The 72,089-nt window shown below is 41.0% G+C and overlaps 1 protein-coding gene and 1 long non-coding RNA gene across 4 annotated transcripts; both read left to right on the top strand.

The window, feature by feature from the left end:
• The first annotated feature begins 29,079 nt into the window (after positions 1-29,079).
• ZFP36L1 (ZFP36 ring finger protein like 1) lies at positions 29,080-34,117 on the top strand. 2 transcript variants are annotated; one of them, XM_058161904.1, is made up of 2 exons: positions 29,080-29,426; positions 31,518-34,117. In XM_058161904.1, the coding sequence occupies exons 1-2, from the start codon at positions 29,370-29,372 to the stop codon at positions 32,472-32,474; spliced, it is 1,014 nt and encodes a 337-aa protein (XP_058017887.1). In that variant the 5' UTR covers positions 29,080-29,369; the 3' UTR covers positions 32,475-34,117. The 2 variants fall into 2 exon arrangements, with proteins under 2 accessions (XP_058017887.1, XP_058017888.1); XM_058161905.1 differs by lacking the exon at positions 29,080-29,426 and adding an exon at positions 30,563-30,709.
• A 12,070-nt stretch (positions 34,118-46,187) lies between these two features.
• On the top strand, positions 46,188-71,699 carry LOC131187520 (uncharacterized). 2 transcript variants are annotated; one of them, XR_009152569.1, is made up of 4 exons: positions 46,188-46,654; positions 55,468-55,574; positions 63,981-64,193; positions 67,732-71,699. It is a non-coding gene; the product is annotated as an uncharacterized LOC131187520 (long non-coding RNA). The 2 variants fall into 2 exon arrangements; XR_009152570.1 differs by lacking the exons at positions 46,188-46,654; positions 55,468-55,574 and adding an exon at positions 59,108-59,405 and having other exon boundaries at positions 67,732-68,430.
• The last annotated feature ends 390 nt before the right edge of the window (positions 71,700-72,089 follow it).

Here is a 72,089-nt window from a genome sequence, read left to right as displayed (position 1 = left end):
GAGTCAATAGGGAAATCAGATTAACTTAACAACCTACTAATAACTTCAGAGACCCACTTAACAATTGTAGCAAGGAAGCTTGTACGAGGAAGCTTGCAAAACTCACTTAACAAATGTTTTACTTAGCAACAGAAATTTTGGGCCAAATTGTGGTCGTAAGTTGAGGACTACCTGTAGTGTAAAAAAGAACAGCCTACTGCTATCCCAGCAAGGGATAAAGTGAACGTGTGCTGAGTTACTTTAAGAGTCCTATTGAGGAAAGCCTAGTGCCTTGAAATACTTTTGCAGGAATTTCCAGTTTTCCAAGACACCTATCTTTTAATGAATCTATCCAGTTCTTAAATTCAAATCTTGTGGGGTTTTTTGAAAGAGCATTTAAATATTTTCTTTAGTACATGTTTGGATTTTGTTTTAATACCATCATTTTATAGAATTGATTTCTTTATATATTTTTGAACTTTATTTTGTACTGCTTATAGATGTCATGGGGGGGGGGTGATGGCTCAGTGGTTAAAAGGCTGGGCTTGTTGGCTCAAAAGCCAGTAGCCCAAGTTCAAGACCCAAGCGCCATGCAACAGGGTGAGTTCCCATGCTCGTCCCAGCTCCTGCCAACCTAGCAGTTCAAAAGCATGCAAATCAGAGGTGGTATTCAGCAGGTTCTGACCAGTTCTGGAGAACTGGTAGTGGAAATTTTGAGTAGTTCAGAGAACCAGTAAATACCACCTCTGACCCCCATTTATTCTCTGCCTCCCAAGTCCCAGCTGATCGGGAGGAAATGGGGATTTTGCAGTAACCTTCCCCTGGAGTGGGGAAGGAATGGAGATTTTACAGTATCCTTCCTCTGGAGTGTGGAGGGAATGGAGATTTTACAGTATCCTTCCCCTGCCACGCCCACCAAGCCACGCCCACCAGTAGTAAAAAATTTGAATTCCACCACTGATGCAAATGTGAGTGAATAAATAGGTACCACCTCAGTGGGACGGTAACAGTGCTCCATGATGTCATGCTGGCCACACGACCACGGAAATGTCTTTGGACAGCATTGGCTCAATGGCTTAAAGCAGGGGTGTCCAAACTTGGTCCCTTTAAGACTTGTGGACTTCAACTCCCAGAGTTCCTCAGCCAGCTTTGCTGGCTGAGGGACTCTGGGAGTTGAAGTCCACAAGTCTTAAAGGGACCAAGTTTGGACACCCCTGGCTTAAAGAAACTGAGATGTGCACTGCCCCCTAAGATTGGCTAGAACTACTGGAATAAAACCTGCAGGACATATTTACCTTTACCTTTACTGCTTAGAAAAAAAAATTGGTCATCGTTTCAGTACTATTATTCTAGAAATTACAATTTGTACCTTAGTGGCAACCTCCATTGTTAAAGGTGCAATCATAGACTTTCCTGTCACCATGCAGCAACTCAAGCTGCAAAGTCGGATGTCAAAAGAAGACAGAGGTGATTTTATTTTAAAATAACAAACAGAAAGTAGTCATGAAATGACAGCAGATTGACTGAAGAAAAAAAAAGTGGAAGCGGGAATAAAGCCAACAAAGTGGACAATGTTATTTTGTTAAGGGCATGTAGAAATTATGATGGGGAAAAGAAAGCAGTGTGTAAGAGAAACATCAGTCTGGCCTATAGAGAGCAGTATAGGAAAAGGCAGCAGTCAAGAAAATGAAAAAGAAACAATAAAAACAAGATTTCTGATTAGAACTCAGAAATAGCTGTTATAATCTTAAAAGAGAATTATTGTATAAAGGCTCTGCCACCAGTGATCTAGTTGAATTTTACATACATGCCAAATAGGAAGTAGTACTGATGGAGATAATTACCGACATCTATTGAAAAATCAACTCAGCCAAGTATAGCCTTCCAGGAAATGCCTCAACTTTCTCCTTTAGAGAGTAAGAAAAACACGAGGATTATTTGTACTCACTTGGTATTAACTTAGCTGAGGAAGTGGAAGTAGCAAGAACATAGGAGAAAAATGTTCTTGATTTTAAGGGAAATCAAGTTCTTTTGATTTTAAAGGAAATTACAGATAAGCATAATGAAACATTTTGAATTCCAAAGAGTAATACACAATGGCAGAAGTAATGGGAAACAAAGCTTCAAATGAATGGAGTTCCTAGAAAAAAGAGGGAGAATAATAAAAAGCACAATTCCAAATGAATTGGAACTCAGTGAGAAAAAGAATGAAGGGCAATGGAGAATCCAGTACATAACATAGAAAAATCAATGAAGATTTTAAAAAAAAAGAGAGAGACAGGTAACTGATAACTTCTGGATCAGGAAACCTAAGCTCAAAATGAACTGAGGTTGGTAAAGGACTTTTAAGACCTTCCCCAAAATGTTTGTTCTGGTTATATTTTATGTAAAAGGAAATGAAAAAAAGCATATCAATGATACACCAAAATACAAAAAATATAAAAGCTTATTTGTCTTAATCTTCTCCAACAAAAGCAGGTATGTTCCACCAGATAACCATGAAGAGCAAAAAGAACAGCATTGAAATCTGAGTTCATTCTTCACTGCTGTTGAAGTATTATGATCCATTAATCTTTGATTTGACATAAAACTATATATACATTTGCTGTTCCCACTGCTGAACCACATCTTACCTCTATTGCTTGTTTCAGTTGTTCCCTCCTACCTGACTGCCAAGGTAATGGAGTTATGGTCAAATAGATGATAGATAGTACCAGAGAAAGAGAGGAAGTGCTATTTGAACTCCAGTAAAGCTGAGGATTGCTAAGTCTATCTCATTCATGGATGAGAAGGCAACATTATGAGGATGTTGCTATAGGAAGTTTGTTTCATAGTTGGGTGCAAGTAGAGAAAACCCTGAAAAATGGATAGAAAATTATCAGAGCTAGCCTTCCTACTTTGAATAATATTTAAATTTCTAAGCCAGGGTCCTCCAAACTTGGCAACTTAAGGCTTCTGGACTTCCAACTCCCAGAATTCCTCAGCTAGCCACGGGAGTTGAAATGCACAAGTTTTTTTGGAGACCTCTACTCTTAAGCCATATGAATTGCACTGTAGACTTCTGAAGAAACTATGAAATATTTATTTATTTTATTTTAGTCATTTTATTTGAGAAAACCCAAAAAACTAGTGAAATGCCAGATGACTGAAGAAGAGCAAATGTTGTCTCCATTTCAGAAAGGTATAATATATATAATATAACAAGAGTTGGAAGGGACCTTGGAGGCCTTCTAGTCCAACCCCCTGCCCAGGCAGGAAACCCTACACCATCTCAGTCAGATGGTTATCCAACATTTTCTTAAAAATTTCCAGTGTTGGAGCATTCACAACTTCTGCAGGCAAGCCGTTCCACTTATTAATTGTTCTAAGTGGAACGACTTGCCTGCAGAAGTTGTGAATCTAGAAGCCTTTTGATCTAGAGAGTATCTAGAAGCCTTTTGAAAAACACGTCAGCAAAGATTTCCTAAGAACTGCTTTTGCCAGATTAATATTATTTTTGATTAATAACTTCCATAGTAGACTGTGGGAATGTTATAGATGTATTCTATGCTACAGAACCTCCTCATATTATCAGCAAGCCAGTGATATGTGGGCTGTGTGACAATTAAATAACTATATAGCTGGCTCAAAAAGTAGTAAATAATGCTTTTTAATAATGCTTCATCAAACTGGATTGACATACTGATATCAAACTCCAGCCTGGGCCATTAGTTTTCAACATTATTAATGATGTGGACAGAATAACGTATTAAATAGAGTGGTCAGCTAATATCCTAGTATAGAATTGCAAAGAGTATATTCAGCCCATCAACAGCCTTTTTGTGGTACTAAAAACTCCCAGGAGGGGTCGTCATCAAATTTTTATCCTTCCCCTCCTTTTTGTTTTGCGTTTTTAAACATGGCGGAAAATCAAATCCCTTAAATCCCAGAAGACAGAAATTTAATTCAAAATGACCTTTATTAGAGAATGGGTCTAAAAATAAAATAACCAAATTAAGTCAAACAGAGATACCGTAGGAGAGGTAGGAGAGGCTGGCAGAGCCAGGGGGAGGAGTCAAGCAAGGCCTTGGTTAAAGAGGAAGAGAAACAAAGAGGAACATAAGAGGAACAAAGTCCAACACTCTTTGAATGCCCATTGGCCCTTATCTAGTTTTACCCAGGTGCAAATCATTAGTCTGAAAAGATTCCTGGGCACAATAAATTAGTAATTTTGAACTTTCAAGTGTGGACCTGGTTGTTTGTGCTGGACAAAACGTATGAAAACAATCTTGAAATGCTACTTGATAATATAATGAGTGTATTATAGGATGAATTAAAAGAATACAAAAGCAAATATACAGTTAGTCTTAAGAGAAGTATAATCTTTAAATCACACAGATCGCATCTTAAGTATTGTGACCAGTTTGGGGCACCATTCTTTTAAGAAGAATTAAGACAAACTGGAATTGGTTGAGAGAGGTCATATGAAATGATCAGAAACTTGGTCCTATTGTTGTATTCGCAAAACAACAGCAAGAAGTGAGGCAATGCAGGAGAACCATTAACAGTTCTTTTATTAACTACAAACAATTAACTGAGGTGAGCAAGCGAGCAAGCTCTAAACTGACAGCCCTTTTATATTGGAGCTGTAAACAGCTCAGCCAATAGCAGCTCCTTAATTCTCCCGCCGGCTATAGCATCGGCGGTTAACCAATCAACTGCTGGTTACTGGTCATGTGTTCTCCAGCCGAACACAACACCCCTCCCTTCCCGGATTGCACAAGCATAATCGGCCAAGTAGGCTGGACGTCTCCTGGCTCGCTCCGACCTGCGCAGTACAACCGTACCAGGTGCTGTTGATGGGACCCGCACAGGAACTTCACGAACTTCTGGGGCTTGTTCAGCCGCGCTGGATGGAAACTCGTTGGACTGGTCCTGATGTGGCCTTTGAGGTAAATCGACAGCTGGTGAAGTTGTGGGTGGACTATCAGGATTGGGCATGTTTTCTGGACGGGACTCTTTGCTTTGTACAGGTGGTGGCTGATTCGATGCGGCCAGATCTGTGTTGCTCGGTACATTGGATGGGGGCATGTGGCGGCGGCGCAGTTGATCCACATGGCGCCGCCACATGCGACCATCTTCCAACTGAACCCGGTATGAACGGGGGCCGGTCACTTCTTCTATTTGACCTGGTAGCCACCGCGGGTCCCCCCCAAAATGCTGGGCATACACCCAATCCCCCACTTGGAATGCGCAGGCTCCACTGGTAGAATCAGGGGGTTTCTCTGGCGAGTACTCAGGGTGCAAACGATCTAACACAGTCCTCAATCGTCGGCCCATCAACAGTTCTGCCGGGCAGCGGTTAGTCGTGGGGCATGGAGTGGTGTGTTGTGCCAATAGGTAGGTCGCTATTTTGTCTCGCCAATCTCCGGAAACTAATTTAGCTAGGACTTCTTTAGCTGAGCGGACTGTCCTTTCAGCCAGGCCATTCGAGGCAGGACGAAATGGAGCAATAGTGGCGTGGCGAATGCCCTGCTTTGCCAGGTATGCTTGGAAGGCCGCTGAGGTTAGCTGCGGCCCATTATCTGACACTAAAACATCAGGCAAACCATGAGTGGCAAAAACTCTCTTAAGTGCATGGATCAGTGCCTCTGATGTGGTAGAAGTCATTGAGACAACCTCGACCCACTTAGAGTAAGCGACAACGATAATCAACAACATGTGACCTTGGATGGGGCCGGCAAAATCTATGTGGATGCGGGCCCAGGGGCTTTTTGGCATCTCCCATTCAGTGGCCACTGCCGCTGGAGGAGCTGCTCTATGGATCTGGCACCTTGGGCACCCGGCCACCCACTCAGCGATTTCCCCATCTAGCCTTGGCCACCACAGGTAACTGCGGGCTAATGCCTTCATGCGGCGATGCCTGGGTGGCCTTCATGCAAGACATTGAGGATCCGCCACGGAGCTCATCTGGAATTATCACTGGAGCCCCAGAGTAGGCAGCCTCTGATGATAGAAATTTCATGCTGCCTGACCTTGTAAGGTTGAAACTGGAAGCCAACTGCCCAAGGGCCACCCTCCTCACCCAGTCGGCCACCTGGCGGAGGGTACGGTCCTTGGAAGAGAACTTCGCCACATCTGATGCTGACACTGGAATAGCCTGGTCGTCGATAAACAGGACTGATGAGGCAGGGGCAGGGTCCTCTGCAGGAATTGGAAGGGGGCAACGGCTCAATGCGTCCGCGTGCCCAATAGCCTTGCCTGGCCTGTAGACCAAGGTGTATTGGTATGCCGCTAAGAACCCAACCCATCGTGTCATCCTTGGTGACAGGATGAGGGGGGTTTGACGATCCCCAGCCAGGATGCCCAAGAGTGGCTTGTGGTCGGTGACAAGCGTGAATGCACGGCCGTACAAGTAATCATGAAAACGCTTGATCCCGGCCACGGCTGCCAAAGCCTCCTTATCTACCTGTCCATAGTTACGTTCTGCTGGAGACAAAGTCCTAGAAAATAAGCAACAGGAGCTTCTGATCCATTTGGTAGAACGTGGCTCAAGACAGCTCCTATCCCGTAGGGTGAAGCATCACATGCCAGGAGCAAAGGTAAGTCCGCATGGTATTGCATGAGGACACTGTCAGAGGTGAGCAGTGCCTTCACGGCCCGGAAAGCTGCGTCCTCTTTCCGTCCCCAATTCCAAGGTGTCTTGCTGTTGAGGAGGCGATGGAGAGGTTCTGCGACTGTAGCTTTATGTGGCAAGAATAAGTTATAAAAGTTAAGGAGGCCAAGGAAAGCCTGCAGTTCAGTCTTAGTCGTGGGTGTAGGAGCCTGTTGTACTGCACGCATTTTGCGGGGTAGGGTGCAGACCTCGCTTATCGACAAGAAAACCAAGAAATTCGACCTGGCGAACGCCCAGTATGCACTTTTCACGCTTTAGTTTAAGGCCAGCCTTCCGGAAACGGATCAAAACGGCACGGAGGCGGTGTAGCAACTCAGCCTCATCGGTGGCTGACACAAAGATGTCGTCGAAATAGGGGACGACCCCCAGCAACCCATGTAAGAGTCTCTCCATCAGGCATTGGAAAATGCCGGGGCCACACAGACCCCGAATTGCAGCCGGCGACATTTGAAGGCACCACGGTGAGTCACGATCGTCTGCGCCTCCGCGGACTCATCATCTACCTCAAGCTGCTGATAGGCCTGTGCCATGTCGAGCTTGGCGAATATGCTGCCGCGGCCCAATGAATGCAGAAGATGTTGGACCACCGGAACAGGATACGGGTTTGCCTGTAGAGCCTTGTTGAGCGTGGCCTTGTAGTCCGCGCAGATCCTTATCGATCCATCGGCCTTAATGGGGATCACTATAGGCGTCTCCCAGCGAGCATGGTCCACTGGTTGTAGTATACCTTGTGCCAATAATTTGTCAATTTCCTGATCAACTTTAGTGCGAAGGGCGAAAGGAACCCTGCGAGGCTTAAGGCGAATAGGAGCTATTGAGGGATCTAAATTTAATGAGATGGGAGACCCCTTGTATTTGCCTAATTCCTTACTGAAGACATCAGAGAATTCCTGGAAGAGATCGGAGAAGTGGTCTGATGCAAGAGCATGTATGCCTGTTATGGCCAAACCCAATGCATCGAACCACTCCAGACCTAGCAGAGAGGGGAGAATGCCATCAACAACTATGATTCTAAGGCGATCATTAAAGTTCTTATATTGAACTTGAAAATACCCGGAACCCAAAATGGGAATGTGATTACCTTGGTAATCACGAAGCTTTAGTCGAGCCCGATCTAATTGGTGTTTTTTAAGGGAGGGCACTAAGCGGGAAATGGTGTGCCACGCTATGATAGACACAGAAGATCCCGTGTCAATCTCCATTCTACACGGTTTATTCTCAATATGGACTGTGAGGAAAAAAATTTTCCTAAGTCCTGACCTGGCATGACTTACTCTGGTTTCCCCCTGTTCTGTGCCCCGGTGAATAGAGAAACAATCTTCCTCAATCCGTTCAGCCCTATCTCGCTGCCGTGCATCACGATTGGGTCTCACAGGGTTGAAATTAGTATGCTGTTTTGCAGGGTTGGAAATTGAGGGCAGCGTGGCCCTACAGACTCTAGCGAGGTGGCCCTTCTTGCCACAACGCCGACATTCCACGTTCTTAAATTTACACAAAGAACGGTGGTGGTTTCCTCCACAACCTAAGCATGGATTCTGTGGCTTTTTTTCCTCTGTCACCCAACCCTTCCTAGAACTCGAATTAAGACGGCTTATCTCTTCCTCCTCCTCTGAGAACTGATCAGAAACCATCTCCTGCTGATGCACTGTGGCTGGTTTAGCAGCTGCAGCAGTGCTGAAAGGCTTCCTTATTTCAGAAGCCGACTTAGCAGACAGTTCTGAGGCTTGAGCCTCATCTATTGCAGTTTGAAAAGTGATATCTGTTCTGGCCAGTAGGCGGCGCTGCAATTCGATATCCCTGATACCACAAATAAATTGATCCAGAAGGATATCCTCCAGGTCACTAAACTCACAATAAAGGGCAGCCTTCCTTAACGCTGCTGTGTATTGACTTATAGACTCTCCTCATTCTGGTACCTGTGCCTGAAGGCATGGCGCCTGGCTACTCTTGAGGGCAAGGGAGCATAATGTCCCTTCAGCTTATCTAATAACACCCCCCATGGTACATCCTGAACATTTTGAGGCGCCAACAGCGCTCGGGCTGTTTCAAACATGTCATGCCCACATATACTAAGGAATACTGCTAATTTCCTGTCATCGGGAAGTCTCTTGTAGTCATTTGCGGCCAGGAAACAATTGACCCTGTCTACAAAGCAGTCCCAGGATTCCTTCGCCTGATCGAATGGAGCGAATGTGGAAAGAGTGGCCATTGATCAAGGAGACTTGCCTGAGGTAATTTAGTCCTCAATGTCTTGTTGCCTTGGCTCTGCTCTCTGGCTAGCTCTCATGAATGGCTTTGTTCCCCTGCGATCTCCGCTAACAAAATCCTCGTCGCCAGTGTTGTATTCGCAAAACAACAGCAAGAAGTGAGGCAATGCAGGAGAACCATTAACAGTTCTTTTATTAACTACAAACAATTAACTGAGGTGAGCAAGCGAGCAAGCTCTAAACTGACAGCCCTTTTATATTGGAGCTGTAAACAGCTCAGCCAATAGCAGCTCCTTAATTCTCCCGCCGGCTATAGCATCGGCGGTTAACCAATCAACTGCTGGTTACTGGTCATGTGTTCTCCAGCCGAACACAACACCTATAAAGAAAGAGACTGACGGAAGTAAGAGTGTTTACCCATGAGAAGACTGAGTAGGCGTTAGGACAGAAATAACTCCTCCTTGAAATACCTGAAAGGAAGTTAGACAGAATAAGGTCAAGATCTGTTCTCTCAGATTCTGACTGAATGCTATTAAAAACAATTTGACAATGGAACCTGTTACTCGAGAAGCAGTTGGTTCCCCTTCATTGGGTTTTCAAAAGGGAACTAGACAGCCAACTGTCAGGGATACTTTAATTTGGATTCCTGCATTAAGCAGTGGGTTCGACCCGATGGTCTTAAGTAGTCACTTTCAGCTGCCTGATTCTGTGACATTTTGTCTCTACTCTAGAACTATATTATTTATCCATATATACTCACATAAAGCAAAACAATTAAATTATTTGATTTTCAGCAACAACAAAATCACTGGGAGAACCAGAAAGAGCACTGTAATTATTCCTCAATGAAACTCCAAAGTCACTAGCCAGCAGCTATTTAAGATTCTATTTCCCGAGGAAGTAGAGAAATAGGCTGACATTTCCACCAGACCACTTGCCACAAAAAATACGGAAACAAAATAAGCTCTAAAGTACTATAGGAACACACCAGAAAGGCTTGCAACTCTTCTGGCAACAATTCAGATTGAAAGTTTTACTGAAAGTGTCACAGGAGCCATGTCCCAACATTTTCTACCAAAGGTTACCCTGGTGTTTTGACTAGTATGCAAGAGATTTTGAAAGGGTCCAAAAATGAATAAGGCCAAGACTATGATTAAATTTGAGTGTACATTTAATGGAATTACATTAGCATCATTATTATAGTTAATGTTGAACAACACTTTGGATCTGATGTTTTGGAGTACACAGGAGTTGCTGGCAGCAGCTTAAAACAGTCATGTCCTTCTCTGGGGCCTGAGAAAGCAGAAATCCTGGGAACGGCTGCTTTAAAGTATACAGTACTTACATTTATGCAAGCCCTGAAAAATCTTTCAGGACTTAATCCAGAGTATCCAAACAGCACTCAAATGATTGATCTGATTATTTTATGATTATTCCTCATTGTTTAGTAGCTTGTTCCTTTTTAGTATCCTGAAAAATGTAATTTAATTGTAACAGGAACAGAAGTTCTGGGGACTGTGTCTACAGTGCATTCAAAAAGTATTCAAACCCAGTGGTGGGATTCAAATAATTTAACAACCAGTTCTCTGCCCTAATGACCAGCTGGGTGGGCGTGGCCAGGGTATGTGAGAGGCAGCACTCGGCCTCCTCACCCCCCCGGGAGCAAAAACGGGCCAAGGGGGGCATGCGCCCTCCCACACCCCATTTTGGGCCCAAGCAGCCTCCCTGCACTTACCTGGGAGCCAAAATGGGGCGCATGGGGACTCCTGGAAGGGGTGGGGCAGAAACGGGTGGAAACAGCCAGCAATTTAACTCCTGGTTTGCCTGAACCAACTGAATCCCACCACTGTTCAAACCCTTCATTTTTGTCAATTTTGCGGCCTGATTCTACAGTTGTTGAAATTTTTTTTTTCTCATTGATCTAAACTCAGTACCCCATAACGACAAAAACAGAATTTTAGAAATGTCTGTAAATTTTTTAAAAAGAAAAAAGAAAAGAAATATCACATGGGTGTTAAAGTATTCAGACCCTTTGCAACACTTGAAATTTAGCTCAGGTGCCTCCCATTTCTCTTAATCGTTCTTGACATGTTTCTACACCTTGACTGGAGTCTACCTGTGGTAAATTAAATTGATTGGACATGATTTGGAAAGGCACACAGCAATCTATAGAAGGCCTCACATGACAATGCATACTGTAGCAGAGCAAAAGCCATGAGGTCAAAGGAACTGCCTATAGAGCTCAGAGACAGGATTATTGCAAGGCACAGAACTGGGAAAGGCTACAATAAAATTTCTGCTGCACTGAAGTTTTGTAAGAGCACAGTAGCCTCCATAATTCTCAAATGGCACAACCAGGCTTTTCCAAGAGCTGGTCACCTGGTCAAACTGAGGGGGGTAAAAGCTTTATTAAGAGAGGTGACCAAGAACCCGATGGTCACTTTGACCAAGCTCAAAAGATCCTGTGTGGAGCTCCAGAAGAACAACCATCACTGCAGCCCTCCACCAATTTAGGCTTTAAAATTTAGTAGCTAGACAGAAGTCTCTCCTCAATGCAAATATCATGAAAGCCCACTTGGAGTTTGCAAAAAAGCACCTGAAGTTCCTCAGACTGTGAGGAACAAGATTCTCTGGTCTGATGAAACCAAGATTGAACTGTTTGGCCTCTATTCTAAATATTATGTCTGAAGGAAACCAGGTACCACTCTCACCTGCCCAATATCATCCCAACAGTGAAGCATGGTGATGGCAGCATCATGCTGTAGGGTTTTTTACAACAGTAGGGACTGGGAGACTGATCAGAGTTGAGGGAAAGCTGAATGGAGCAAAGTACAGGAATATCCTTAATGAATACCTGTTCTACAGCAGTTAGGACCTCAGACTGGGAAGAAGGTTCACTTTCCAACATGACAACAATCCTAAGCGGATATCCAAGACAACACAGGAGTGGCTTAGGGACAAATATTTGAATATCCTAGAGTACCCCAGTCAAAACTCTGACTTGACCCCTACTGAACATCTCTGGAGGGACCTGAAAATGCTGTCCACCAAGGGTCAGCATTAAACCTGATCAAGCTTGAGAGGATTTGCAAGGAAGAATGGCAGAAAATCCCCCAATCCAGGTGTGCAGAGCCTGTCACCTTATACAAGGGTGAAATCTAAAAATTCTCCCTACTGGTGATGTGGGTGTGGCTTAATTGGTGTGTGTGGCTAATAACAATAAATAATAAAAATAATAAACAAAGTACATAAAACAATAAGAGATACCAAAAAACAACTTTCACACTTTACACACACAACACAACTGACTCACACACAATGTAAAAGCTGCACCTCACCCAAATTGGCCCCTGCAACAAGCAGGAATCTCACAGAACAAGAAGCTCAAAAACCAACTTTCACACTTTACACACACACAACACAACTGACTCACACACAATGTAAAAGCAGCTGCACTTTACCCAAAATGGCCCCTACAACAAGCAGGAACCTCAGAGACACAAGCAGCTCAAAAACCAACTTTCACACTTTACACAGACACAACACGACACACACACACACACAAAATGCCACATACAGCTTTGTGAGATTTTGTGTTTGTGTAGTTAAGAGTGAAACACTACAGAAACACACCAAATCTCAGAAAGCTGCACAAATATTTTATTTTATTATTTTGTTTATATTTTTAGATAAAAGCAGCTAAATTTAAAACTTCCTTAACTTTAAATTGCTATGTCTAAAAAATAAAAAAAACTCCTAAAAAAACCCCAATTAACTTTTTTTTAAAAGCTCCCCCTGCCTTATTTACCCAATGCAAGGGAAAAGGCAAGCAGATTGAGTTGCTCATCAATGAGATGGATTGCAGGCAGGCAGATTCAGTTGCCAGCTGATGCAATTGATTGCAGCAGCCGAAGCAAGGCCGGAATAGTAAGCAAGACCAAAAGAAGCAGGAAGCTGCCAAGTAGGCAAGTGGGGACCGGGCGATTGGGTGGGCATGAGCGGGGGGGGGGGGCAGGGATTTTTGCTACTGATTCTCCAAACTACCCGCCTCCATCGCTACCAGATTGCCTGATCCGGTCTGAACCGGGAGCATTTCACCCCTTCCTTATACCCCAAAGACAAGGCTATAACTGCTGCCAAAGGTGCTTCAACAAAGTACTGAGTGAATGGTCTGAATACTTATGCCAACGTGATATTTCAGTTTTTTCTTTTTAATAAATTTAAAGACATTTCTAAAATTCTGTTTTCACTTTGCCGTTATGGAGTACTGAATGTAGATTAATGAGAAAAATATAATTTCTACAACTGTATAATCAAGCTGCAGCATAACAAAATTGACAAAAGTGAAAGGGGTCTGAATACTTTCTGAATGCACTGCAAATCTTTCAGGGACCATGTGAACGATGAGGGCCTGAATTATGGATCTTTGCTTGACTGAGGAGAATATTTGCGAACACCATACTTATTTCCTTCCCCTGTCCGTTTTCTTTCCTTCCTGCATAATGAAAGCTTTTATAATATATAGGAAACTAATTAAATGACAATGGTTTAGTGCAATAGTTTGAGTAATTCTAGGAACAGAGATGAAACAATGTAAGGAATGAAATCCAATTAATATGAGGAAAAGATAAATGATACCTCGTTATTAAGTTATTTGATAATTGTATTATCTACTTAATATGTAGATCAATTCTTATAAAACTTAAGAAAAAATATAATTATTAATTTCCATGGGTATACAAAGAAAAGCAAGAAATACAGCTCATTAGCTAATCAATGCACTAAAATGAAGAAATAAGAAACGGCATCGTATTTGATAGATATTAAATCTTTTTTTTTCAACACAATTTGTTGAGTATCTAACCAAACAAATTAAAAATACAGATTAAATATAAAGGTGAAAAAGTAAAGCCTTTAAAAGAAAAAATAGGGAAGAATAAATTTGAAAATAGAGGGCATTATAGCAAAGCTAAATATATGGAATGTAAAATTTAAGGAAGCAGTAAAAATAACATAGAAAATCACAATAAAATATAAATATTATCAAAACAGATACAGGAAGGAAATGGAAGAACTGAGGGAGGGCAGCCCCATAGAATATGAAGTTAAATAAACATGAACAGGGAACAAAAATATGGTTTTCAAGCAAGACAAATTGAAAGGTCTACCAAAATAGTACCATCAACTCTTTGTGTTAACATTAATGGGGGGGGGGAATTAACTGCCTTTAAGAAAGTGGTTTGTTCTGTTGATATTTAACATGCGTATTTAATGAAACTCTTTCCACAGGTGTGCCTGAAACAGATTCTCAGATGTAAGTGTTTCTGAGAGGAAAAGTAAAACATGTTACTTAGAAGTCACATTCAAACAGATATAAGGAATTCTATTAAGTTTAAAAAAACTGAAAATTCAAACTTGCTGGGTATTTAACTTGAAGGCTGTTGAAACAGAGCGGTTAAGTGTTGAAATTTTAAATGAGGCATCTCATTAATATGATTTTTTTCGGTCTTGCACAACAGACAATTTCAGTTTCAGAATAAAACCAGTAGTTAAGATTAATGAATGTTGGCTTAATTCTGTTAAAGAATCCCAACTTCAATAAATAATTAAAAATAACACAAATAACTTAAAAAACCAAACTGAAAAAAAATATGGGAAGATGCCATAAAGGATTTAATTATCTTGTCGATTATAAGATATTAAATCATTTTAAGTCTGTCAGGTTCCATTCCGCAAAGTCAAGAAAAGTAATGTTAAGGCTGATGTCCTAATGATCAATGTACTATAAAATCTTCAAATTGTATCAGAAAGCCAGTGTGTTGTAGTGGTTAAAGGTTACCAGGTTGGGAACCAGGAGACCAAGTTTGCACTTTGGTAAAAGGGCAAAGAAGAGTAATTAAGATGATTAAAGGCCTGGAGACTAAAACATGTGAAGAAAAGTCTGGCTAGACTAGAGAAAAGAAGAACTGGGGGACAAGATAGCAGTATTCCAGTATTTGAGAGGCTGCCAAAAAGAGGAAGGGGTCAATTTAGTTTGCAAAGCATCATAGGGCAGGACAACAAACAATGGATGGAAACTAAGGAAAGAAGCAACCTGGAATTAAGGAGAAACTTCCTAACAGTGAGGACAATTAACCAATGAAATAACATGCCTTCAGAAGTTGTGAGAGCTTCTACACTGGAGGTTTTTAAGAGACTGGAGAATCGCTTGTCTGAAATGGTATAGGGCAGGGCAGTGATGAAATGGAAGATTTGTTACTACTGGTTCTGTGGGCATGGCTTGGTGGGGTGGTAATGTGACTGGGTGGGCATGGCCAACTTTTTTTTACTTTTAAAAGCATTTTTTTTTTACAACCTCTTCGGCCAAAGAGGTTGTAGAAAAAATGCTTTTAAAAGGCTCTGACAATCCCAGCTGAGCCGCGCGATCATCAGAGGTTTGTTTTTTACTTTTAAAAGCATTTTTTCAGCCAAAGAAATTTTTGCTACCGGTTCTCTGAACCACCCGCCGCCATCGCTACTGGATTGGGCAATCTGGTCCAAATCAGGATTTCACCCCTGGGGTAGGGGTGTAAAACTCAAGGCCCACGGGCCAGATCCAGCCCATAGAGTTGGCCTGGAAATATCAAAGGATTAGCCGTTTTCAGCCTCCAGCACCCTCTGTCAATCAGAAGGCCCCACGGAGGCCCCGCGAGGTCCGTTTTCAGCCTCCACAGCCTCCTGCAGCACTCTGCCAGCCAAAAACAGGCCGCGTGGAGGCCCCTGGGTGGCCTGTTTTCGGACTCCCCGGCCTGCAGCAGCACTCTGCCAGCCAAAAGTGGGCCTACGAGGGGCCTCCATCCAGCCCATTTTTGGCCAGTGGAGTGCTGTAGGAGGACTAGATTGGACTGTATTACAATTATGTGGCATCAAGTATGTGTCTGATCTAGATAGAAAACAAGCAACATCCTATGTTAATACTACAGTTTAATGCCAGATTTTACCTACTATAGGTCCATTTAATCTAAAATCAATAACCTATAATTGACAGCTATTTCTATTTACTATCGAGGAAATTTACCTCTGCTGTTAGATCTTGCATTATCCTGTTATTTATGCCATTGTATTTTTATTATTAGTTGAATAATAAAAATACAATAGTGTAAATAGCTTTTCTGCCTGGAAAATAAATTTACTATTAAACAATGGGATATAAATTTAGAAATAAAAAGTTTAGTGGAGTATGAAGAATAAGTAACAAATATTTGCCAATAATATTTAGTAGAAGAGATAGGAAAATGGTTATAGCAAAGAACTGTGAAAAAAAAGAAGGGAACGGAAAAAATGCATCAAGTCTGTGTCAAATACCCATAATGGCCACACCCTGGCCCTCCAAGTTCAAACACAACCCTGATGTGGCCCTCAATGAAGTAAGAGTTTGACACTCTTGGTATACGGTCTCCTGCTTAAGCAGGGGGCTGGACTAGAACAGTAGTCACCAACCAGTGGTCCGCGGACAACTGGCAGTTGAGAAAATTTTGGTGGTCCACAGAGAAATCTTGGTATTTTTGCATTTTTTATATTGAACTCATCCTCAAGCTACAGCCCCTGGGCCTGATATGGCCCTCAAAAGCAATTAATCTGGCTCGTGCATGGGAACACAAGGCTACACTGCCCACATCACCCCACCCATCCGACCACCACCCTTCGGCCAAGCGCAAATCTCACTTTGAGTATAGTGGTGCGACCCACACAAGCTGAAACTGGAAGGTAAGACCAAGGACTCGCCATGCTCAACTAAATGGCTGCCCAGGGGGGAGGCTCAGCCACCTTTCGGGCCTACCTCTCTGCTTCTGCAAGGCTTCCAGGTGGAAGGCCTGAGAGAAAGTGAGAGAAAGCACACTGCCTGGAAACCTCTTTTGTTTTTTCTCTCGAGAAGCTTGGTCACTCTGAGTGAAGGAAAACGAAGACAGGCAGAGTGACTGTGGCTTATTGACATTGGTGGGAAAGTCGGTCCCATGACTGTAGTAGTCACAGGACTGGCCCTTTGGTCATCCCAAAGCAGCTCCTCCACCCATGTGCACCGGCCTGCAGGGGAGCTGTCTGCTCCCTAGCAGGCCAGTGTACTTGGATGGAGGAGCTGCTCCAGGATTACAAATAGGCCAATCCTGTGAGTGTGGCTACTACAGCTTTGGAACATGGAACCGGCCATGGTGGGGCTGGAAATCTCTGGTGGCACATGCAATGTGCAACTTTGCAGGTGGTGCAACATGCAAAAAGGAGCGCAGCCCTCGCCGGCTGGAACAAAATAATGGTGCTATTGCAGCAGGGGGGAATGCAAACAGGCCGAAGTGGCGGTTGCAATGGCTGAATGGTGCAGGAGTGAAGCACTACTTGCATTTGTATATTTGCGCCAGCTGCTGGCGCCAAGGCAGTTGTTGTTTCTTGCCGCTTTGGACTCAGAGCAGTAAACGGCGTCCGGGAAGCACTACAGCAGAGAGAAGCAGCCAGAGTTTGCTGTCAATTGCAGATGCTAGATCGGCCCCCTGCAAACTCTCATCTCTCAAGGAGCCGGGCCAAAGTTTCCCGTGCCGCTTTAGTGAGCGCTCGAGAGACAAGAATTTGCAGGGGACTGATCCAGCATCTGCAATGAACAGCAAAGCTGGCTGCTTCTCTCCACTAACAGGCAGCCAAGCTAATTGCTTGGGACCCCATCCTGTCCCTGGGAGTCAAAGCACGAATTAAAATTATGAATTTGCTGGTTCACAGGATTTAAAATTATGAACTTGGTGGTCCCTGAGGTCCAAAAGGTTGGGGACCCTTGGACTAAAAGACCTCCAACATCTCTTCCAACCCTACTTGATTTATTGATTTTTAGTCCTATCGTAGGCATGAAGCCAGCTGGGAAACTTTGGGCCAGCTAGTCTCTCTCAACCCTAAGAAGGCAGTAGCAAACCATGTCAAGAAAACTGCATTAGGCTATATTTTTGTTCTGCATATGACACTTTCCCTTGGTCCAAATCCATCTGGGGAGAATTTATACAATAGACTGGAACTAACGATGATGGCCAAATTGTTCTCATCTGTCCTTTCTTATGAAGCATCTAAGACTTCAGAGATGGCTATGACAAATGGTAGCTATTAATGGAAACATTAGAAACTTCAGAATGCATAAATCCATTTTTCCCCAAATTGGTGCTTTTCAGTTTCCACAATCACTATACAGTTCTTTGCATTAGCTAGTAATTATGGAGACTGAAGGACATCAGGTCAGGGAAAAATAAATTAAACTCCTGGAGCAAACTAGTCCATGAAAGCCAGAAATGCAGACACAAAACCCTTCAAAAGCTGTTATCTATAATGTGACATAAGAAGCACATTATTGAACAAGAAGGAAGTAATAATATTTTCATTCAATTTACTTAATTTGAATTCAAAGTTAATCACATATTGCATTCTTATAAAACTAGAGAAACTATGGTTAATGTAAGGAAATTTTCATTCAAGTGCAGCTGAGCTGGAGCGATGGCTCGTGTGCCCGTAGAGGGGTCTGAGTGCCACCTGTGGCACACATACCATAGGTTCGCCACCATGGCGCTAGATTGTAATTTGAGAATCTTGAAAAATTGACCACGCTTTTTCTTGTCTCCCTCTTATTGCAAAGACCATTAAGGCAATACAATATTGACATTTTGTTACTCAGAATGTTTTTTTTCTAATTAACCTCATCTTTTAATAATGGTTTCTCTTACATATATATATATAATTTTATAAATTATATGGTATAGAGCAGAGGTTCCCAATCTTTTTCGGTTTGCGGCTCCCATAACACTTCGGATTTTTTCTGCGGCTCCCTTAATAGGTACATCGGATTTTTTTTAAAATTTTTGCCTTTTTAAGGATTTGGAAATCTACTTTTTAGATCGTTAAGGTTAGGTTAATTGAAAAATAAATTAAATACGAGCTTTAAATTCACAATTTATTGAACATCGTTTAATGATTTAAAATTATTAATGGGATGGATGGGCTTGTTGTTCGCTGCACAACTTCTCAAATCTTGGAATAAAATTGGAAATAGCGACTCTCATTTCTTGCTCGACGTTAATTTTTGAGCGATATTTACTTTTTATTACCGCGACTGCCGAAAACCCAGCTTCGCACAAATAGGACGTTGCAAAAGGAATTAATATTCTTAGGGCTTTGCAACTAAGCAGTGGGTATTCCTCTTTTACTGATATCCAAAAATCAGAAAGTTCCATGCTAACAAATTTTAACTTCAATGTTGTGTCGCAAGACAACTCAATAAGAGATTCTTCTTCTGTAGAGGTAAATTCTGATGGAGCTTTGGCTCTAAATGGGTCTTGAATCCAAGTAAATTTTTCAATGTTATCTGCTTCAAAGTATTTTTGAAACCATTTGATAAGCTGAGATAAATGATCTTCAAAAAGAGATTTTAAATTGCAAGACAAACTGATTTCATTGGAGGTTAAAAACTGGTGCAACAAGGGAAAGCAATCATTAAGATCATCTTCATTAATTTTTAGTTTCCATAGCTGTAATTTTTTTCTGAAAGCTGAAATCTTTTCTGTTAACTTTAAAATGTGCATATTGCCTCCTTGTAAAGAGAGATTCAACACATTCAACTTTTCAAAGATATCACATAGGTATGCGAGTTTAATCAAAAAGTCTGTTTCTACAAAGTGTTTGGCATACTCATGTTTTTCTTCTTCAAGGAAAGTGTATATTTCTTGCTGTAATTGGAACGTACGAGACAATACACCCCATGAGAAAGCCATCGTGAGTGGCAGTAGTATAACAAAGATGTGTATTCACCTCCCATATCTTCACACATTCTTTTAAAAAATCTTGCTTTTAGTGGCCGTGTTTTTTAATAGTTCACTATATTTACCACACGTTCTAAAACTATATTTAGTGGAGGACTTATATACTTTGATGCAAGTGCTTCTTTGTGAATGATGCAATGGGTCCAAACTGAATCTGGAGCTTTGTTTGAATAAGCGCCTGCAATCCTCCATAAGAGCCGGACATCGAGCGACCACCGTCAGTACAGACGCCAACGCACTTTGTCCAGTCTAAATTATTTTCAACCATAAATATATTCAGGATCTCGAACAAATCCTGAGCCTTTGTACTTCAGTAATACTTTTACAAAAGAGAAGGTCCTCAACGATTGAATTACCATCTAAGAACCGTGCGTAACAAATCAAGTGTGTCCTTATTATTGTCTGTGGCCTCATCGAGTTGCAGTCCATATTCACTTCCTTTTAATTTTTCAATTAATTGTGCATTGAGATCCTCCCCCATGTGCTGAATTCTGCGACTGATTGTATTGTTAGACAAAGGGACATTTGAAAGTAGTTTCCCCGCCGACTCACCAATCATAATGTTCACTAAATCTACAGCAGCCGGTAGAATGAGTTGCTCAGCAATAGTATGGGGCTTTTTACACTTAGCAACTCTATATGCAACTTTGTATGATGCTAGCAAAGCATTATTTGGTATTGACATATGTTTATAAATGCTGCCTTTTTGTTGTTTTAATTCCATTAACTTTCTTTTAAAAAAGTTGTGAGGTTTACCAACAAAGTTAGAATGGTTGGTTTCTAAATGTCGTTTTAACTTACTTGGAAGCATACATTCCGGTGCCAAAACTTTCATGCACAATACACACTGTGGTCTCTCTTTATCATTTTCGTTTATTGATGTAAAGCCAAAATCCAAGTAACTGTCGTCATATTTACGATGTTTTTGCTTCTCGGAACCCTTGCCACTAGTTTGTGGAACTTCGTCTATAGATTTAGCACTATCTTGATTATTCAAGTTTAATAAGAATTTGTCCATTTTAGGGTGATCAGAAAAATAGCTTTTGAAAAGTAACTTAACCACCACACTATTAAGTTAGCCCAACAAACAAAAACTTATGCGAGCACTGAGAAGGTGATAACAAACGAATAGAAATCTGACTTGTAACTGCGCATGCGCACTAGACATTTCAGAAATGGCGCATCAGCGTTAGACCCAGCGGGCGCAGATATTGAATATTTCGCAGCGCCCTTATGACGATAGCGCGGCTCCCTGGGGAGCCGCGGCTCACACTTTGGGAATCACTGGTATAGAGCTAAATGAAGTTAGGAAAATTTCTGCTGTTGATTCGTTTTTAGATAAATTATATGTATATGTTCTTTTAATATACCTTTTCAGATTGCTTACATAGGTTTCAATTGTTCTAGGTCCGTGATGGCAAACTATGGCACACATGCAGAGCCCAGGGACCCCAGCCATCACCCATTGCTCTTCTGGGTTCCAGCACACAAATGTATACCTGCCAGCTGGTCTTTGCACGTACATGTACGCCAGGAACCGGAAGACCAGGGGTTGTTGTTTTTTGACCTTTTTTTTTTTTGACCGGTGACCGGCATGCATATGCACTCCACTTCCTGCGCATACATGCGTGCCGGAGAACTGCTCTTCTGGTTTCCAGTGCTCCTGCATATATGGGCCAGAGAGCTCTCTTTCTGTTTCCGGTGCTCCCACCCCCCCACCTCCGTGTGTGCTCCCATTTTGGCACTTAGTGCAGAAAAGGTTCGCCAACACTGGTTCGCCAACACTATTAACTGTTCTTTCTCCCTTTCACAAACATCCCCCTTATAAGCATATATAACCTAAACGAATAAAGCTCATTTGAGTTATTTCTTTGTATCTTGATAATGGTCCAGTACTTTGATTCAACCACATAGTGTGGGAGGCACATTAAGAAAAATTCATGTGGTTTTTCCAAGTCTCTGTCATTGGCTGGGACATGACCTTGGCATCAAAAGTGCTGCTCTCCTTCCTGGTATCCTTGTGCCCCATTGCAGCCATACCACCAATGTATGTTTGTTTCCTAATTGGCTATTTCTGTCCAATCATTTCTCTAGCTGGCAAAGGATTTTAAATGTTGCAGCAAATTAAATTTTCCACCAAATCTTGAATTCTAGCTGGCACAATTCATGTTTAAAAACAAGGAAACATTGTTTTAAACATCTTACTGCACATAAAGTCATAAACTGTTGTGTTACTATTTCCACTGGAACATATTATGCTCTTTTCTGTTCTTTATTTGATCAATTAACCATATTTTCCCTTGTGTATTTTGTGATGTGACCCTAATTTCAGTGCTTAGTTTATGGTTCAACCTCATATAAACCCCTATAGTTAATTCCTTGACCCATGGTTAATTTAAACATGCATAAGAATTCCATGTAAACATGGTCTGTTTATCTGTTATTGTGGAGAAATGACTCCAGAATTGCTTTGTAAAGGGTGTGTCTTGGAATTATGTTCTAATCCTACTGCCTAAAATTGTTGCCACTTAATGGTGCCAAACAATTACTGTATTTGCAAATCTTAATTTATGAAGTGTTATCCTTGTAATACAGAAAATTGGTTCCCAAAATGAACATATGATGCCCTTTAGTTTTTCTTTCTTTGTTTATTCTTTCAAAACACCTCTGCAGTTTCCGTCACTATCTTCCTGTAACCACTGTAACCTGTTTCAGTTTGGTTATACAACTTGTCAGACCATCAATTTCTTCAGTTATTATCATTGCCCTTCCAACTCTGCCCTCCACAGTATTTACCCTTTGAATTTAAAATTCTTTATATTTATATAAATATACTGTATAAAGTATTATGTAAAATAAACAAGCTGTTAAATGCTACACCTGCACTTTCCATTATCAGGCAACAGAAGCCAACAAGGCTTCATTTGGATTATGAAAACAGAATTCTGCAAACTCCAAAATGTTGGCTCAGAGCATAAGAACTGGGAAACATTTAATGTCAGTTTTCCTAAGTGATTGTTACTGGTATCAGTTAGGTGGCCATTTATTTATTTCATTTATATGTTCACTGCATACAAACAGCCTAAATCTTTACACCTGGGTTTTCCTGCTGCTGTAATGAATATACGTTAAGCCTATGCAATTCTTCTGTCCGGAGTTCTTCAGAATGTGCAAAAACACGTACAAAGAATCCGTTTCCAAACTGTTAAAGAAGGCCTTATCTTAAGAGTCTCATGTGGTTGCTTCGGAAGCTGCTTCCAGCTGCGTAATACATGTGTACTCATGCACAGCCACTCAGCTCTCCCTTTTTTCTCAGCATGCAGAAAACACCCAGGGGCAGCTTCTGAAACAGCCACACGGTCCTGAAAAAGAGGTCCCCGAGTTCTCTCTGCATGCTGGGAAAAAATGAAGCTGTACGTGCACATACATGCACAGACTGCTGAAAAGAGCTTCCAACCGAAAGAAGCCTTGGAAAAAAACGTGGTCACTTTATTAATCTGAAGAGATGCTTCATATGCATTCCTGCATGTTCCAAGCCAGTCTGTTGAAGGGCTTGCGTTTATCATTTGTACCTTATGTATTTTATCCAAATGATATGTAATTTTATTTTCTATACAATTTGCCTCCTAGAAATTTAGACAAATATATCATGCAATCATGAAAAATTATCACAATTTATTGCTGGAGGGGTGTGTGGGAGCCAAGTCTTATGGCTTGCCTACAGGCATTTTTCTAAACACTATGGCATAAAGAAAAATGTTAAGAAGAGTTTGTGGTTGCTTAGTATGCTATTGAAAGTCTTTTCAAAATTTTTGCCTTTTACATTTGTTTGATAAAAGCTCCCATAATTCCCAGCTACAGCTTCCAGCTTCTGAGAAATTGGTGACTCCTCTTACAATCAGCTGGCTTAAGAATCATTTGTTATGAAGTCATCTAATCTGTTCTTCTTTGAGATATTTTTGTATTATTCACAGGTGTTAAGTCAACAGAATTACAGCACATGGTTTTTCTATAAAGATTCTTCCAAAAATGACCAGGTTGACTCAGTACCTCCTGACATATTCGTAATGCTTGACTCACAGAAACGTAGCAACATAAGAGAAATGGGCACTTTCCAGAGATACAGGATGCCTGAAACATGAACATTTAAAGTCTCATTGGCATCCTTCAGTCTCAAAAGACTATGGCATTGTGCTCTGGAAAGAGATCCTAGTGTGACTAAAAAGGCCAATTCGAGAGTGGCAACTTCCTTCCACACTGAGGGCAGATACATTCTGTCCCCTGCCCAGCCCCCAGATTTTGCTGGTTCTGGGACTGCCTCTTTGCCTCAGCCTGCCGAACAATGTCTCTTTGAATTGGAGAATGCCATACTTTACTTTAGCCTCCAAGCAGGGCCTCTTGCAGATATCCTTATATCACAGTTGTGGTCTCCCCGAGGTGCTTTCCCTGCACTAATTCTCCATACAGATCTTTTGGAATCCGACCATCAGCCATTCTCACGACATGCCCAAGCCAGCGTAGACGTCGCTGTTTCAGTAGTATATACATACTAGAAATTCCAGCACATTCCAAGACTGCGCTATTTGGAAGTTTGTCCTGCCAGGTGATGCCAGATACGTCGGAGACAGCGCATATAAAAGGTGTTCAACTTTTTCTCCTGCCATGCGTAAAGGGTCCAAGACTCACTGCAGTACAAGAGTGTGCTCACTCTTTAAAATCTAGTGAAAATCTAATCAGGCTGTATGCATCAGGTAGTTTCTCTCTCCTTTGCATCATGCTGAATGAACAGATATTGACTGGTTAAATAGAAGTTGAAATCCAGAGAAGTGTTCTTTCTTCCCAAATTATAAGCCATCCCCAAATAGTGTATTTTTCTTGGGGATGTCCTTCCAGCTCCATTAATTCTGAACCTTTTTCAATTAAGCTTCGATTTGACAATGTCCTTCTTTGTCATTACTGTGCTCAGGACTTCCAAACACCAAACAGAACCAAAGTTTTTCATAACTACCTTTTTCCGTGGTTTAGTTAAGTGAGTCTTCAAATGACCCAGCACATTCCTTTATACAAAATGCAAGAGCAAAAGCCCTGCTACAAACATTATCTTGGAAGAAATTCCTCAGGACCATCTCTGTTATTTTACTCAAGTTAGCAGGAAATATCTGCTGTATATATTACTAAGTAATCAGAGGCAGGACACTTACACAAATTATTATTATTATTATTATTATTTATTATATTTGTATACCGCCCATCTCCCGAAAGACTCAGTTCACAGACAAAAAACAACAGAAAACATATAATAGATAAAAAACAGCTAAAGAATAGATAGTTAAATTCAATTGATGCTCTAATACCTCTTGTCCCCCAAATTCATAGGCACCTGCAGATTTGGGGGCATGGAAAACAAAAAAATGAATTTAATCCATCAAAAGGTACTCAAAAGGCAAAACCAATAATTTTATATCATCCTGTTCTGTAGTGGTTGCTCTACCCCTATATACAACACTTCTCCACCTTATGGACACACATGGAAGTTTTCTATATCAGTATTAGGGTAACTATAAGCCTCTGCCCCAGGATGTAGCTTCAACTTTTACAGAACTTTCGAGCTATACACTATCTTTTTTCTGCCAATTCTTTTATTATTCTTGGGGAAAAAATTTTCTATGATCAATGGATATTCATATTGCACACTGTCATCTTTACACTTTCACCTCTGCAGGCAAATTCCTGGCCTGGAAAGGCCTCCTGTGTTTAATGGCTGAACCTCCTCTAACTAAACTTTTCAGCTCTACATATTATTTTCTTGGGAACTCTTCAGAAACTCCACTCCTGTTGCTTTTGTAGTTGGGCTTCTGGGCTGGGACAGAGATAATTCATTGAAGCAGCTGATCATATTTTTTTACTAGTACCTCCACTATGAGACCTGAGTATTGCAGAAATATTTTCGTTTAGTTTAAAAAAATTCCTTGTTTACTCCAGCATGGCATATTGTAACTCCTGGACTTTCTTCTAAGGAAGCTTGTTTCATTAAATTTAGCATTTTGCACACACAATTAAAGTTTAAATGGTTTTTTTGAAGTTAAGGTCATTGGAAATGCTTTATCACTTTTGTGATATAAGATTCATAATATGGAGATTCCACTGGATTCTGGCTCATCAAATATTTAGGAATGCCACACACTAAGAAGAGCCAGTTTGGTGCATGGTAGTGGTTAAGACATCAGGTTAAAATGTGGGAGACCATGAGCTCTAGTCCTGCCTTAGGCAGAAAACCAGCTGGGTAATCCTGGGCAAGTCATACTCTCTCAGTCCTAATGTCTTTAACACTGTAAGCCATCCAGTCACTTCGTGGATAAGATGGGCGGCAAATAAATTAAAACATGGGTTGTGATAAATTACCAAATCAGTTTTTAAATATATAATCCAAGCAAAAATTTTAGAAGACATCACTTCCACTACTGAAATTATTTTCTCGAGATTTCTTAGAAACCATTCAAATTAGACCCAAGTAACAGAAATTAAAAATCTTACTGAACTGGTTCAGGTATCTCTAGAGCCTGTTTACTCTTGCAAATAACTATTCTCGTGGGCCAACTACTGATGAAACCTAATATAGTCAAGCCTATTTCATATTTGTTACAAACCGCAAGCTTTATACCCAGGTCTATTGCTCCTATGCCAAAGTCATGCTTGCTCTATCCAAGTCACAATTTGTTCTACAACTGAGATAGCTATACAGCTGTTGTTATTGTACAACCACAGTACCAACCCTTTTGTGACAACATTTACACTGCTGGGTATTATCATGTAGATACCAATAGTGCTTACTTCTGCATGAATGCTGTGAAGCTATGAACACTACTTAAGTGCTCCTGTGGGGGGCCACCAAGTAGTATCAAGTAGCTGAGGAAGGGGCTTGCAGAAGTGTTCATTTGTTGCCAGACTGAAACAAACAGGGAGGAAATCGGAAGATGTATTTGATGACATTCCTGTCTTCATAGAATTGACATTTAACAGAATTCATGCTTTCTTGAAAGTTTATCACGTTTTAGAAATCAGTGCAAAGGAACATTCTTACACAGAAGCAAGAGCCACTACATTCCGAGGGTGTATTTCTGAGCAAGCTTCTGTTTTTGTTAAGGTCTTCAAACAGAAATATTGTATCTGGACTGTAAAACTTTGGACAGCTGTATTTTCTGTATTTCTTCACAGCTACTTCTCATCTGGATTTTTACAGCTCAGGCATGATATATATTTCGAGGGTTGGGCTACAAGGTTTAACTTTTCAATCAAGTTTTTGTTCTAGAAAATACACTTTTTTTCTTTACCAATGCTGTAAAGCCAAACATTTCAGCATCGCTGGTTCTGCTCATTTTCCAGTCACCAAAATAAGTCTGGCATCAGCTCTCCATTAGGCATCAGTACATTCCAAAAGGGAGGGATCACTTCCAGTTTCTTTCTCATTTTCTGTAAATCTTTATTTGAAGGGTTTCCCTCAGCACAGAGTTAAATTCAGGGACCAGGTTGTCCTGCACCTGTTGAATAGTGTAAATATTCTCCAACAACAAAAACTATAAAAGTTAAATCATGTTCTTGCCAAACGGGGGACTGAAATTCGCAAAGGCTGACATCCTCTTTAAATTAACCAGTAAAAAGCAACCCATATTTTGAGACACTGAAATGTCTCCCCCTGCACTTATACACTTGAGATAGAAAAGGAGAACGCTGCGGAGGGAGGGAAGGAAAAAAAGGCAACGCCTAAGTATGTATCGAGGCAGTCGAATTAAAATCAAAGGAGAGATGCAAGCCGGCCTAAGGCGGGAAGCTTTTGGGCGATGGAAAATGGAGATATAGCCTGCATTATGTAGAGATGCTTCAGACATATCCGGGAGAGGGGGCGGAGAGAGGAAACCAAAATGGTGCGCTCGAGAGCGAGCGCGAAAATGCGGCTAGCAAGTGGCCTCATTACGCAGCGATGGAAACTGCACTCACGGCGCCGCGTTTCCTAACAGGCCCGAGAGCTCTGAAGTGTTGTGCCGCAATCGTCTCTGGAGGTGAGGCTTCAGTTGCGAGGTCACATGGAAAGAGGAAGGAAATATTACCAGCTCCGCTTCGGTCCACCACCCAGCCCTTTCTTCCACAACTTAAAAGACTGAGGGGGAACGAATTCAAGTCGACAAACGTCCTTCCCCTCCCAGATGCAAATCGCGGTGTCAGTCACGTTCCGATGCATGTGTCCCTTCCCCAGCTCGAATCGCGCCAAAAGTTAAGGAACAAAACTGGACTCGGTGGGGAAAACTATCCGACATAATACTCAACTAAAAAAAGGAGGACGGAAGGCCAGAGATAAAAATGCAACCACTGGAAAGTCTGCTATTCAAATGAACACGAAAGCACTTAAAAAAAAAAAGTAAGCGCCCTTTGCAGAAAAGCACGTTAGCAATGTGGCAATAGAAGAATCTCTGTAAAAACTTCAGGGGAGGGGGACACACACACACAAACGCCACAAGTCATTTTCCAGCGGGAATTTAGACAAAATGGTTCGTGGAATTTTCTCGAAATCTTTCCTCCCAAACTTGACTGCAGTATTTTACAACACACAAACGCTGTAAAAAAAAGTCTGGGGCCAGACTTTTTAAAAATTAACTTCTATTAATAAAAAAAAGTTAAGTTGCGGGGGGGGTGTCTCGATTGAACTTTTAAAATCTAGTGGCTTCTCATACCATGATCGGCGCGAAAAACTCTTGCGAGTTCCTTATTTTTACGTTCTTGAGCCTATCGAGATTTATGAAGACCTCCCTCCATCCTTGCTTTGACCACAACCTACTTCAGAGTAAACGCGTTTATAAACTAAGCGCGCGCAGCCGGCACCCATTCCTGCGCTGCTTACTCGGAAGCAAGTCCGGGGGGGGGATTCAGCTAGCCTTGGCTCCCTTAAGAGATCCAGCACCCCCGCCTTCGAGATGACTTGCACTGTATCGATCCGGCAGTCACAAAAAACAAACAAACCCAAATCCTCTCAGCGGCGGGAGTGGGCGAGGGAGGGGGGAACACCCCGAGGAAAGTGAAAGAGCCCAAACTTTGCCTGAGCCGCCGCGCGCGCTCACAAGCCCGAAGGAACCCTGTAAAACTTCTCAAGGAAACAATCGATCCCGCCTTAAGTGGAGGAGGAGGGGAGCCGCCGCATTGGGTGCAGCGAATAGCGTCACATGTTACATTCAAGTCCCGACAAAAGAGGCTTAACTAGCCCTTCCTTCGCCGCCTAATTAGAGGTAACTTGTACAAACACTACTCTCTTCAAAACTTTTCCCCCCAAATTTAAAACAAGAGCTTCGAGGCCCTCCCCTTCCTTTCTTTCTTTCCACCCCCACCCCCTTTCCACACCCCCCAGGGCTTTTGGTAGGTTTGACCCCACTGGGTGATCCCCTCTTCCTTCGTCGTCGAGCTCCCTCCGCCTCTCTCATTTAAATGAAGTTAGAACTCCTCCCACGGCGTAAGAGCTGAAACTTTATAAATCGAGCTTTTTGGTAAGTTCTTCTGGAAGGAACGAGAAAGGGGAATTGTTGGAGCTGGAGGGGGCAAAAGGGAGTCCGTCCCAGGAAAACTGGAGGCTGTGCCTTTACAACACTGAATCATTTTGTTTTTCTGTTAAAAGAGTTACTCCAATTTTTTTTTTCATTCCTCTTTCTACTACGGTGGTTGAAGATGTCTACAGCCCTCGTGTCTCCAACAATCTTCGACTTGAGTGAAGTTTTATGCAAAGTAAGTTAACCTCCCACATTATCTTCTAAAACTTTAAATAAAAGCTTTTGTTCAGATTGCTTCGGGAGAGTAAGCAGGGTTTCTTTCGTTATACATCTTAATGCCCTCGTGCCTTTTCCCCCCCCTCCAAATTCAAGAGTTTTTTTTAAAAAAAGTTGGGAGGGGACGTTAAAAAAACGGCATAGGATGTTATGTTTGGCCTTAATAACCGCTCCGAGAGCTGAGAAGTTACTTGGGAAAGTTGTCTAGTGAGCCCCAAATCTTAGTTGAATTGCTGGAGCGCTAAGCTTTTCTGTGGGTGGGTGGGGAAGTGTTTTACACTTTGGGTAGTTTTGCTTTGTTTTGCTCGACTCTCAATTTCAAGAATTTATTTGGAGATTTAAAAAACTGGACCTCTCCTAAGATTTTTCAGTAACTTCGTCCCCCCCCCCCTTTTTTTTTTTTTTTGAATCAAGTTTGGAATGGTTGCGCCATTCACCAGCAAAGTTTGGAAAAGTTTTTCCATTTTAGAAGGAAAAAAACGTTGCATTGTTAAACTGTGTGCGAAGCAGCAGATTTTGGTGGAAGCGTCCCCCTCATCCTAAATTCGGTACTTTTGGGATTAAGGCGTGTTTCCTCTCGCCCCCCCCCCCGCTTCCCCCTTTCCTCCCCATGTGATGGAATGCAACAAAGCCTTTTGCAACCCTTTGCAGCCCATTTGTGCTCGTGTTGTGGGATTCATGGGGGTCGTTTTGTGTCCTGCTTTGGAAAAGTTTGCTGGGATTACTTACTCGGCTGCACACCACGTTTGTTCGGGGTGGAGAAAGATGGCTGTTGCCACGAATTTCCCGCAAGCTTGGGGCGCCGCTGCTTCACGCTTACGGTCTTGGCTTGTTGGAAAGGGAACTCGAGCCGTGCGTGATGGGCGACGGGAGGTGGTGGTGTGGGGAGGGAGGGAGGTTCTGGCTTTCAGGCTTTTGCAAAATACCGTTTACAGGCTAGTCACCCCGCCCCCTCCCGCCTCCCCGGTTTCTGCCTTGCTTACTTAGCTCGCTTTTTCTGCAGTTTGCTTTTCTTATCTCTCAGCCCACTCATGTGGCTACGTTTTTCTCGTTCTCGCTAGCTTATCTTTGTTTAGCCGAAGTCGCTGGGTGTATGCATTTCTTAAGTTTGTGAAGAGTTGTTGATTGCTTTTAGTGCGTAAGGCAGTGGGAAGAAAAGCCAGTGACTTCCTCAATTTTTGAGAAACGGATTCCACAACTTGGGCTTCTGAGTCCTTTGCTGTTGCTAACCGCTTGCAAAAAGTGAGCGCGTGGGAGTTGTTCTGCATTTGGTTTCCCTCTTTTTTGCTAAATGTTTATCATATAAACACAAAATCAGTTTGGAAATGAAGTGTTTTAGGTTGAGACCACATGTACCTAAACTAAAAGTTGCTTGAATTTTTTAAAGATCCCTCTGTTATGGTCAAAAAACTTAACTGGAAAGGAATTTTTAGAGATATGAAGTCATGTATGAATCACATGAAATGTAATTTCTTTGCACAAAGTGAGATGGCACAATGATACTAATTGAGAAATTCTAACTATCATCTATCCCAAAGCTCACATCTTATAAGAATCTTGCATAGGCTCTCTCACCAAAAATTAAATGTTAGGTCTCTGGAAAAATCTGGTTTTTTCTCTAGAGGTTTGGGGAGGAATTGTGTTCAAATGAGGTTCAGCTCTTGTGCATAAATTAAGGAAGTCTACAGCTAGTATTCAGGAAAAGTACTATGGTATAATGGTCAGATTATGGCTGATACTTCTTCCTGTTGTATGGTGATACACCTTTGTGTAGGACAAATCAAAATGCATTTCATTGATAGAGTAAATATGAACCTGTGGGAAAGCCATTGAAAATCTGAGGCGTTTGCTACTTCATGGCTTGTGATTAGTGGTGTGTGCTTCCTACAGTTTGACCTGTCTGGTACAGAAGAGAGCTTTAGTCATTTTACTGTTGGCAAATCAGTTGTGCAGCTGTGGAAAACAGGTAGTAGAATTGTCAGGTTTAAGGGCATAAACAAGTCAAGCTGAAAGCTGGATTGCTGACTGCTTTTTTACTTCCTCCTTCCAGAGTAACAAGATGCTGAATTACGGCCCCTCTGCTGCTGGAGGGTGTCTTTTGGACAGGAAGGCGGTAGGAACTCCGGCTGGCGGGGGTTTCCCCAGGAGGCATTCTGTCACCCTGCCCAATTCTAAGTTCCATCAGACCCATCTCCTAAATGGCCTTAAAGGAGAGCCAGGCCCAGCCTTGGGGCCCAGGGAGAACCGCTTTCGAGACCGCTCCTTCTCCGAAGGTGGAGAGCGCCTGCTTCAGCAAAAGCAGCCTGGTGGGCAAGTCAACTCAAGCCGCTACAAGACGGAGCTCTGCCGCCCGTTTGAGGAGAATGGGACCTGCAAATACGGAGACAAGTGCCAGTTTGCTCACGGCATCCATGAGCTGCGAAGTTTGACCCGCCATCCCAAGTACAAGACGGAGCTCTGTCGCACTTTCCATACCATTGGCTTCTGCCCTTATGGGCCTCGCTGTCATTTCATCCACAATGCTGAAGAGCGCCGGGCTGTAGCTGGTGGCGGTCGAGAGCCTATGATTGCTGAAAGACCCCGCCTCCAACACAGTTTCAGCTTTGCTGGCTTCCCAAGTGCTATTGCTGCCAATGGGCTGCTGGACAGCCCCACCTCAATAACCCCTCCGCCCATCATAAGTGCTGATGACCTCCTGGGTTCTCCTACTCTGCCTGACTGTGCCAGCAATCCATTCACCTTCTCCAGCCAGGAGCTGACCAATCTCTTTGCTCCTAGTATGGGGATGCAGGTGCCTGGGGGGGGCTCACCCACTGCTTTCCTTCTTAGACCCATGTCTGAGTCCCCAAATATGTTTGACTCTCCTCCGAGTCCACAGGGCTCCCTCTCTGACCAGGAAGGTTATCTGAGCAGCTCTAGCAGCAGCCACAGTGGCTCGGATTCGCCTATCCTGGACACCTCAAGACGTCTTCCCATCTTCAGCAGACTGTCCATCTCTGATGAATAATCTGGTATTGCCTTTTGGCCTCTTCCCACATGTATTACAATGTTAAGCTTGTAGCCCCCTCCCTCTCCTAAATCTCCCTTAGCATCTGGGTTTGATGTTAACTCCGAGGTTGTCCACCTGCCTAGAGTCCAGACACTGGCTGAAACCGCAAGTGCCAAATTACAAAAAAAAGTGATAACGTTTACAAGTGTAGTGCCTTTTAATATGTTCACTGTGACTATATTACCTCTCCAGCTGCAGAGGGCACCAGCAGCATCTATAGAGCTCTGCATTTCCAGATGTTCAGGAGGAATATCTACAACTAACAACTCCTGTCACGAGCAGTAGTTCAGATGTGGAAACCTCTTCCCTTTGTCTTCCCTTCCTTTGCCTGTGTTCAGTAGACACATGGCAGGTGGACATCGGTTAACATCCATCCCCTTCCACATTTTATAAAGGCTTGTTGCCTGAATCAACTCAGGTCAGCCAGAAGAACAGCTGAGAATGGACAGTTCACTCTAACATGCGTGGGACTTGGTAAATGGAGAGTTAAGCCAGATGGACATTGAGCGACTTGCTTTTGGTGCTACAGGTTCTCCGCATGTACATGTGACATCTTCACAAAAAGTGGGGAGGGGGAGGGGTATCTAACGGTGTTCATTCCACACATGCAAGTTCAGTGTAAACAAAGTTCCAGTAGTCATAGCTTTAATGGTTTTGCTCTAGAGTACAATAGACCTATCCATAGAGCACTCACGCCAAGCTTTTTATTTTATTTTTTCCCTGGGTTTTTAATTTTGTATAACTTCAGAAATTGGAGAGCAAATTTTGCTTGTCACTGCACAACAATATAAAGCTTATTTAACTTATCAAAACGTATTTATTGCTGAAACCTATGCTTTTTTGTTAATTTTGTTCATATTTATCTGGATGATGAATTCATAGAATATATTCTTTTATGTTTAAATTATGATCTTCCATATTAATCTTAAGATTGTGAAGTCTTTTTCTTTTCCCCCTCCCCCACAGTTTAATATATTATACTACAATGACATTTTTGTAACTTTACACTTTTTTGGTTATTTTATTTTTAAAAAATGAAAATTTAATTTAAAAAATGCAACAACTGTGTTCGGATTATTTATTTTAGATCGTTCCCCTTTTTGTGTCAGACTGCAAATTGAGTTTCATGTGCTTCTTTGACTATGCCCAACAAGGCCTCTCCCAGGTGGAGTGAAATTCTGCCCATACTGATGTCATTGGAGAATTTTGTCAAGTGACTTCAGTAGAATGCGAATTTCACTGCTGGCCTCTAGAATGTATAAGCATAAGCTGTGCTGTGAGACGATGAAAAGGAAGATATTTGCTTCCTTTTTTTGTAAGTATTTAAAGGAAAAAAAATTACCCTTTGGTTTCAAGTGCCTGTCTAAAGACATTCCAAATGTAGTTTGTCTTTGCATTTCTGTATTCCAAGAATGGAGTGTTTCCTCTTTTAAAGGTAAACATTACTGGCACAAAGAACACATTGAATGTAATTTTTCCCATTACTGTTCACTACATTGCTTTTTCTTTCCTTTTTTCCTTTGTGTGAGTTTATTTAAGAGAATCTTTTGTAACGACTGTTTGCAGTTTAAATCAATAAATCCCAAGTGTTTTTTCAAGAATTGACAGTGAAACTGGTTTTACTTGCAAAAAAAGGTAAAAGGAAGCTCCTGAGAATGAGATACTACTTTGCCAAATCCTCTTAACATCAGATTTCCACAAGTTTTGAAGAAAGCTGATGTCCCAAACATCTATATGAAAATAAGCCAAGCTAATGTTGGTTTTTACTTCCGTTTGTAGAAAAACACTATTTTAACATAGCAAATTATTTAATACCTAAAATAATTTGTAACTCAGCAAATGGGATTCCTCTTTCAAAGCAAATTATATCAGGTGAGAAAATGCAGAAGATGTACTTTAAGGGCCAGATAGTTTCTCTCCAATGGAAAAGATTGGCTTGCTTCCTAATCCAAACCTTATCTCATGCTTCCAGGAATTGTTGATAGTATGTCACTCTTAATTTGCTTTCTTCCCGAACCAAATCCCCCATAACCTCAGACTCATCCCCAATTTTTATTTTTCTATTTTGCCAAATTGAATGACTATATACACACTCCGGATGAAAAATTATCCTAAATATTTAAGGAAATCTCCTCCTCCCGATAAAACTTATTTACATGGGCATACATATTTCTAAATAATGGTGTTCTGGTATTTATTATTTCCAGTTGTACAGTGCAATGGCACAGTCCTCATCCAAAAGAAGAAAGAAAAAGGAAAGCTTCAAAACTTAAAAGAGAACATTAGGCTGATTGCTTGTGCACTCAACTGTCTTAGAAATGTAGAAGAGGCTGTTGCTTGCTGATTTTCATTCAGGAACTTGGCCTATCTAAGCACTAAAAACTAACCAGTTTTTCCCCCAATACAACATAGGTTGGGATAAATGTGAGCTTCCATAGCTGAACATGGTTTTGAACTTCGGGGTTCCCCAGTCCTCACCCAACACTTTATATATTAAAGTGCAGCCTTTAACCTTATGCTGTTTCTGGTGGATAGGAGTTCTGAGAGTTCTTTACACCTCGGCTGCAGGCCTTTGTTACTATGGCTCCATCAGAATCCTGTTACCTTCAATATGCAGATGAAGCAGGAAAAGAAAACAAATAAGACATGCAATGTTCATGTTTCATAAAATAATTGGTATTTTTTTTTAAAAAAAGTTCATCTAAAAATGAAACAATAGTTCTGATCTGATAAAAGTATTTGCTATAATAAGCCCCTTTAAAAATCTAGGCTGCATAGTTCCTTCTGATAATTAAGCCTCTAACAGTAGAACTGAATGCATTTGGTCATGTACTCCACCCCCTAGTCATCTATCTACTTCACTTGAATGTGAACTAACTTAAGGGCACTCTGATGTAGGATGGATCAAGATCTACGGTATTGGATTTGGACCAGTTGTGCATTTCCCCGTTCCACATGCTCATATGTGGGCTGATACCTGGTGGGAGAACATCTGCAATTTGTTTCTAGATACATCGTCGATCAGAAAGGTCAGCGGTTTGAATCCCTAGTATAGGTCTGTGTGAGCAGGGGGTTGGACTAGATGACCTCCAAGGTCCCTTCCAACTCTTACTGTTACATTAACACAATAATGGGATGAAGTATCTCATGATACAGTATTTTCAAAAAATTGACCAACAAATCCATCTATTAGCGGCCTTGCAGTTCAACTTTTGCAATCCAGATTCCACCAGGAAAGAAAAAATCTGGTGTAGGCTTTGCCACAAATATTAAAAAGACCAGCTCAGAAAGAACTGTAGTACTGGGGAGTTAATGTGATGGTGCAGAGATGAACAGGAGGAGATGTGCTATGTGAATAATTTAGAACAGCTGAAGGAAGTGGAAAACAAATGTATAAATAACAGGTAAGGATGACCTGTAGGCCATGAATGTATCATTGAATTATTATGCGTTAGGTAAAGAAGTAATGTGTGAGCTGTGACTCCCACAATGGTTGCGATATATGGCCTGACAGAAGCAGCCATTTCTCATCTGGTATTGCCCAAGAACGTTGAAATTTCAATTTCTAGACTTTCCAATTATCATATAAGGTGAAGGCCAATGTATTTGGTGACCCACTCTAGAAAGGGATTATTTAAGAGTTGAGAAGTACCTAAACAGCTAACTGAATCTCCTTTGGCTTCAGAAAGAATGCTTAAGTGGGTGTGGCAAACAAACCTTTTATGAAGAAATTCTATAAGGGCTCTTTCAGGAGGAAAAGAGGGATATATATATGTCTTGTAAGTAAATAGGTTTACAGTAATACCATTTATGTGGCAAGGAGGTAAAATCAATTCTGAGTTAAGCTTTTATCAAGCTTACTGGCAAGGTGCAAGTAACCAATACGACCATACCTTTCAGAAATAATACAGGACAGATGAGAACATGTGGCATAAAAGCTACAATACAAATTGTAACAGGCCATAGTATGGTTTTCCAGAAAGAAATGATATGAATAATATGTTTAGCTTGTGACAGAAGGGCAGCTTGGGAAATCTGTTACTACAGGTAGCCTCGATTTACAACAGTTCATTTGGTGATCATTCAAAGTTACAACATCACTTACGACCATTTTTCATACTTACGACCATTGCAGCAACCTTTTGGTCACTTGATCAAACTGTGGACACTTGGCATTTATGATGATTGCAGTGTCCTGGGGTCACCTTTTGCGACCTTCTGACAAGCAAATTTAATGGGTAAACCAGACTCATTTAACAACCGTATTACTAACTTAACAGTTGCAATGATTAACAACTGCTGCAAGAGACGTCATAAAACGGGGCAAAACTCACTTAACAAATGTCTTGTTTAGCAACATACATTTTGGTCTTGATTGCAATCGTAAGTCGAGGACTACAACTTTATATATTGGTTTCAGCACTCAGTTGAAATAAAAATTGGGCATAGAAGAAAGGTACAAAGTATACACTTATTTATTCATTTTCTACACCACCTGACTCCCAATGACAGAATTTAAATCTGCTTGTGTTTCAATCCCTTACTAGAAGTTTCAGGCCTCAGGATGAAAAAGTAAGCTAATGCCTTTACTTAAAACTTCTCCTTCAAGTCATTTCTAAAGGAAATGATGAGATAACAAAAGCATGTGGACTGTTTGCAACACATTAACCTGCCACAGGGGTGTCAAACTCACGTCGTCACATCGTCACATGACATATTGTGACTTATCCCTTTTTCTAAAATGGGGGTGGAGCACGTGACACATCCGGCCCACGGGCCACGAGTTTGACACCCCGATCTACCAGAGCAGTTTCTTTTGCTCCTGCATTTGACTCCTTTTTTAAAAAAATCTACAACATTGTTGTGCTTGAGTGATGAGTATGCTTTACAAGAACATATTTTTTTTTAAATGAAGGTTGTGCTTTAGTAATTACTAAAGCACAACCTTCATTAGATATGAGATGGGCAGCAAATAAAATTTCATACATAATAATACTGCACCAAATTGAGTAGGAAACAACTTCTTGTTTAGCTTCCCTGCAGAAAACTTTTTTTAAACTGCCATCTTGTAAAGATAATTTGACTGCAGTATATTCACATGCAAGGAGAATCTGTTAAGCTAGAACAGAAAAAGACTCATTCGACTATTATCCTATAGAGCTTTAGTCCAGGAAGAACACAAACTGTCACCATTTGTCTGAAATGTATAGGGCAGTGATGGCTAACTTTTTCTGGACCGAATGCCCAAAGCACACCCCACTCCCCCCACGTATGCACGGCAGAGACCCAAAGACCAGCTGGTGGGAGGTGAACGGGCATGCGCAGCAGAACTGAACTGGGGTGACGGCTTACATGCCATCAGAGAGGGTGTTATGTGCCACCTCTGGCACATGTGCCATAGGTTCGCCATCATGGGTATAGACTCTCCTTCCTGAGCAGGAAGTTGGACTAGAAGACCTCCAAGGTCCCAACTCTGTTATTCTATTCTATCGTTGGAAATCCGTGGCATGACTTTGGCCAGCCTTAGTGTTTTATAATTTGCTGCTGGCTGTTTTTAAAAAATGGATATAGCCATGACATGCAAGTTGAAGCTGGACTTTTCTGTTGTTAGGTTTTGTTTTGGGTTTTGTGGAAAGGTGGGGGAGGGTGTTGACCTGTTTTCTATTATTTTTTTCTATATCTTTTGGCCGAAAACAATTGCTAAACCTAATTTTGTCCTGTTGTATAGGCTTTTTGTATGCTTCTTTTTTCAAAATGTAGGAGGCCTTGTTTTCAATTGGTACTGCTGTCAGTGAGAAGAAGTTCTAAAAGGCTCAGAAACCATGTTTAGGAGTTACAGAGTGCCCTACCCTCTCCTAAATGAATATTGATGAAGGAAAATAGGGTTCTTGATTTATACTCTTTCCACTAAACTAAAGAGACTAGGAAGGAAGCCACTGCAGTGTTTAAATACCACCAAGGTGATTATGGAACACAATTCTGCAACAACAGAGGAAACAGGACTGTGGGTCAGTTGCTTTCAGACACAATGTGGTTTATTACATTTCCTCATAGTTATAACAGAATTTCTATTTGCTCTCCCTATTTTATAAGCTAGCCTGGGCTGCACTGAATTGATTGCACTGCAAATGTTTTGAATACCACTGTTCCATCTGCATATTTTCCCCCCATCTTTTGACACTTAAATTTTTAGGACCTGTCAGAGACCTGGAAAAAGTTTCCTTTAGGATTAAGGCTTTATAAGAATGGTGAGGCACAGAAGAGCTTTTGCTCCTTTAATGGCTGCCAGAAATTAATCTTTAAAAAAAATAGTTTCCTTTTGTTTCCACTACCCTCGCCCTCTTGCTCAATACGCAGAAGTGAAACCTCCACTTAACTGCCTCCAGATTTTTCAACTGTCTTCAACATCTGGCTACTATCTTCAGAAAAGTCTTGAGGACCAGAGGGTACCATCTGGCATTTCCTTACTTTGCTTAAATGCTGGGAAAATAATTGGAACAGCTCAAGTCAATTAAAGCAAACATGGAAATCTATCAAAATCTCTAGGTATCAAGAGGATTGATTGTAGATACTTTATGATAAACATTCTCTGGTTTGTTTTTTCCTATGCAAGGTTTAATTGTATGTGTAATACATTGGCAGCCTCATTCCGCATTCTTCAGCAATGATGCAAGAGTAGTCACGATTACTTCGTACTGGGAACTTAAAAGCTAGTCAAAGCTCAAGGGTTTTTTTGCTGCTGGGCTGCCTGCATTTACCCCAAGCGTGCTTTGCCCTTCAGCTACACTACCACCAAACGAACAAGATACAAATCAAAGCTTTGCTAGCATTTCTTTTTCACAACCAACCATTTGTTCTACTTCTAGGAGGGAATTGAACAGGTCTGTGCATACTGTTTCTAATTCATGTTGCTCCACCTTTCTATGTGTTTCCTAGCCTTTGAGTACTGTTGAAGTCTTTGGAGAAAGGCAGGTGAAAGCAAGCCCCTCTCAACATTGGTTAAGTGCCAAAAGGTACGCAATGACTCAGCAGCAGGCCTAGGAATAGCAGTTCTGTCCACTGCTCTGCTATATCCCTCCTCCGTGACATCCGGCGTCATCTCATCAACAGGAAATATTTCTTCTGAACGTTCTGGATGATTAGAATGAATAAATACTGAAGCTGATTCACCGAGCAATGCTATAAAACTGAGGCCCTTGAAACAGTGAGCATATACACATACAGTTTCTGGAGGAGGAAGGGGAATAAAGGAAATACCAGCTATCAAAGCTTTGTTTGCTTTAAGGAGCCCATGTAAGCAGATGGAAGTTAGTTAGTCATTTTCAGCCATGGGGGGTGGGTAGAAGCATACTTTATTTGTATTAAGCAACAGGGCTCTTATTATGCTAAAGTTTGCCTCTGAAAAACAGTTGAACTCTGCACATAGAGTTGGTAGTGCCAACCATCTGAAAGGCATTGCACTTACTTTCTATTAATGCAGTAGACTACAGCTATGTTTAGTAGACCAGGGAACCATAAAGTAAGTGTGTGAGCAACGAGGTGGAATTATGCATTCATTGTAGGTTGTTTAGATCAGGGGTCTCCAACCTTGGTCATTTTAAGACTTGTGGACTTCAACTCCCAGAGCTTTGCTGGCTGAGGAATTCTAGGAGTTGAAATCCACAAGTCTTAAAGTGACCAAGGTTGGAGACCCCTGGTCTAGATAACTAATTCTGTCTCAAGCCCTCATCTCTCTGTGATGATATACTACAAAGAAGCATTATAGCATGATCCAAAGGTTGCTGAGGTGTAGCAATATATCCCAACACTAAAGTTTGTTATGGGAGGCCCATCATGCAAATAACAATTCCAGGACAATTAATAAGAAAGAAGCAATCATTATAAGACAATGTAAATTAAAATGTAAGAAACCTTATATTTTATTTTATCTGAAAAGTTGGGCAGATAAAGTAGGATTTGGGCAGATAAAGTAGGATTGCCTTAGTGCCAAAAGTAGTAAGTCATCAATCAACCTTTCTGGGAAGAGAATTCAACAGCTGTGATGCCCCACAGCGAAGATTCTGGCAGCTCCTGCTGAAGATCTTAATATATGGATAGATCAGAGGGAGACCTTATTTAAGTATTAAATATTTAATTACTTTATACTGTAATCAAGAGCCATGGTGGCTCAGTGATTAGAATGCAGTATTGCTGGCTAACTACCGACTGCCAGTAGTTCGATCCTGAACGGCTCAAGATTGACTCAACCTTCCATCCTGAGGTCAGTCAAATTAGGACCCAAATTGTTGGGGGCAATAATGCTGACTCTGCAAACCACTCAGAGAATGCTGTAAAGCAGGGGTCTCCAACCTTGGTCCCTTTAAGACTTGTGGACTTCAACTCCCAGAGTTCCTCAGCCAGCTTTGCTGGCTGAGGGACTCTGGGAGTTGAAGTCCACAAGTCTTAAAGGAACCAAGGTTGGAGACCCCTGCCGTAAAGCACTATGGAATGGTACATAAGTCTTAAGTGCTATTGCTACTGATACCATTTATTTTCCTGATTGACACTCTATAAAAATGGACGGTACGGTGCCCATTGATGTTATTGTACTGGTGAAACCTCCTTGACACCTACCAAGTTTCCTGCCTACCCAATATTTTTAAAACATTATTGTCAAAGAGCTAGTATACTTCCAAGTGCCAATCTCCAGCATCATTCTTTGTCTTGTAAGGCATTTTTGGAAAATATATACAGAGTCTGCTATAGTTGTTGTTTGGCATTGCCATCCAACTAGCATCTCCTTTAGAAGATTCCTGTTGTTGTTCTTGGTCATTTTAGGCAAGAACAATCCAAGTCTGGCTTATATTGAATCTGGAAAACATGGAAGTCCCAAATCATACCTTATCCAATACTTTACAATTTCTGAACTTCCTTTTACAAGGGGGCTTACAGCGAAGGAATTGCCAAACAAAGTACTTTACCCAAGTCCTTGGGAAAGCTCTACTCCTATCACTTTCCAGCAATACAAAGCAATCCCAATAGCTGCACAAATATAGCCCCTTATATTTGTTTCCTTGGTGTTGTATCATTGCACTAATACTGACTGACAATTTCTAGCAACTCTATATTTTACATGTATGAAACAGCTGCCGCTGACCAAGAACTTCCATACCACCTCAGACCAAATTCATGCACAAAACACCATATTCAGCTGAAGGAATTTCCATGTATAAGGAACCCTGTTTACATGTTGTCGATATGGACCGAAACCCAGTTGTCTGCTGACTTCACTCAAAATATCTCAATAACACAAGAAGCAATCTTCTACATTTAGCACGAGGCTGGGGATCTCATAGAGTACTCAAGTCTGTCATAGCTTAATTAGTACCATGCGTTGTCTCTCCCCCTCCTAGTACAGGTGTGAATAGAACAACATGGTTGGAGATTGTAATCTCTCCAGTCTGCTGTTGCTTACCTCATCTTTCTTTACATATATTTGGGTTCTGCAGAGGTATACCACAAGCTTATTGCTATGCCTTGCACTTTGTAGCCTTTGCAACGACCCTTGTTTATCATTTGCCTTCTCTGTACGGTGTCACGCATCTGCATCTGCCAACTGCTTCACGGTGCATGAAAGCATAATTTGTTTAGCAAGCTACTTATTGACCCGATGGTATATTCTCATTGCAAGCAACTTGCGATAAGCCTGAAAGCAGACACCAATTTCTCTCATTTCAAATTCATGTTGATTCTGCCTAGCCTGAATATGGATGATAAACAAGCAACAGCAGGAGCTTTCTTGAGATGTTGTAATCTGAAGAAGATAGATGAGAAAAGGAATAAGAACTGTAAGAGAGGAGACAAATGTAGCTACACTGGGGAAGGATGTCCTACATAAGTTCGGATCTACATATTGTATCTATCTCTGCTTCAGCGTCAAGGTGAGGCATGCCACCACATGGTGCAAACCTTGGCTTGTTGTAGCATGCTCTGTTCCCACAGATTAACCTCACCTATACAGCACAGAATCACAAGGCCCCCACCCATCCCCAAACGCCACACAGAACTGTATGTTCTCCTGAGTGTTTTTAACCACATACTTCCTCTAACAGTTTTATTTTTTTTCTGCACTGGAGCTGAGGCTTGACTGGTGGTAGAGGGCGTGGAGTTTGTGGCATTGACTAAACCTACCACTTCTTCATGCAGATTGCTGTTTCAGCAGTCAGACAGCTACTGTTGTTATTGGTTTTCTTCTTTAGCCCAGCTGCCCCAGAACAAATCTTTCCTGTAGCTGATAAGAGGCATACCAGACAAAACCAAAGGCTCTGTAACCCGTTGTCTTATCCTTCCGTGTGGCTAATGAGAGGAAGACTGCTGACATTCAGAAAAATGTCTTACTTGGGTAATGGAAAGGGGAAAGAAAACGATTATTTAGCTTGAGGAAGAAAATAATACGTTATGCAAAGTTTATTACAGTTAATTACACCTTTACAGTTTTCCTACAGCCAACTGGATTGAGATTGTCAGATGACCTAAAATATAAGAACCGTGCTGCCTGTGTCATAAGATGTTAAAGCCTCTTCTATAAATAATTAAATGAACTAGGGGTACTAATGTTAATAGTAGGTTGACTAATGTCCATAAGCACCTTAGTTCCATAAACAGAACACTCAAATAGCAAACCCACTTAAATTTGTAATAACTTCAGTTATTTAAGCTTTTTTTCAGTATGGCTATTCTTTAGCTCCATGAAATGTGTATACTTTGCCTTTCCCACAAAGAGAACCATATATCTTGGAAGTCCATCTAACTGAGGTACTAAAGCTGAGGCCCATAAGGTTTGAGAACCAATCATTTCACATTTCAGAACCAGATGGTTTGGCTCTGATTTCTAAAATGGTATTATGATACCATTTTAGATAGGGTATTATGAGCCATGGTGGTGCAGTAGTTAGAACGCACGACTGCAGGCTACTTCTGCTGATCACTGGCTGCCAGCAGTTTGGAAATTCGGGTCTCACCGGTTCAAGATTGACTCATCCTTCCATCCTTCCGCAGTAGGTAAAATGAGGACCCAGATTGTTGGGGGCAATATGCTGACTCTGTAAACCGGTTAGAGAGGGATGTAAAGCACTGTGAAGCAGTATATAAATCTAAGTACTATTGCTATTGCTATGATACCACATTTAAATCATGCTCTGAGAATTCAGTAATCTGAAAAGTATAAATGGAGAATAGCTACATAATATAATCCGTATTGATGTTAATTCTTTCAGTAAAATTAATTGGAGTTTGTTTATATTAAATCAATTTATATGTCTGTCCATCTCAAAGATATGACTCTGGGAATCATATAACATGTTAAAAATGATTTTTAAAAAGCAGTACCAGTGAAACATAAAACATCTACAATAGGTACTAAGAATAAATAATCAGCAGGACTATGACAATACGCAAGCCACCTAACCTCATAACTTTCATGCTGTGGAACATATCCAGGTCTTCATTGCTTTGTAGGGTCAGGGCCACTGTAATGTTGTGGGGGGAGATTATGGTGTTCCAGTGTTCAGGAATTGTGCAAGACAGGTCCCATTAGGTGGCACTCCTTAATTCACTCCAGAAGTGAATCTCTCCTATTGGAGCTAGTGGGATGAATAGAAACAACCAGAGAACACCTGAAAATAAGCTGGCCCTATGACAAGTTTTATAAGTGACAATCAGCACTTTGAAGTATAGAGAGCTGGTGCACTCATGGAGCAGAAGTGACAGTGCGTACTGAGGTGCATCTATAATTTTGTCCGTGTCACCACATTCTGGATGGGTTGCAGCCCCCAGGTGATCTCTAAAAGCAGCCCAAGGTAGAGCGTATTGCAATAATCCACTCAGGAGATAAAACATGAGTGACAATGAGTAGTGCCCCCCAATTCAGGAATGGGCACAACTGAGACACAAAATAAATTTCTGCAAAAGTCCTCCTGGCCACAGCTGTCACTTACTTTTCAAATAGGAGCCATAAACCTAGGAAGATCTGTCTCACCCCAATGGGGCTGGCCTACCCCGCTCGTGCCAGCAGAGGGGGCATACCGTGGATCAGCCAAGGAATTTTGGCTGGCAGGATCCAGGAGAAGCGCCTTCTCTAAAGCAACTCCTGCCCTCTGGAACATCTTGCCCCTTGAGAGGACATGAGGAGGGCTCCCATCCTCCTGATGTTTTGTAAGAGCCTTAAGACTTGGCTCTGCCAGATGGCTTGGGTACCCACCGAGGGAGCTTCTTACTGGAGGTGGTTGACTAATTAAAAGTCAACCCTACACTTCCTCTATGTGCCCGGCTCTCTTCTTTGCCATCTTGTGCCCATGATTTTATCTGTTAATGTTTTTATCCACTGTGTTTTTATAATGGCTGATTTTAAAGTTTAATGCAACTTTATCCACTAGATCAGGGGTCCTCAACCTCTGAGCCTTGGACCAGCATGGCCACCCAGGAACCAGGCTACGCAAGCAAGCGAAGCCCCATCCATGCACATGTGAGATCCAAGCAGGGCACAAAACCACGTGCCCCCCAGCCCACAGGGAAAAAACCCCATGCAACTTATCCCTGGCGCCCTCATATATGCTTCCCGTTCATTACTGAATGAGTTTGTATAGTTTCTGCATGTAAGAACATCAGAAGAACCCTGATGGATCACATCAAAACTTCTCTAATTACAGTGGAAGAAGCTGGAGGAAATGACAAATAAGTGAAGATAAAGGAAATCACTGCTTATTAACCAAAGTACATGGGGGATGCACAATCTTCTCTCTCACAAAGTCTTGGATGTGACCTCTAGACTTGTGCACCTCACTATTAATGTTAACCCAAAGGTCAGAAATAATGATAATAAAAAACCTTTTAAGAGCTGCAGAACAGGCAAAGCACAATATCTCTTAGAAATGAGGGAGAAGCAGCCAGAAGTATTATATATTGCTCTCCTCTATAGATTCTCCTCTCACTATGCAGTGGACAATATATTCACAGCCTTAAAGTAGCAGGTCTCTTTTCTGATGATTGTAGACTTTTGAAGAATGTAGCATAAAAATGCCCAGGCAAACATCAACTCTGCCTAAAAGAAAACCTATCAGGTAATTCTTTTCATTAACTAATTCACAAAACCTTTTTTGTGACTAAGTGACGAAGCAAAGCCCAAGTGCTAAATTAAATGGGTGTGTGTGTGTTGCTGAGCCTGCTTAATTTACTTTACATACTCATAACTGATTATACTAGCTGGGATGACGGGAAGTAATGTGAATAGTGGAAAAAGTATCATTATGCATTGAGAGTTACAGGGAAAGATGGCTTTACTATTGATTGTGTGTGTGTGTGTTGTGTAGTTTGGCTCTAAAAGTATGTTTATGCCGAACTGCCTTAATTAACCCAAGTTTATCATTTCATCCACACTATAGAAATACTGTCCCCAGTTTTGAAATAAGAAAAGTTAAACCACAGTTTGAAGCTGGTTTATGGATTTAGATTATTTTAAAACTGGTAATCAGGACTTCCTGCTAGGGTAAAGTGGCAACTATGATGATTAAGAAATTCTGATGGGAGGAATGACGGTGCTATATATGCAGATCAATGATTCAATTGTATCTTGATTTACTGTAGGCTGAATGATGCTTTTTCTGAATGCAGCCATTATTAATATATCCTAATTTACTGGTGTTATTATTTTAAACTAGGCTTGAACTTGGAACGTTTTACAGATGGCTGAGAATATCTTCATCAGCCAGCCTGCTACATCCCAAACCCATCAATCCAGACACCCACCCTCAAAAGCCACAACTTCTCAGGTCTGATTCATCACCACATAATGAAAAACAACTTTTCAGAAAAATGACACAAAAGTGAAAGAATTTGTCATCTGGGAAAAGAGGCCAATATAAAATAACTTCAGCAAATTACAAGGAACAAATGCTTTCAATCCTCATGTCATTTTACCATCCAGTATATGACTTGTTTTGCAAAGAAGAATTGCGTGACATAGAGCTGCAGGCTTCCTTTCCAATCAGGGAAGGTTCCCCTCCCCGGTTCTTGATCCATCTTCTACTCGTTCACATATTCTGTTGTGTGCAGCTGAAAGTTTAGGAGTTCTGACTCCCCACTGCAGACGGCTAATAAAATAGGTATTAAGAGAGCAGTGGTAAGAGGCATAATATGTGCTTTTGCAGTCTCTTAAAAACTTAAGCACGTAGAGTCTGACTGTGAAGCAAATCACATTCAGTTCTGTGTAAAAATATTGAAAAGCTCTCTATTCTTCTATATTTCCTCTTCCGAGTGTCAGTTAGGGTTGTTTTCCATAGGGCAAGAGTTCTTAATGTACTTCGGCTTGTACTCCAAGTTACTGCTAGTCTAAGTAAGAGGAATATCCAGGATCCAAAAACTGACTTCATTTTGGGGATAGAATAGATGCTAAGACTTTTTAAACTCAGTGTTAATGTTTGTGTTGTATTTTCTCCAAATCTTCAATTGAATAAAGTGCAGCAAAGCAAATGTCTATGGAGATTCTCAGTCAACCAGGTTATGGTTGTCCCAAAGTTGCTTTTTCAAGAGGCTGGACTTTCTGGTTTTTCTTTGAAGATGTTTTGCTTCTCATCCAAGAAGCTTCTTCAGCTCTGGCTGGATTCCTTCCAGAGGTGAAATGTAAAATTTGTTACTACGGGTTCTGTGGGTGTGGCTTGGTGGGGGGGTAATGTGACTGGGTGGGCGTGGCCAACTTTTTTTTTTACTTTAAAAAGCATTTTTTTACAACCTCTTCAGCCAAAGAGGTTGTAAAAAAATGCTTTTAAAAGCCTGTGATGATCAGGCAACTCAGGTGGGATCGCCAGAGGAAAAAAAGCTTTTTAAAGGGTTCTGATGATCCCAGCTGAGTTGCCTGATTGCCAGAACCTTTTAAAAGCATTTTTTTAACAACCTCTTCGGCCAAAGAGGTTGTAGAAAAAATGCTTTTAAAAGGTTCTGGCAATCAGGCAATCAGCTGGGATTGCCAGAGGAGTCCTTTAAAAGTGGTTTTTTTTTTACAATCTCTTCGGCCAAAGAGGTTGTAGAAAAAATGCTTTTAAAGGGTTCTGAGGATCCCAGCTGAGCTGCGCGATCATCAGAGGCTTTTTTTTTACTTTTAAAAGCATTTTAAAAGCTGAAGAAGCCGAAGAAAAAATGCTTTTAAAAGTAAAAAAAACCTCTGATGATCACGTGGCTCAGCTGGGGTGGAAGGGGGCAGGGATTTTTGCTACTGGTTCTCCGAACCATCCGCCGCCATCACTATTCCTGATTCCTTCCATTCCCCACCGTCCACCCAGAGTTGAAGAAGCTTCTTGAATGAGAAGCAAAACATCTCCAAAGAAAAACCAGAAAGTCCAGTTTCTTCTTGACAAAGCATCTTTTGGGACAGCATGGCAAGTGTAACTTTTGTCAAACTCACTGGCTTTATAACCTTACAGGATATTAATTACATTTCTTCACATACCTAACAAGTTGCAAATGATTTGTGTTATATCTGTATGCACAAAGTAACATTTGAGTGGTTTGATACTGTCTAAAATTATTTTGGATGCTAAATTAGGGGCCAAAGCATAAGAGCATGTGAATAAAGTCTTCAAGCAAAAACAAATTCCAGTTGGTTTTAGAAAAAGTACCTTTGGGACAACCATGGCCTGGATGACTGAGAAGCTCCATAGACATCTGAGTAACATAAAAATGGAAATCTATTTTTTTTCTAGCGCGACAGAAAAGGAAGATATTACCTCTTCAAGAAAGAACAACTTGTAGTCACAACAATATTGGGTCTCCAAGTCTGCTCACATCGAGACCATTCTCAAGTCTACCTATACTTATACTACTTTTTTGTTTTGTCTCTCTTCTATGAAGAGCTATAGAACCAAGAGAAACGGTAGCATGGAAACTCATCATAGTTATATGCAGGTGCCTGATGCAGGAAGACTATGTAATTAATTTCTACTTATGGATCCAGAGTACTTACTTTTGGATGTCAAGGATTTATACTGATAGTTGGATTCAGTAATGGATGTAATTTGTGTACTACAGTATCGTTGATAAAGTTAGAGTTTAGAGGCATATCTGCAATTGCTTAGAGAAAGTGTGTACAGTACACCTTTTAGCTCTATAATTGAAGCCCACTCTATATCATTCACACATTTCAACTCTGTTTGTCCTGGACTCTAATTCATAGGATTATATACAAACAAAAAGGGATTGCAAAGAATCTCAAAAGACAAGTACAAGAGCTACTCAAAGGCTATTTAAGAAATAGGCATATTCAAAGGAATAAACTTTGAAAGAATGCTGTGGGTCTTCTGAAAAGGATGATCAAGGCAAATGGTTTACCTGTTTATAAAATGTCTTCCGTAGCAAGCAACAGTAGCGTCTAAGCACCTCTTCATATATCTGATGTCCCAAGATTCTTTCTCTTAGTTTATCTTTAGCTTTTAAAAAATTTCTGGGCATGAGTGCTGACTGCGGTTCAGATCATGAACTGTTGGTGGCAAAGATTAATGTCAAACTATTCACCATCCAAAAGGCAGTTCCTGCAAAGAAATTTGATATCACCAAAATCCCTACTACATATACAACTGAGGTAAAATAGGTTTGAACTATTGGACACTGCTGAGAAGATACCTGATGAACTATGGTAGACAGTTCAATCAACCATTCCTGGAACTGCAGAAGAACACATACCATACAAGAAGCCAGAGAAAAAGTGCTCTCAGATGAAACCATCAAAATAGCCGAGCAGAGAAAATCAGCCAAGGCAGCAAGCGAACGGGAAAAAGCATGAAGACTGAATACAGCTTTCCACGGGGCAGCAAGGAAGTATAATGAAGTTTATTGGAACTAGTGATGTAAATAGGCAGACTACATGAAGGGTCATGCCAGGAACGCATTTATGCCAAAAGTTCTGAGCACCATTTATTGCTTATACAGGGACCAGTAAAATAAGCAAGGGAAAGAACTGTTTGACCAACAAGGTATCAAGAACAGATGGCGAGAATATACAGAAGAACTATGTGCAGGTAGCAAAGGGGTTCATTGTCAGGATGACGAAGAGAGGCAGAAATAGAAGCAGCCATCCTTAAGGAAAAAATCATATGGGCGATGAGCCAACTGCCAAATAACAAGACTCCAGGTGTGACACTATCCCTGCAGAATTACTGAGACTTGTGCCATCCACAGTCATTACAGACCTGTGCCAGAAAATTTTGGAAACCAATACTTCACCACAGGATTGGAAATGCTCAGCATTCATTCGTTCTACTGCCAAAATGAGTGACTTTAACGATTGCTCCAATTATCGCACAATTGCTCTCATCCCTCACATCTGATCCCTCACATTTAAGATTCTGCTTAAAGTTATAGCACCAACCATCACAAAGGAATTACCAGATTTCCAAGATGGCTTCTGAAGGGGTCGTGGCACTCAACCATATTGCAAATGGATCGTGGAAATATCTCATGACTATCAAAAGATCATTTACATGTGCTTCATGTAAGAAATCCTTTGACTGTGTTGATCATGAGAAGCTATGGAGAGCCCTACAAGACATGGAGGTAACAGCAGATCTGGTCAAGTTGATGTAATCACTATACACAAATCAGGAAGCCACTGTGCAAATACCATATGGAGACACTGCTTGATTTAAGATAGAGAAAGAAGTGTGACAAGGTTGCAATCTCTTCCCTTTCTTATTCAACCTGTATACCGAAATGATTGTGAGGAAGTTAAGCTTTGAAGAATCAAAAATCAAGGTAAAGATTGGTGGAAGAAACATTAACAATCTTCAATATGCTGACTATATAACTTATCATTCAGAAAACAAAGAAGGCCTGAAACATCTGATCAAGAAAATCAAGGAAGAAAGTGAGAATGGTCACTTTCTGAACATAAAAATGATCAAGCTCTTGACCACTGCAGGGAATGGAAACATCACAGTAGAAATTGACAATAAAGAGATAGAATGCATGGGGAAAATTCACTTTCCTAGGATCACAGGTAGCTCAAAGGAATGAATGCAGCCCAGAAATAAAATGTCAGACTGCACTGGGTCGCACAACAATGATGAACATGAGCCAAATGTGGGAAAGCGAGGACATCAGCCTGGCAACCAAAGATAGATTGCTCCAATCTATTGTGTTCCCCATAGCAACCTATGGTTGTGAAAGTTAGATCTTAAAAAATCAAGACAGGAAGACAATTGACTCAAAGCTGACATCAGTCAGAATTTAGAAAAATTCAAAGCAATAGCGCAAGATTGTAAGATGTGGAGAGACCTGGCTCATACAACTGCCAAGAGTTGGACACAGTTGAATGGATATCATCATCATCATCATCATCATCATCATCATCATCATCATCATCTTTCTGCATAGATGTATAAACTTTAAACAAAGAATGTGGCTGCAACTGTCTATAATATATATTTTGTAGGAATATAAAAGTTTCCATGTTTTAAACTAAAAGAATAACTTTAATAATTAAATAGGGCAGGGAGTTTATGAGGTTAAAGGAAGTGTCTTTTCTGAGAAATTAACTTATCAGATAAAGTATTTTTCAAACTGAGCTCAACTTCTTACAAGTAGGTTTCTAGATCCCCTGCCCACAATCTTCTTACTGCATACTGCCAGATCTCTGGTAAGAGCTTTTTTTGGGTATCTTTGCACAGGTGTTATTAACAAAGAGCAGAGTAGCAAATCTCCTCTGACTTTTCTCAGTAGCTTAGGCTATTGTTTCTCAATCTCAGCAGCCTTAAGAATTCAGCTCCTAGAATTCCTCAGCTGAAGAAAAAAAACATGTTTTTTTATGTATAAAAAAAAGGTAAGAAATTAACAGGAGTTAAAGACAAAGGGAGAAAGGAAAACAAAAAGAAAAGTAAGCAACTAATTGGAAGAGATTTCTCTCAGCCCATCAGAAATGCACAGGCACAGATCCAGGGTACAAGGAAACAGGATGGGATAATGAGATAAAACAAAGACATGCAGAAAAACAAATTCCCAACAGCCCATTTCATTCCATAAAATAAACCTTCTCAAACTAATCCAGCTCCACTGTTCCCGAGACTGATTTTTTTTTATTTATTTTTTTGGTTATCCGGTTCCAGGTTCCATTGCTCACTTGGCTTTATGACAGCTGAGAAAGAGTTGCTCCATTGCTTCCTGCAAGAAGGAAGATACAATGAAAACAAAATGGAATGTTCCTGTCCATTTTTAAAAGTCCACCCTATCTACAGTGATAGATCCCTTAACTCTTTGTGTCTGAATCTTTTGAGATGGGATTTTTCTCCATCCATTATAATCACGTTCGTATCATTTTCATGATAATAATATGGAAATGGTTTGCCATTGCTTTCTTCAGCTTCTCATTTGAAGCTCTGGGATTTCCTGGTGCTCCCTGCTCCCAGAACTGACTAGTTCGACCGTTCTTGGCTTTTGAGACTCAGCTAAGGTTATCTATCTAGGCACAATGGGATGAACAAATATAACCTTTTGAGCATGATCAGTTGTTCCATTGTCTGTAACCAGTGAAAAACCTGATGAGTGAAAATGAGGAAGAGAAATATTAGCAAAGGTTTAAAAGGTCACTTAGAGGGAAATGGGAAAAATGATGCAAGCAGCACAAAGAACCAAAAAGAAAAGGGAACACAGGAATAGTTTAACATTAACCAGTGCCAGTAAGGAAATATCCTATCCAAAACTTGCTTTAAACAACAAGGATTTTTGAAATCTCTCGTCCGCATGACGGTTAGTAAATAGTATAAGGATTTATAAAGATTGCTTTGCTGCCTCAAAATATTAAAAATGAATTATAGTTATTCATTTGCATTCATAATGCACGAGGACCTTATTCTTACTTTCAGTTTACACTTAGAAAAGCTGCTAAATGCAACTAAGAAGGTTATGTTAGCTTATTGGTTGTGGCACTCATACAATCACATTCTTCAGTACAACCCAATAGCGGTAAAAGTACTGATGGAAAAGGTTTTTTTAATGGAAGGAAGCAAAGAACGGTCTCTACTAAGGAAAAAAGGCTGCTTCCAATAAGCAGTGCTAAGTCTTCTAGTATGAAAAATATCAGAATGATGGGAAACTAAACTAACTGATTTTTGGCAATTCTGGTCAGGGTTTTGAAAATTGCCAAAAAAGGGCTATTGAGGTCACATATGGCTCTTGGATCTTGGATTTCCCCCTCCCCATATTCAGTTCAAAGAGAGAATAAGTTCATACCATGAATGTACTTATGCTGCCCGATCTCTCCACTGTTAGCATTTTTTGTAGGAAGATAATAAATTATTTACGTTTACTATTACAATATACAGAATGAACTGTTCTCTGCTGGAATGAAGATGAGGAATAAGAACAACAATGGCATAAAGAATGAAAACAAAGCTAAAACAAGTCGAAGGAAGAGCTCAAAAATGCAAACAAATGCCAGACGTTCTAAACAACTTAAAATAGAAGTCATGGTGCTGCATTAAAAAAAAAGTTATTTGGGGGTTAAGGTAGGACTGGGAATGCCATCCCCAGTCCCATTCTTACTTAGGGAAGAGGGAAGGGGAAAATAACCACATGGCTGAAATTTGCCCATGCTGCCTCAAGGTGATAGTGGACTTCATAACAGTTGTGGTTTGCTTGACCCTGGTTTGAGTTGAGCCTGTGTCCTCAACTATGATGGGCAGGGCTGAAGTTTGGCAAGCATATGAGTTCATTTCCACACATGGACCACAGGGGAAGGTTCACCTTATTCTTACCTCAGTTAACAAAAAGTGTTGACCCTGCACTAAACCCTTTGTTGTCATCTCGTAGTCATCTGGATTTTTGCTGCGCTGACTTTGTAACCTTGGTTATGAGAGTGATCCAGGAAATTTTTCCTTTTCCTATCTCTGTCTGTAATGCTCATTTTCTTTATCTCTGTCTATGGTAGAATTCTTCCAGCTTCTCTCCGGTTTTATCTGAGATGGAAACTTTGACATTATTGGGTTTTGTAATCACAATGCTAATCTTTAAAAGCCAATTGTTATTCCTATAATTTTTCTTTTTTTAAAAAAACACCGTTCTGTGCATTTTAGTTGGTTTTGTGTATATGCCAATGTCTACTCCATTGATTGAAGTACTGGTAGCCTAAACAGCAGTGGTGGGTTTCTACCAGTTCACCCCGGTTCAGGTGAACGGGTAGTGGCGGCGGCGGGAGGCTCTGCCAAGATGTCATCACGGATGCTGTGGGCATGCGCAGGACCACCGCATGCACGCTCACGGTTCTGAACCAGTAGCGAAGGTAAGTGGAACCCACTACTGCTAAACAGGCCTAAACTTACACACTACCATTGTAACTGTTGTAGTTTGCAGCTGCTGCTCAGAAATATGTGCATGAATACACATATAGGTTTACACATACTATTGGGTGCTGGGAAAATCCTTAACAGGTCTCTAGACACATTGTGATCTAATGCGAGTAACCTTGAACTTCATCTTCTACCTTGAAAAGCTGAACTTACTACTAACAGTTGAAACATATGGATGTTTTACTAGAAAGAAGTTCCCTGAAGATGGGCTCTAGCACTAGTCCAAAAACTAGGAAGACAAAATCGCTGGTCCTGATGACTGACCCAGATTGGATCCTGCAACATTATCCTGGGATACATATATTTGCCTTCATTCGAGACACAAAGAATTGTTGCCTCGAAGAAAAGGACTTCTTGTTACTGTTTGTTGCTTTGACCAAAATATTGCCCTCATATATGCTTCTCGTTCATTACTAAACGTGTTTGTATAATTTCTGCATGTAGGAACATTGAAGAACCCTGATGGATCACATCAAAACTTCTCTGATCACAGTGGAAGAAGCTGTATGAAATGGCAAATCAGTGAAGATAAAGAAAATGCAGCTCACCACATGAGCACTACAAAAAAATAGAAAATGAACTGCTACATATACAGAACTGCCATATTTGGTGTCCGAAATCTTGACTAGTAGTAGATAGCAGCACAGTTAGTTTTCTGAATCTCTTTGTTGCCCCTGATTCAGATTTTTGCAACCCAGATCTGAGAGACAGGTACAAGTAGATAAGATTTAGGGATCTGGACTTACCTGGGAGTCATTCTGTAATTTCACAAGTTTTTTGAAAAATTCAAACCACCAATAAGAACTGTTTTTTTTAAATTTCCCAACAGCTTATTGCTTGGGAGAAAGAAAGAAAAAATCTGTGAGAAATAGAATGAAAGAGAGAAAAAGAGAGTTATCAGAAAAAGGGAGAGCATCACAGAAAGAATGGAGTACTCTCCATCTACATTTGGACATATTCTATTTGTTTATGATTTAGATTTATATTCAAAATGGTATAGCTCAAAATGGTAGTGCTTCCTCCAGTTTTCTCCATAATCGCAAATCCATTTGTGCTGAGATATAATGAATGACCCAAAGTCACTCAGGGAGGTTCCTTGGCTGAGAGTGGACTTAAACCTTGGCCATTTGTCGTAACCCAACATCTTAGCCTTAAATTATCTTTGTTATGTAAGAGATTCAATGACAGTGTAATACATCCTGATATACCAGGGGTATCAAACTCGCGTTGTCACTGCATTATCACATGACGTATTGTGACTTTCCCCCGCTTCGCTAAACCAAGCATGGGCCTGGCCAGTGCATCACGCATCCGGCCTGCAGGTCACAAGTTTGACACCTCTGTGATATACATTTTCATCCTATTTTGATGGGAGCCTCATCAATCCCCACATTTTGTCTTCCTGTGAAAGGTGAGAACGTATAAATTAGCCTCTCCAATGGTACTCTTTGCATGATTTGAGATAGAGCTTTTCTCTTTTTATCACCTTCTTTAATAGGCACCGTTATGCACACTGGTACATCTCCTAGGCAGAATTATGAGCAGACTGCTATTTTTGCAAACTCAATTGTTCTATTTTTGTTTTGCAGGTGCCAAGAGTCTCCCAGAGTTACGCTGTCCAGCAAATGCTCCTGAAGTTTCTTAGCAACTGCAAGGCATTTATCTAAACATCTTTATGGATTCCTTCAACCTTTACGTAAATTGAAATCCAAACTCAATCAGTATTTTCAGCACTTTACAGCACATGCTTTTCCCACAATTCTCATACATGTAATTCATAGTCAAAATTTAACTCATAAGTGAATTCATTTAATCCATTTAAATTTAATTAATTGGTTTTAATTAATTAATGGAGTTTAATTCATAGATATTATGATACCATAATTTTAAGGAGTAGATTGTACATCTGGGTTCAAAAATCCATGAAATCTCTAAATGGCAGGAAAGAGTTCAGATGTTCTGCATCATTTTACTAACATCTTGTGGGCTTCCAGAGTTTTGCAACTCAGCTGTTTGCAATCCTACACTGGAATCTTGACTAGAAGTCTCTTTGAATGACTTCCATTAGAGTCTTAATTGTCTGACCATTTCAGAAAAGAACAAGAGTTATTCCAGGACTGATCTTAATAATTTTATTTGTCCCTTAATTAGCAATGTACAGTGTTTTATAGGAATGCCAGCTCATTTGTGATTCCCATGCTCATATTTCTCCAATAATTAATTAAAATAAAAACATTAAAATGATCCAAAACTTATGAATCAGTCAAGTTTTAGTAACTTCTGCAGTCTTGTATAAGAGCTTATGCAATGTTTATCTCATGAGATTTCAAATAATTTGGGAGGGGCACCTAGTCCATAGTATGAGAATGCACGTTGGCTGCCAAATTCGGAAAAAGTTGTTAGCCTTTCATTTAATGACTTCAGTGCCAGATGAAAGCCGGTTTATTTTCAGTCGCACCCATCCTCCATTAATATTTTCAAGCATATTTGCTTTTAGTTCAAAGACTATTTCAGATTGCAAAGTTCTAACCGTTCTTAGAACAACGTTGTAACAAAGTTCTAACAGGGTGAGCTCCATTTACTTGGCTAGACAAACCAATAATAACATTATTAATATGCTTATAATATATTAGTATATATTAATATGCTAATAACATATACACCTAGGCACACTACTTGGTGTAATTAAAAAAACAAAGTTGTAAGCCATCTCATACTCATTACACTTTGCTATAAATTTCCAGATGACCTCCACCAGCACTTTCACATTAGACAGTTGCAGGGAATCAGGTGAAAATTAATGAAATGCTACTGGTTGAACAGAAATTTTCCTCCATCACCACCTGAGGACAACTATACAGGTCTGAATGGAATTATTGCATAATAGTTTTATCCACCTTTAACTATTCTCAAACTATTCTCCAAAGTACCTGAGGGTAGAACAAGAAGCAATGGGTGAAAACTAATCAAGGAGAAAAGCAACTTTAGAACTAAGGAGAAATTTCCTGACAGAACAATTAATAAGTGGAACAACTTGCCTGCAGAAGTTGTGAATGCTCCAACACTGGAAGTTTTTAAGAAGATGTTGGATAACCATTTGTCTGAAGTGGTGTAGGGTTTCCTGCCTGTGCAGGGGGTTGGACTAGAAGACCTCCAAGGTCCCTTCCAACTCTGTTATTCTATTCTAAACTCAGGCAACCTTAGCAGAAGAATACCATGGTTGATGGTACTGAAAGCCTCTAAGAAGTCTAACAGCCAAACAAGTAAAGAAACTTTAGCAACTAAAACAAAGCAAACCAAATATTAAAAAATCAGAAGTCTCCGGTGTTCTATTTTCCAAATGGAACCAATACTGGCTGGCTGGTTCTAAAGAGAATGTTTCTCCAACATATACCAGCAAGGTTTGGTTCTCTTTGGAAATTACAAAGGGATTTGCATCTGTAACTATATAAGTTAGTTTAGGTTAATTGCTTTTAGAGCAGGAGGGGATTCTAGAACTCAGTGCTGGAATACTAACGTCAATGATACCCCTACCATCACCAGTTTTGACAATCCTGGGGAGATTTGTGCCACACAGTAAAACAACCTTCCCCAAGGTGGAATATCTTCAGATATTTCAGACTGCAACTCCTATGGGTTTTCTAGATGGCATTTAGGAGATTTGAAATCCAACAATTGGAAGAATGTTGACCTGGCACACAGTATCTTTTTTTGGTACTTCCCCTGTTTCAATGACAAATATCACTAAATAGCTTTTGACATTTCAGCATTTTCACTTCCAGTCAAAAGCAGAATCAAGAACTTTGATGCAATAAGTACAAAAAGTGTGAAGCGCAGCAATATGTATCTGGAGCTTATAGTAGCTTCTGACAATCCACATTTGCTAACAAAGTATGTTCTTCATCATCCCCAAATATAGAGAAGCATCAACGATGAAGAAATTTGTAGAAATAGCTGAATTATATGTAAATTGAACATAAAGGCAAGTTTCCAAAGTTTTTTATATATCTTGTGCCTCTTGCTGCTTTACCTTCCTGCAGAGCAGGGAGAAACATTTATTAACATAAATGTTAATAAATGATTCTCATTTTGACAAAATGCTCATTTTGACAATTTGAATATGTCACTTACAAAACCCAAGGATCTTAAAATATTGCTTGGCCCATAGCAAATTCCATTGTTTTTCTCTAACTGTGGATCCTACAACCATTTATTGTGCTTGTGTTAAACTATTTGATACCACTTTCCGTAAAAAAACAAAACGAAAAAGAGCACCTCAATTAGCCATCAATAAGATGGATTTTTTAAAAATTTCTGCTTAAGGATCCTGTATCAATCCCCTGATTTGACTCTGCCTCTTATGCACTTTAACTTGTAAGTTGCTTCTGGAGTGAGTTACAGCAGCTTTGCAGGGAAGATTTGGACTCGTAAGTATATCTCTATGGGAGATATGCAAATAATTAAATATGCAGTTCCGTTCTTACTGTAGAGCCCTCAATAATATTCAGTTTGACTCTGTAACATATATTTAGATTACTGAGTACATATCTGAAGAAAAATCTACACTTCTAGAATGAGCAGATAAAAAAGAATTTTATTATGGAACCCATCATGAACATACTTTGTGTATTAATGTTGTTCTGTCCTTGGGGGAAAATCCACGATGAGACAGTTTCACAATTTAATATTGTGAAGCATAAAGAAGCCAAGGGATCTTTTCATTCTTCTTTAACTTTTAAAAAGTTCAGTATGATTAGGAAAGTGTCAGTTTCCTGGAGAACAGAAGTCTCTTTATACATACTTTTTGGACTGACCCTGTGATCACATAACTTTACTTGATCACATGGACAATTCTGAGAATGCTGAAGAAAATTTTACGGTTCAAAGAGCTTGAATCTTTGGTATACACAACACAATGTTAGCAAAGATTCTTCAGACACATCATACATTTTAGGAAACAAATCTCATTCTTCCTGTAAATCTGATCTGGAGATTGTTTGATATTGAATGAAAAATGGTTACAAAATTGGCTCCCTCAGAAATTTGTCGCAAATACAGACAGTTAATGTGGTGATCCAACTTTGCTTTATCCATACATTTGGTCAGATAATATTTGGTCAAAAATTGAAAAGGATTAGATCAGAGAAAGCTACTTTTCCTATTGAAAGAAGATGAATTCACCTCTTTTTTAAAAAAATGATTCTTTCCCATACTTTAGTTGAAGGATTTAGTCTCAGAAACCTCAGCACTAAAGTTGAGGAGCGGAAAAATCATTCGTTTCAGTTTGATGCTTGTTTGCCTTTTTCAAATTGATACTAGCATAATTTCTTTCTCAATCTGCATTTCTTAAAAAGAAAGGGCATTTGAAACTGAGCTCCTGCTATTGTCATTGCTTTTTTGCACATTGTTCTGTCTGCAGTTTCATTAGTAAACTCTTCCCCGTTGATTCCTCCCTATCGCTAGGACACACGAATGTATACCAGCAGTATGAGTTTCAGGATAATGTGTGGGATTATGGAGAAAAAAGGTTGGTTAAACAGTTTGTGTGTTGTGTGTGTGTGTGTGTATATGTTTTTTGTTTAAAAAACCAGCTAGTTTGGTAAGTCTGAAAAGTTTACAAAGGGAGAGGAGGAAGTGATACAGTCTTAAAAAGCTGATTAATTAGGCAAGCTGCTTAAGTTATCTTGTCCTTCTTTGAAATAAAAGATTTTTATGAAAGGGGAGAGAAGGCCCTTTTCTTCCTGGAAGACCTTGTCCCATAAACAATATACAGTACTATAACTAGACCTTAGGTAAGGTGTGGGTTTGTGTGTGTGAATGTATTAAAAGTTTTCTAGGTTTTTTTTCTTTTCATGATGGAAGCGGATGCCTAGTGATCAACAGCTTTGGGATTTTAATTATACAGGAATGATTGAAGTCTCATTTGACTATCATGCTTACACCTCCATATCTCCATTGACCTCTGCAATGGCTGTCTGAGATCCTGCATTCTTGTCTACCACAGAAAGTAGTTTGTGAAAACTATGGGCAGAATGTAGTCTGGGTAAGAGAAGAAATGCTCCTTTTGGAGAAATTCATACCGTCTATTGGTCTTTAGGAAAAACTTCTTTTTTTAGAAAAAAGTTTTTTATTAATAATTCAAATTAAAAACAACGGACATGGTTTAACGTCACTGGTTTTACATATTGTCGTCAAATTTAAGCTAATAAATGATATACTTCTTTATCTTTGTACAAATTTACATTACCTTACATGTCAAGTATGTAGGTTAATTCCTCTTAAACAGCTACATCCATACTCAATATAATCATATCTCACATACAAATTTAACATACATTGACATATCCATTTCTAGACAGTCATTACACCTTCATCTTAGCATTCCTCTTCCTGTCCAACCATTCATAAAATTTAGTCCAGATTTCATAGTACGCTGATTCACTTTTATCCTTGAGCTCCAAGGTAAGTCTGTCCATTTCTGCACAATTAAAGATTTTAGTTAGCACTTCTTCTTCCAAGGGGGTTTCTTTGCTCTTCCATTTTTGGGCAAAAGCTATTCTTGCTGTTGTTAATATATGTAATATTTGATAGGTTCTATTCTTGTTATATTTGCCCTCTATAATGCCTAAAAAGAAAAGTTCTGGTTTAACTTCTATTTTTAATGTTAAGATCTCTTACAGCCAACACCTTATTTGATGCCCAAAAAATTTAGCCTTTGGGTATTCCCACCACATATGGTAAAAGGTTCCTGGGACTACCTCACATTTCCAACACATTGAAGAGTATTTTTTACTTATTATTGCTAATCTTGTGAGTGGGAAATGCCACCTGTAAAATATCTTATATAAATTTTCTTTGTATGATGTTGCTAAAGGAATTTTTATGTTTTTTCCCCATAAATTCTGCCAATTTTCCAAATCAATACTATAGCTGAAATATTTGCTCCAAATTATCATGGTGTCCTTTACTTGCTTTTCTAATATTTCCTGTTCTAATAAATAGTTATATAGCTTTCTTATGGCCTTCTCTCCCGTACCTACTAAAATTTTATCCAGTTCTGTTAATTCTGTTTTTATTATTTATTATTTTAATTATTTAAATTTCTATACCGCCCTTCTCCCGAAGGACTCAGGGCGGTTCACAGCCAAATAAAATACACAATAATGTTACAATATAAACACAATTAAAATACAATTAAAAAACTTATTCAATTGGGCCGAAATTAAAAATTTAGAATAAATAATAAAAACCCAATTAAAACCCATAAATTTAAAAAACTAACCCAGTCCTGCGCAGATGAATAAATGTGTTTTAAGCTCGCGACGAAAGGTTCGGAGGTCCGGAAGTTGACGGAGTCCCGGGGAGTTCGTTCCAGAGGCGGGAGCCCCACAGAAGGCCCTTCCTGGGCGTCGCCAGGCGACACTGGCCGACGGCACCCTGAGGAGTCCCTCTCTGTGAGAGCGCACGGGTCGGTGGGAGGTATTCGGTAGCAGTAGGCGGTCCCGTAAATAGCCCGGCCCTATGCCATGGGCGCTTTGAAGGCGTTCACCAAAACCTTGAAGCGCACCGGAAGGCCACAGGTAGCCAGTGCAGTCTGCGCAGGATAGGTGTCACGCGGGAGCCACGAGGGCTCCCTCTATCACCAGCAGCTGCATTCTGGACTAACTGAAGCCTCCGGATGCCCCTCAAGGGAGCCCCATGTGAGAGCATTGCAGTAATCCAGGCGAGGCGTCACGAGGCGTGGTGACTGTGCACAAGGCATCCCGGTCTAGAAAGGCGCAGCTGGCGCACCAAGCGAACCTGGTGGAAAGCTCTCCTGGAGGCGGCCGTCAGGTGGTCTTCAAAGACAGCCGTTCATCCAGGAGAACGCCCAAGTTGCGCACCCTCTCCGCCGGGGCCAATGACTCGCTCCCAACAGTCAGCCGTGGACTCAGCTGACTGTACCGGGATGCCGGCATCCACAGCCACTCCGTCTTGGAGGATTGAGCTTGAGCCTGTTTCTCCCCATCCAGACCCGTCGGCTTCCAAACACCGGGACAGCACTTGATAGCTTCATTGGGGTGGCCGGTGTGGAAAAGTACAGCTGGGTGTCATCAGCGTACAGCTGGTACCTCACACGAAGCCACTGATGATCTCACCCAGCGGCTTCATATAGATGTTGAACAGAAGGCGAGAGAATCGGCCCTGCGGCACCACAAGTGAGGCGCCGCGAGTCGACCTCTGCCCCCGTCAACACCGTCTGCGACGGTCGGAGAGATAGGAGGAGAACCACCGATAAGCGGTGCCTCTCACTCCCAGTCCCTCCAACGGCGCAGCAGGATACCATGGTCGATGGTATCAAAAGCCGCTGAGAGGTCTAATAGGACCAGGGCAGAGGAACAACCCCTATCCTGGCCCTCAGAGATCATCCACCAACGCGACCAAAGCCGTCTCAGTGCTGTAACCGGGCGGAAGCGGACTGGAGCAGGTCTAGATAGACAGTTTCCTCCAGGTGGAGGAAACTGATATGCCACCATACTCTCTACAACCTTCGCTAAGCGGGTTGGAGACCGGACGATAATTACCTAAAACAGCGGGTCAGGAAGGCTTCTTGAGGAGGGGCCTCACCACCGCCTCTTTCAAGGCGGCGGGAAAGACTCCCTCCAACAAGGAAGCGCTCGTAATCGCCTGGAGCCAGCCTCGTGTCACCAGCCTCGTGTCACCACCAGCACCAGCCAGGAGGGGCACGGGTCCAGTAAACACGTGGTGGCATTCAGTCTACCCAGCAACCTGTCCATGTCCTCGGGAGCCACAGGGTCAAACTCATCCCAGACAATATCACCAAGACCGCCCTCAGACGCCCCGTCTGAATCGCCACAATTTTGGTCCAGACCGTCCCGAAGCTGAACGATTTTATCGTATAGATAACCGTTAAACTCCTCAACACGTCCCTGCAACGGGTCATCCCGCTCCCCCTGGTGAAGGAGGGAGCGGGTCACCCGAAACAGGGCAGCTGGGCGGTTATCTGCCGACGCAATGAGGGAGGAGGCGTAGCAACGCCTCGCTTCCCTCAGTGCCACTAGGTAGGTCCTAGTATAGTGTCCGATCAGCCTCTGAGCGGCTGGACCTCCAAGAACTCTCTAGGCGTCTTCTCTGGCGTTTCATCCCCCTCAGCTCCTCGGAGAACCAAGGAGCCGGTTGGGATCTGCGCCGGGTCAGAGGCCGCAGAGGCACGACACGGTCTAATACCCCATTATACCCCATTCCTTCTTGTCCTTCATATATAGAATTGAATAGAATTTTTTATTGGCCAAGTGTGATTGGACACACAAGGAATTTGATATTTAGATTATAGATTGCCCACCATTCTAGTTCAATTCCTTCCTCCTTTAAATTATTCCTAGATTTCAATTCCCCTTTATCGTTTAATACATCTCTATATGTGACAACCCCTCCTAATTTAGTAAAATTTGGATGTGTGAGCATCTTCAATGTTGATATTCAGTTGGGGACTTCCATATAATTACCTCTTTTAGTTTTAATCCAAGTATCTAAAAGCACCCAGGAAAAACTTCTTAAAATCATATTTGAGTCAGTATTTAGATGATTTTAAACTTGCTATTTTTGCCATTATTGACATTCTGTTAGAGGACCACTGCCGATACTTTTAACTTTTAATAGATTAATAGTGTGTTTTAGGATTTATTACAGAATTTATATATCCTGAAAATTTGACAAGAGTTTGGTGATAATAACAGCAATAGCAGCCTCTAATAATGATGACTGAGAAGTTTATGGGTATTGGTCCCTTATATTGTAGGCATCATGCAGTAAGTATTGACTGCCAGTAATGAAGGGTTTAGGGATGGAAGATACAATTTCTCATCCTTCTTTTCTCCAGAGGAATTAAACTGCAACATTTATCATTCCTCTCCAATCTGGCTCCGATTATGTAGCTGTTGATACCTGTCTTCTTTTTCATAGCAGGTCATAGCAGATTTTCGGGCATGATTATGAATATGACTCCTCTAGTTGCAACGGATTTGTGCCCAGGAACTGCACCTTTTAATCAAAGAGAATGGTGCCAGGAAATCTCTCATGTTTCATCTTTTTTTATTCTCAGCAAGAGCATAAAGGCCCAGAAGGAGCTGGAGATGAGGTCAGCATTACCTTGAAGAAATGAGTGAACAAACAAGTTGTGAAGAAGGTCTACACACATCACCATGCATGTGTGGATAATTTTCATTTAATGATGTTGAATCTCTCTGGCCAAAATGGAGAACCAGATAACTGCCATGGAAACCTAGTGGCACCAGCAACCCCAATTTACTCCTAGGTAAGATACCCTGGAATATCCATTCGAACTGCTGGCCACATTATATACTCACCAGTTTCTTTAGTTCCATTTTCCTCCTTCTTTCCCTTCTTCCTGGAACTCTCTTATTATTTACCTTGGCTTTTTAAATAAGCAGTAGCACTAATATAGCCTCTTTCTCTTTTCCTACTGATTAATTTTTGGAATGTATAAAGGTGGAGATGCACTGCAGCCTTTTCTCAGTGCTCGCTCCAAGTGAGTGCAAATTTATTATCCATTAATGTATATAATGGGACGTGGTGGCTCAGGGGCTAGGACGTTGAGCTTGTTGATTGAAAGGTCGGCAGCTCAGCAGTTCGAATCCCTAGTGCTGCCGTGTAACGGGGTGAGCTCTCAGCTTCTGCCAACCTAGCAGTTTTGAAAGCACGCAAAAATGCAAGTAGAAAAAATAGGGACTACCTTTGGTGGGAAGGTAACAGCATTCCGTGCGCCTTTGGTGTTGAGTCATGCCGGCCACATGACCACAGAGATGTCTTCGGACAGCGCTGGCTCTTCGGCTTTGAAATGGAGATGAGCACCGCCCCCTAGAGTCGGCAACGACTAGCACGTATGTGCGAGGGGAACCTTTACCTTTAATGTATATAATATATTAAATATAGGATAAAACAAGGAGTATAATTAAAACATTTTTCCTTCCCCCATTTTTAAAAGAAACAGAAGTTTCATGCAGAGATTACATGGACTTGAAAAGTAAAAAAACAACAACTCTGGCACGGGGGTCACTGGAAGAATCAAGACGCTAGAAGTTACTGCAACTTTATTTTGCTATGTTCTCCGGCTTTGTTAAAATATCAGAGGAAAACAAAAGGTGCTGATACAGCCGCCTAGTGATAAAAACTAAAGAGTAAGCACAATGGAGAGCAACAAAGGGAGGGGGTGGGAGAGCTGGGAGAGAAGTGGAAGAAAGAAAAGAAGGACAACTCATTTTGAGGACATGTAATATCTGAACTTGAAAGCTTTCCAAGCTTTGGCATGCTCTCCTGCATCTTATGGTCCACTTCTAGCAGTGCTGCCTTAGAGCCCTGGCAATTCTAGGGCATTTATTTCTTGGGACTCCTGCTGCCACATTCTCCCCATATAGCTAACAGGACTCAGCTTCAGAGTTCCATTCCTGTGGTTATTCATGAAGTTATTAGCTGCTTTGCAATCCACCCATAGAATCATATTCTCCATGTGGACAGGGCAAAAGGTAGTTTGCCTGATGGCTTGCGAAGGCACCTGCATTCTCCCGGAATGCAAGATGCTGGATTACTTTCAAGAGGCTCCCTCTCTCCCTCCCTTTTCTGCTAATCCCTTCTGTTCTTTTGTAGGAACAAACAGCCTCCCTTGTTGCAGGAGGAGGCCAGGATTTTCTGCATGGCAGCTCAGCCTGAGAACAGTGCCGGAGCTGAGCATTTGATCTTGTTCAGTTATCACCAGGCCATCCCCTTCCAGGCTGCTGTAAAGCAATCCGTTCCAGTTGAAAGGGTTTATCTAAAGGAGGATCAGTTGTCAAAAGAGCCAAGCTGCAACAAGGAGTTGGAAATGCCAGGGAGGAAAGACTCCACCTCCAGGATCTTCTCTCAGGCTTACTTACCCATCATTAACTACCCCCATAGTTTTATTCAATTAACTCATTTATTCTGAGTTTGCATGATTGCAGAATCCTAAATTAACCACATGGGCTGGGTATCTATAACAGATTATATTACAATCTATTAGCTGTGGTGATCAGAGCCCTATGATACACAGTACATTTGTTCGTACGCAGTTTCTAAACTGATTCATCGTTATCAGGAATTTAATGCAACTCAAGAACACCTTTATCTTGATCATTCTCTAACTCAGCTCTCTGTAACAGTGTAACCTATTGCCTCTCAGTAGCCCAACTGACCTCAAATTCCTACGCCCGGAAAAGCTGATCTAAATACTCTTGGTATTTAAATAGACCGCTTGCCTTGTACATGATCTCCATGATTGCTGAAGATGAGTTTATAGGAAGGATTTCTTTTAGCATTCAACTCAGAGCCAAACTAGATCTCATAAGATCTTATAGCAGTGAAGTTGCCTGGGGTCATTCAGCACATTGAGCTGTATACTAGCCATATCGTCTGAATCCATATAACATACTACAATAAATCACAAACTAGCTAACCACATTTTAGCCTAGTGTATGCTGCCGAGTCAGCTACTGGGTTGCGTAGAAGTTCTGTTCTTCACCATGCTTTATGTTTGTTTATTAGGTTTTTTTATTTTGCATTTATTTTTCATTTATATCCCACCCTTCTCCGAAGACTTGTTGTTTATTTATTACACATTGAAGTCAATATACTTTCTAAAACCCTTGGCTGCTTCTCCACCATTGGCCCCACAGGGAAGGCAATGGCTTCCAGCCTTGTTTCATGTTTCTTTCTAACCCCAACCAAGCATGGCATGATATTATTCTGTAGGCCAGGGGTGTCAAACTTGTGTCGTCACGGAGGCATCACGTGACATATTGGGACATTTTCCCCCTTCGCTAAACCAGCCATGGGTGTGGCCAGCATGTGAAGCATCTGGCCCGTGGGCCATGAGTTTGACAGCCCTGCTATAGGCAATGTGCAGTGAGAGGGCAATTTGAAGAATTCCACCTGACTCCCATAGCAGGAGAGGACACAAGACACAGCCTGATGGCAATCTCATGCCTTTGCTAACTTTCTGGTTTTTGGCACACGTGTACTTCCTTCTGTGAAACAAGATTGGACTTAAATTCTGAGATTTAGAACAGCATCTATCCTTGCTTTTTGTCTCAGATGCAATGCTGGTTGAGTAGCCTCTTTCTACAGTTTAGAAAAAAGGAAGCTTAAAAAAGCTTACTCATATGCTGAAAAAGGAAACCGTGTCCATTGTATGTTTTTCTGTTCCTTTTCTCTTAAAGCAGCCTTCTCCAAACAGGAGCTTTCTAGATGTTTTGGGTTCACAGTACCCATACTGCCCAGCCAAGAGCGTTGTCCTGTAATTTCTGCCATTCCCAGCCAGCGATTCCTGTGCCTGATTGGAAGCAATGTCATCCAAGGCAATGGAGCTCTTTCTGGACCTGACAACATGACTTCATCCCTTCCTCTGAACATTTTTGGGCATGTTCCAGTTGTTGGCATTTCTTTCAAACTCAAAATGGATCCTGGCTGAGGGATAAAGGATAGCACCAGTAGCATTAAATCACTCAGGGCCTTACCTGTCCAATGTGAATCAGTCATGATGGCATACTCACCTGTCTCCAGTCATGGTGGAGCTCTTAAGACTGTCCACTGCAAATCATCCTTCTTTAATCTGGTGTGTGTGATGTAGCACGTCTCTCATTATTGCTGACCAATAAGGCCTTTGTTATTTGGAATACTGGTAGTCCCATACCAACATATCTGGAAAGCATCATTTGGGATACAAATCGTTTTAGATCAGAGTAATGGGCTTTTTTTGTATTCTGACTTTTTAGTGTGTGACTCAGACCTTTGTTATTCAATTCCACTTCTTCTTTGCACAGGTTCTGCGAGATGGAAGTTGCTGTTTTTTTTTAAATGTCACAACCAGGCACCAGATACTAAAACATTATTTTTTGGTCCAAGAATGATCCCTGGCATTTCCACCTTAAAATCTGCAAGACAGGGATGATCATCTGCTAGGCACATTAGACGGATCAATGCTGGATTACATGGAAAAGACATTTGGTTTAAAGTAAAGGAGTTTGAGAAGTTTAGAGTAAGAAGGAATTGGGTCCAAAATGTCACAATCAATTCCTAAAATTGGGAACACGTAAAACTACAAAACAGAATTGCTTGTTAGAAATAAAAGGAACATGAAGCCCTAACATGTGGAATGAGCTGAAGCTTTGTGTGTGTGAATATATGTATATATGTGTGTATATATATATGTATATATGTATGTGCCAGGGGAACAAAGAAATAGAAGCAAAACCTTATAGAGTTACAAGAGATTCTGGGATCCTGTAGTAGTATATTTAAAAAAATAAATAGAACTGCCAATATGGCCCATACTACTATTTAGTCAGAAAAATAAAATGTTCCATTTGCTCAAAAGCATGTGGGAGAGCTTCCATTCTTTCTGCTTCTCTTATTTTTGTTAGCACATTTCTCAAAGGTTTGAATTGCTCTATTTTGTCTGTTGATTAATCATCAGCTATGGATGGGGGAGGGGCGGTGAACCTAAAGGGTAGAGAGGAGCTGAGCAAACAAAATAAATCCATTATTCCTCATCCAGAGTGTCCTTCTTTGGATGTGTTGCCTTTGAGCTCCCTTTCTCTGTTGTCATGCTGTAGTGAAGGGAGTGTTGGGTTGTATAACGCGCCTGCTCTCCAACAGCTCCTTTTCAGATTAGTAACCAAGATCCTTTCATCTGGGGATAATAGACAGACTCTCAATGCAAGAATGTGATGCAAGACACCAGCCTTCAGAAAACATAAGAGTTGAGATACAAATTGAACTGAGGCTGAATAGAGCCAAAAAAGATCAATTAAAACTAACCTAGAATATTGTCACCCCAAGCAACCACAACAACTGGCATTTCCATTCCCAGGATACTTGTTTCAAGGATTCCTGAGATGCATCTCTTGAATCAAGGTTGACACTCCTTACAAATATAACCCACAATCTAACAGCTAGTGAATAGATTGTGCTGTCCGGCCAACCCCATGGATACCAAAGGGATGATTATCTAATGGAAGCCACTGGGACAGGGCTTAATGTGGGCCAGACTGCTGGAAGGGTAATTTTAAAAAAAAAGGCTGTTTCATACAGCAGCTTAAAATATTGCAAGGTCATCCCATTAATTGACTCTCTTTGCATGCTGAGCAGACTTGGTCAGGAATTAGGAGAAATTCAAGAGGAGCCATTGTTTTACTTAGTTGATTCCAAACATAGGAGCTCATGTTTATATAACTACAAGATGCTTTGTAAAGTTCCAAAAATAGGCTCAACTTTTAACTCCAGGGAATGCATTGAGACTATTCCTTAGAAAAGGGGGTGTAGTCAGAACTGTTTTCCCAGTGCTTGTAGATATGGCAGGGAAGCAGAGGAGACATTTAGAGAAACTTTTTTGTTTTTGCTTATTTTAACAAAAGTATTTTAGTCAGTAATTTTATGCTTTTTTGAGAGAGAGGGAGGGAGAGAGAGAGAAGGTGATGCTGAAAAATCCTTTCAGAAATAGATACCATATTAATACAATTGAGCGTGTCCAGAAATATTTTACAAGAAGAGTTCTCCACTCCTCTGTTTACAACAAAATACCTTATGCCACCAGACTTGAAATCCTGGGTATAGAAAGTTTAGAATTCCGCCGCTTTCGACATGACCTGAGTTTAACTCATAGAATCATCTGTTACAATGTCCTTCCTGTTGAAGACTACTTCAGCTTCAGTCGCAACAATACACGAGCACACAATAGATTTAAGCTTAATGTGAACCGCTCCAATCTTGATTGCAGAAAATATGACTTCAGTAACAGAGTTGTTAATGGCTGGAATGCACTACCTGACTGTTCTGTCCCCCCACCTCAGTCCGGGAGGCACGTGAAATGACTCAATTAGCCGGCAATTTAGTCCACAGCAGCTATCAGCTCTGGCAGCAAACCAGCGAGTGTCTGCCAAGGTTTTCTTTTATCTTTCTTGATGCCGGCATGTCAACCAGGAAGTCAGGAACAAACAGCACTCCAAGTCAAATGCTCAGTCAAATAGTTCAGCTCAAGTTTTCTCCAGTTAGTTGATTTGTTCGTCACGAAGTAGATTAGCAGCCCCTCCTGCTTTTATACCCTGTGGGGTGTGGCTCCGTGACTCAGCACTTTCTAAGCCTGCCCCATCCCTGCTTCTGTTGTTCCCGCCTCTCGTCTATGAAACCTGGGATCTAACCAGCACTGATTGTCCACAGCTGGATCTGGGAGCATTGCCTGGCCGGGGGGAGATACAGGAGACAGAGGCCTCGTTTCTTCCTCCACCTGGCCTGCCTCTGACTCCTGGAGCTGAGCCAGAGAGGCCGGCCCAGCAGAGGGGAGCCCTGCCGGCCCTTCCCCCTCACTCTCTGAGTCACTCTCTGGCAGGGGGCCAGGCTCAGGGGGGGGGGGCTGGAGCCACAACACTGACTCTGTGGTCTCTTCACAAAATTCCCAAAGCTTTAACCAAAAACTATCTACTATTGACCTCACCCCATTCCTAAGAGGTCTCTAAGGGCACCAGCGTGCCTACCGTTCCTGTCCTAATGTTCCCTTTGATTGTATCCAATTCATATAGTTATTTCATGTTTATGCTTATATATATGCTTATATATCGTAAGTTATTTCTTGCTTATGCTTATATATTTATTTGTTGTGACAAATAAATAAATAAATAAAAAATATGTCAGATGCTATTTGAGGAGTGGGGAAAGCTCCATAACTTTGAAACAGCAGACCAACATACAAACCGCGGTGTGGCTCAGGCTGTAAGAAGCCTGTTATTAAACACAGCTGCCTGCAATTACTGCAGGTTGTAGTCCCACCCGGCCCAAGGTTGACTCAGCCTTCCATCCTTTATAAGGTAGGTAAAATGAGGAGCCAGATTGTTGGGGGGGCAATAAATTGACTTTGTATATAAATATACAAATAGAATGAGACTATTGCCTTACACAATATAAGCCGCCCTGAGTCTTCGGAGAAGGGCGGGATATAAATGTAAATTAAAAAAAAACAAAACCCAACAAGATGAAAATGCAAATCTTCCAACATTATGTTGGTCTGTGATTCCAGTTTTCTGGATTAAAGGTATGCAGTGATCTGGATCTGAAAGGAAAATATTTTAATATGTGGGTATGTACATTGCATCTGTTGGCAACCCCTTAAAAAAGATAACGCTTGTCCCAAATTCAAATATTGATGCTCCAAAATTGCACCATAATCTCAGGAAAAATGCATTTAAATTAAGGACTCATTTGCACTCATACATGCTTGGAAGTACCTTTTCCCCTTCAAATCTGGAACACTACATTGGCATTACCGCTACATGATTCCAGACAGCATCCTCATGATATGATGGAATGAGCAGCTATTCCTAAAACAGAGATGTCCTACGGAGATACTAGATCTGTCAACTGGCTACTAATTCTGGGAGCAGTACTTATAGCACAATGGGAACACCTGAAGGCAGAAGATAAAACAATGGACTAATCAAGGAGAGAAACAACCTAGAACTGAGGAGAAATATCCTGACAGTTAGAACAATTAATCAGTGGAATGAGTTGCCTCCAGAAGTTGTGGGTGCTCCAACACTGGAGGTTTTTAAGAAGAGATTGGACAACCATTTGTCTGAAATGGTGTAGGATTTCCTGCTTGAGCAGGGGGTTGGACTAGAAGACCTCCAAGGTCCCTTCCAACTCTATTATTCTGTTATTCTGGATGAAGCTAGGTTAGGGAAGGCTGCCCCAGATAATGATTAGTTTTGACAACTGGTCAATTGTTGAACAATTCTTATGAGATATATATTCTTATATATATTCTTATATATATATATATATATACTTATATATTATATATATTCTTATATATATATATATATACTTCCCAAGTTTGAGACATATGGTTTCAGATCAGCAATTTAGGGGGATAAACCCTCATGACACACAATATTTTTTATATTAGTTTATTAACTGATATAAAAGTTGGAAAGGGAATCCTGTCAAGCATAAAGACAGATAATCTCAGAAACGGCAGTTGAGGAGCCAGTGTGGTACACTTGTTCAAATATAGACTAGAACCAAGTCACCCATTGAAGCTCATTGGGTGACATTGGAGTAACTACTGTATTCCTCAGCTCATAAGCTTGCTGTGAGGAAAAATTGGAGGAAAGCACAACATAGGCCA

This window comes from Ahaetulla prasina, chromosome 1 (assembly GCF_028640845.1).
Source record: "Ahaetulla prasina isolate Xishuangbanna chromosome 1, ASM2864084v1, whole genome shotgun sequence".
NCBI lineage: Eukaryota > Metazoa > Chordata > Lepidosauria > Squamata > Colubridae > Ahaetulla > Ahaetulla prasina.
Note: the sequence above shows the minus strand (reverse complement) of the source record. Positions and strands in the feature narration are given on the sequence as shown.

Bases quoted from the DNA above. Each gene is read 5' to 3' on its own strand.
- ZFP36L1 (XM_058161904.1), top strand. From the start codon at position 29,370: ATGTCTACAGCCCTCGTGTCTCCAACAATCTTCGACTTGAGTGAAGTT. The intron at 29,427-31,517 runs GTAAGTTAACCT...TCCTCCTTCCAG, and splicing joins TGAGTGAAGTTTTATGCAAA to AGTAACAAGATGCTGAATTA.